Source organism: Brachyhypopomus gauderio, chromosome 8, assembly GCF_052324685.1.
Source record: "Brachyhypopomus gauderio isolate BG-103 chromosome 8, BGAUD_0.2, whole genome shotgun sequence".
Lineage (NCBI taxonomy): Eukaryota > Metazoa > Chordata > Actinopteri > Gymnotiformes > Hypopomidae > Brachyhypopomus > Brachyhypopomus gauderio.
Window position 1 is genome coordinate 25,135,909 of NC_135218.1, and position 71,416 is coordinate 25,207,324.

Below are 71,416 nucleotides of genomic sequence, written 5' to 3' on the forward strand. Positions count from 1 at the left end.
ATTTCTAGTGGCCCCGTCCAGTTTGCCCTGGATTTTTTGATCGCTGATTATTAACAGAAAGGTTTGTACCTCGGCGTTTGACCAGGGAACAGACTTCGCTCCTTGGGTTTTAAAAATGGCTGAGGAGTCCATAGCATAGCGGAGGAGTCGCTCTCCTGACGCAACCTGTGACGACACTCCCTGGCCAATCAGTGTCATGCTGTTCCTCCACGTCACAGAACTGTACCGCTTCGGAACGGTTAGAACCTCGAGCGAGTCGGTACGAAAAAAGTACCCGAAGGGGCCGGCTCACAGGGAAGTGGTACTAATGGAAACACTCACAAACCGTCGCGAATCGAACCGTACCGCGCCAAGTAGGCCCTAGTGGAAATGCGCCATAAGATCTACACCAACATACCGGCTACCTGCGTCATATTCACGACCTCCGCAGATATTGTAATGTCATCACGGAATACCTGAAACTGACTAAAGATCCAATGTTGCCAGCCTGTCCGGACCTCCATTACCTTCTATCAAATAATAGGCTTAAATCAAGACATCCTCCACTAAACACTGGAAAAAGTCTATATGAAAACAATTTTGAAATCGTGAAAGCCTGGGAAAGAATATGGAGAGAGGTTTCAGACCCAATCACCAGTTGTTTGCCCTGCATCACCAGAATAACACCAGGCTTTAATATTCCCAGAAGAAGTTGGTCTACTCTTAACAGAATCCGCACAGGGCATGGGAGCTGTGCCGACTTCCTCCACAAGTGTGGATTGCGGGATTCTCCAGAGTGCGACTGCAGGGCAGCGAGGCAGACAGTGTCTGAGTGCAGTGTCCGAGTGCAGTGTCCGGGCGTACCAGAGAAGCTCGAAGGATTTCATGACACTGACAGATAAAGCGGCTGATTATATTAACATCCTAGATTTAAGTATTTGACAATCAATTTTTATATTGTGGCTTGCTCAATTTGTTATTGTTAATTTGACCAGAATCAGCCTTATAACTTATTACCTACCTGACTAGAGGTTCACCATTACCATAATTTACCATAATCTGATACTATGCATCATTTGTTTTCCTTTACCTAGACTTTAATCTCAGTGCAGAGAAAGATGTTTACAAATACTCTTTATTTTACAGGGACCGTTTGCCATCAGCAGCACCACAGTGAATTCTCCACCTGCAGAAAATCCTCCACCTTATAATCAGATGAAAGACCAACCTGCTAGCTGAAAATATACTGTATACATTATGGGATTGGATGTATACAGAATGGATGTATAGCAAGAATGCTACATCTTGAGACATACATGGACATCCATACACATATGAATGTATCCTAATGCATAGTCACTCTTTCTAATGCATATTCATATATCCTAATACACATATTCAAATATCATAAAGCTCAGAATTTTGGCTTTGGTTATCTAACTCGTTTGACCAAATGTTCTTCGGCACTCTTCTCTTGATTTCTAATGCACTCTGCTTAATAATGTTTTGCTTTGTGGGACACAAGTTGGAGTTTGTATACTGAATACAATTAAGATGCCAGAACTTGGATGCTACATACAGAAGAAGGTTTAGACAGTTTGGTGACCTTGTCAACCACACTGCCTCACATGCCTTAAATGCTTAAATAACAATTTTAACACTGTTGTTAATTTTTTTAATAAACCCTACAGCAAAAATACTTGTGGCCAATGTAAAATGTTGTTGGAACCATAACCACGTCAAAGCAGTCTAACTAATCAATGATGGCACTTTTTATATATACACAGTGCTGTATTATGTCCCTCAGTTTAGGCAATGAGGGAAAACATGAAAATATGAAGTAACAGCAAAAATGGGATTATGGAATGAATAAAAAGCAAGATTTATTGTATTACAAATGGGATTGTGGCATTGGAGATCAGCAGCTCCAAAAGAACAAAAGAAAAAACTCCTTCCTTTCCTTACAGACACACACAAAAAGAAAATACATGAATCTTACCTAACTACAGACCAAAACAAAAAGGTCAACCAAAAGACCCAGAGAGAGCATCGATTCTCCTTTCTCCGAACAATACATACACACACAGGCTACTTTATTACATACAACTGCTCATTAATGCAAATGTCAAATCAGCCAATCACATGGCAGCAACTCAATGCATTTAGGCATGTAGACATGGCCAAGACGAGTCACTGCACTTCAAACTGAGCATCAGAATGGGAATGAAAGGTGATTTAAGTGACTTTGAACGTGGCATGGTTGTTGGTGCCAGACAGGCTGGTCTGAGTATTTCAGAAACTGCTGATCTACTGGAATGTTCACCCACAACCATCCCCATGGTTTACAGAGAATGGTCCAAAAAAGAGAAAATATCCAGTGAGCGGCAGTTCTGTGGGCGCAAATGTCTTGTTGATGCCAGAGGTGAGAGGAGAATGGCCAGACTGGTTTGAACTGACAGAACGGCAACAGTAACTCAAGAAACTTGTCGATACACCCGAGGCATGCAGAAGAGCATCTCTGGACGCACAATACTTCGAACCTTGAGGAGGATGGGCTACAGCAGCAGAAGACCACACCGGGTGCCACTCCTTCCTGTCAGCTAAGAACAGGAAACTGAGGCTACAATTCGCACAGGCTCACCAAAATTGGACAATAGAAATTTGGAAAAACGTTGCCTGGTCTCATGAGTCTCGATTTCTGCTGTGACATTTGGATGGTAGGGTCAGAATTTGGTCTCAACAACATGAAAGCATGGATCCATCCCGCCTTGTATAGTTCAGGCTGGTGGTGGTGGTGCAGTTAGACATCAGAGCCTACTCACTATAAAGAGGATACAAGTTGCAAATCTTGGTTTGCACAACATTGGAGTCCAAAACTGCATAGAAATGAAGATGATGAGAATGAGGAAGAGGACGGATGAGATAGCAGATGAGATCAGAGCCATTCTGGTTGACTATGTGGTGATGTGAGTTTTCTGGAGGAAAAAGATCCAGCCTAATCTGTGCTGCTACACTGTAGCATCATCCAGAGTCGTCCCTGTAATCCGACTCATCTCCCCCTAATATGAGCCCGACCACGATGGTGTCATCTGCAAACTTTATGACGGTGTTAGAAAGATGGTTTGGGGAGCAGTCGTAGGTGTAGACAGGAGAAACAGGAGAGGGCTTAGTACACAGCCTTGTTGTGGTGTTTTTGACTGGTGTTTAGAGACCAGTCTTTCAAAGTACTTCATGACTACTGGTGTAAGTGCAACAGGCCTGTAGTCAGGGCCGGCCCTTCCATTAAGCAATATAGGCAAATGCTAGGGGCGCCGTCTGTCCAGGGGTGTGCTCGCAGGCATTCGTTTTTTTTTTTACAAATGAACAATTAATAAATGTGAAAATAAGCAAAGTCCACATAATGATAATTGTTAAATTAGTCAAACAATTTAATTTAATTGTTTCATTAATTAGTCAAATTAATAATTATTATAATAACAACACCTATCACCTGCGCGCCAACCCGCCTGCCCCCGCACTCTGCGCACCTCGTTACTGTTTCTCTGTGGGGGAAAAAGACTACGCCACAGAGTGAGTGACATCTCCGCATAAAAATGTAAAAAATGTAGAAGTCCTCTGGTGCCCAGGGTAGAAGAAGGAGAAAAGTGGAGGAAGAAATGCAGCAAAAACCAGAGGTAATATAATGGTAATATATGGTGAATTAATTCAGAAAGGTAGTTATTAGCTAGCAAGTGATAGCATCAGTTACCCCCTTCCCTAAACTCATTAAAGAAATTTGAAAAGATCTCATAACCACCCCCCCCCCCCCCCTTTCACTAAATAACAGGTCTAAATCCTCGTTGATTAGAGACTCTCTACAATAAGCAGAAACTTCAGATGTCGCTAATTGTTACGACTCTAATTGCCTTGAAGTTGTTTTATTGCAGATTACCAAGGAGTAATCTATATCTTGGATTGGCTAACCCTAGAGGGGGATCATCTATAAAAGGATCCAAGATGGCCCAAGAAGAAGAGAGGGGCGGGGCTTTGTTTTAGACATGGTGATCGTTGGTGGTCCTGGCTTTCCAAAGTGAGCCTGATTGCTATTTCTTGTTGTGTGCCCTACAGTGGTTGAGATCCTGGATATTGGTTGTATTGGTTGATGATTTTTGTTAGTGGGAAAATTTGTGGTAGATTCTTTGTATTGGATGTCCTTGTATTGGATGTCCTATTTACTTTGTTTGGTTGTTTTTTGTCTCTTTTTTGTTTGTTTTTATATAAAATCATTATATATAATTCCTGCACTTCAGTTAATACATTACACATGGCTTTTCCCCCTCTGTATGATATTAGTGAAAACCGCCACTCCATAACCAATCAGTGAGCTCCAACTGCTGACCCCTCCCACATATCTTTTTAATGGATGCGCCAAATGTCTTAAATGCCCCATTTTTCAAAGTACAGATTTGGCACGTTGCATCACGTCACGTGGTTAATATACTGCCACAATTTTACAATACTGTCGTCATACTGCCCAATCCTAGTAGGTGCTATTATTAGCTTAGCAAGTTTTTAAAAATAAATATATATTAAAACACACATGCTCCTCTGTTCATTGCAAATGCACTTTTGAAAATAAAACAATGTTGCACTAGGCAAATTGCCCTGATTTGCAGTGGTGGTAGTTGGTTTTTTTTTAATTATTTATTAATAATATTCAAAAGTTGTTCTCTGTACTACTTTATGTAAAATAGTTTTAACATTTTTTGTGCAACACCTTTATTTCTTGTTATACCATAATATTTATAATTCATTAGCTTTTTATTTGTTTCTTTAATACAATCAACCTGATGATTGATGATGCAGGGGGCACCAACCAAAATCTCACCTAGGGCACCACATTGGTCAGGGCCGGCTCTGCCTCTAGTCATTTGTGCTCTCCACCAAGAGGTACCTCATACCTGTCCCTGTCGCAGGCCATCATTCCACCTTGCCTCAAGTCCTCCATCATCATTCCAGTTCCGAAAAAGTCTTTGGTGGAGAGCACAAATGACTACAGGCAGAGCCGGCCCTGACCAATGGTGAAGACCCCTGCCAGTTGGTCGGCACACGCTTTTAGCACCTTTCCAGGTACGCCATTGGGGCCAGCCACCTTTCTGGGATTCACCACCTTCAGCACTCGTTTCACTTCATGTTCCTGAAGAGTTAACATGCTAGTGCTACTTGAGAGAGGTGAAAGTGTAGTTGTTACTGGTCTGACTGTATTGAAGCGGGCAAAGAAGCGGTTCAGCTCCTCTGCCAGCGAGGCGTCAGTACTAGCGTTGTCTGGTTCCTGCATCTGTAGTTAGTGATGTGATTTATGCCCTGCCACATCATTCTGTGGTCATTCCCAGCGAAGTGGTCCTCTATATTCCTTTTATACGCCGTCTTGGCCTCCCTGATGCCTCTTCTCAAGTCAAATCGGGCCCTGTCCCCCGATTTAAAGGTTGTGTTATGGCTTTTTAATAGGGACTGGACTTCATTGTTCATCCAGGGTTTCTGGTTAGGAAACACCCTGACCTTTTCGTAGATGGTGACGGTGTCAATGCAGTTCTTCATATAAGAGAGTACAGTGTCTGTGTACTCCTGCAGATTGTGGCTGAAAAATATATCCCATTCCGTACGAGAGAAGCAGTCCTGCAGCTGTGTGAGGGCTCCCTCAGACAAGAACATGGTGTGTGGGTCAAACAACAGATCTCACCAACGGGTCAAGTGTCTTTGAATATGTAACTGGTAGCTTCTCTAACTCATCTACGAGAAGGTTGCTATATTCACCTTTGATTTGCTGAGTGAAATCTTGAACTTTGGAACTGCTCGCTTGGTGGACTTCTTTGCTGAAAGACATGAGTCCCGTCTGTAATGATGATGCACTGAGTCCAATAGCAATGTCAGTACATTCTCGCTGATGATGAAGGGTAGATTATAGCATTTTGCCCCTAGATAGCAGCATAAATCAACAAATGCTAGAGTCTGCATCTTACGACTGCCATACTGTTAGAAGGTTTACTGCATGGCTTCATTTGTTCATCTTTTTTCACTCTTTCAAAAAGTCTTCACCGAGATGACATTACACTTAGCACCAGTGTCCACTTTCATTTTGAATGCATTGTCATTTATCTGTAAAGTAGTGCAAGCCTCATCCTTCATTTTGTGAATCTGAGATAGTGAAATGGCCGTACCTAGACTCAGGTCGTTGTCACATAACAGAACTTTTTTGAGGTGGTCATTATTTATGCCACAGAAAAGTTTATTTCTGATAGGTTCTTCACAAAGCTCGCAAAGCTTTGGTCCCTGTCATTGTCTCTGTACCTAACTCTGTCTCTTTGGTCCATTATTGTCTCTGTACCTAACTGTCTCTGCTTGTTTCTGTCCTATGTCTGGTGTAGTTGTTTCTGTACCCCAGGGGTGCCCACACCTTTTCAGCTTGCGAGCTACTTATAAAATGACCAAGTCAAAATGATCTACCTACTATAAAAATGCAAAACAAATGTATTTATTCTATATTATCATTATTTAAGTTATTATTATTATTATTTATTATTAGTATTACTATTTAATAGTGTATTCTTTCTTTCATTTTCATTTTAGGATAAATAAAGTATTTTATTTATTTATATTTATAAAGTATTTTAAAGATTCGCTAATTGTAGCGAGAAACACTCGCAGTCCGCAATATCTTTCCAAAGTTACTGGGTCAAATCCTCGGTCATGGCTTCAGAGCGCCGTGTGACTGTATCCCTCGATAACTGGAGAGCTTTGATTGAAGATAATATTTCAGATTTGTTTTTAAAGTCTCGGAACAAGGAATTAGAGGCTTCAACAAATGCCTCTTTATCATCTCTCCGTCTTGGAAGGACTACTTGTGTTCAACAATTAAGTGACACCCGAAATGACGCTTCGGTGGCAGCCTTCGCTTTTGTGGTCAAATGTGAGTAAAATGACTGCTGTTCGGACAACCGGGAGTTTAGTTCTTTCACCTTTCTCCTTCTCAGATCACTTTTCGGAGGAAAAGTTTTTATGAACAGTCCGAAAATGCCGCTCCACGTTTCCCTTCTTTGGAATAGCAACGGCACACTGACAGATGAGGAAAACGCACTTAGAATACGACATAGTGAAATATAGTGAATATGACATAGTGAAACAAATCCTCCTCCCATTCTGTATAAAGTAGGTTTTAGGCTTCTTACTCGGACCAGCTACGGCACTCATTTATACCCTTTGTTGTATTTAGTTTAAATTGGAGGCTAGCTACGCAGCAGGTAACTGAAGTTAGCGCGGTTTAATGCGTAGGTTGTCAGAAGTTCAGACGTCAGATTGGCTACTTTGTATGTCAATCAAAAGACAACTCTCAGTGCAGATGGATGATAGCCTGTCATTCGTCCCCTACATTGTAATGTCATGCGATCTACCCACACATCCTTCGCGATCGACCAGTAGATCGCGATCGACGTATTGGGCACCCCTGCTGTACCCGATCAGATGTCTGTCCCCAAGTGTGTTACCCACCTTGTTCCAGTGCCCTTGTCTGTTGCCATGGAACTATTGTCTTCTGTCTTGTAAGTATTGCCAAAAATAATCTTTTAGCTCCAGTTTTATTCCCTAGTGTACTGTTCCCTTCAACTCACATTTTCCCCAGTCTCCTGTATCCAGGCCTGTTTCCATTACCTCTGGTTTTTTCTCTTAGCACTGTGCCTGGCCAGCATCTGGTGACCTGTCTGTTCCTGTGCTTCATTCTCTGTTGTGTCTCTTGTGTTTCCTGCTCCGCTTTCTGTTCCCACGTCTCGGGTTTCTGTTGACCCTCTTCCAGTCCAACTTCATGTTCTGTCTACTTTCACACCAACTTCTGTTACTGCTCCCGTGTCTGTTAGTTTTGCAGTTAGTCACTAAATTCATTTGTCATTTAAGAAGTTGTTTCTAACAGGTGAACTACGTTGTCTGGTGAAGAAGGCTTTTCACTCTCAGCTGAAAACAACAATAGCCGAAAAGTTCAATTTTATGTCTATAAACACATGAAACAATTATCTGCTAAAAATATTAATTAAATACATTTACTAATATACAAATTAAATATGTTTTAGATGTATTTAAATGTAAATGTGCTGTATTTTGTCAATTGTGATTTTTACACCGCAATCGAAATTTGTCCTCCGCTTTTAACCCATCTGTGCAGTTAGAACACACACACACACACACACACACACACTAGTGATTAGGGGCTGTGAATCACACGTGCCCAGAGCGGTGGGCAGCCCTAGCCCGGCGCCTGGGGAGCAGTTGGGGTTAGGTGCCTTGCTCAAGGGCACCTCAGTCATGGCCTCAGGTCTCGGAATCGAACCCACGACTCTCCGGTCACAATACCAGTTCCCTACCACCAGGCCATGTGCAAAGTAAATTTGAACCCTCATTATTTCTCATCAGGTCAGTGTTTACAGCTCCTGCACATTTCTCACTGTTTTCTTCTTACGTAAATAAGTTGGTCCTTACTTTTAAAAATGAAATGTAAATGTTAGACAATAATGCTATTGTTTTTTTTTTGCAGACTATATATCAACAGCATGGAAATCAATTATGGCAGTGGGGATAAATGTTTTTTTCCTTTGGGATCATGCATAAATTTTTACAAATATAAGAAAAACATGAAGAACCTGAGAACCAAATGACAAATGTAACAAGACACATCGGGGCAGCACCGACACACATTGTTAATGTTTTACTTATATGAATGCATAACTCTGTTCATTTATTCCATGAAATGCAGGTGCCCAGTGAAGGTGCTATGACAATTTACATGATCATATATGACTTTGTACTCCCATAACTGCACATACACCTGGTCTCCTGCTTCCAGGGGGCATCCCATTGGAGGAGCTGATGTCATACAGACCAACTTGGTGACAATATGCAGAGAGAATCTGCTGTCCGTTCTTCATTAAGGATGTGCACACAGGGTGTTTTTCATTAGCATGAGCAAAACTATACATCTCAATCTTGTAGACGCCTTTCACGGGTGCTGTGAAAATCCTTATACAATAAGGAAAATTACAACAATAATAAAACACAATCTACAATAAAAATAACAATATAAATGAACTAAGTATTATTTAAAACTAAAGAAATGTGTTTGGCATTTTTGTATTGGTATATAGGTGAGGATAAAGCATTTAGCTTTGTTTATTCTATAAGGAATTGTGTAGTGGTATGATAATGTCAAGTTGATTAGTACCTGTATTTGGGTTTTACGCATTGCTGATATTTGTGATAACATGTTTGCATATCAGAGTCATTCTAGCATTGAAAGGACCCAAGGTCTTTGCACCTGACCCTAGTAATGAGGCGGAGAAAGCCACCTTCATGCCTAAAACGCTAATAAATCAAAACACTTAATAACAATAACAACACTGGGCGGTAACATGGTACATGTAATAGGGGTTATGTTACAAATATTTTATTTAAAATAATTTGAAGACATCAAGTCAGTATATCACATATCAAACCCTACCCATCAATAATTCATCACATGGACTGTGGCAGTATGTTTTTCATTAATAATAAGTGACCATGTACTTCCTTGTTAAACCCATGTTACTTTATATTAAAAATAAGAAATAAAAGGTGATGTGTGTGTGTGAGAATAGCACAGCAGTAGCAAAAACTGAGCTCAAAGAACTGAAAAGTTATGAAGTAATCAGATTTCCTTTTGCCGGATGTGGCCCACGGGCCGCTATTTGAGTATGGGGGCTATATGCTATTGCTTCGGCATCGTATATTTGGTTGATGATGTCATATGACAGTGTATTAAAATAAATAAATTACTTTCAACTTTTAAATAAAACAAATTAAAAAAGTAAAACAGCTGTTTTATTCCGACTTCTTGGCAGAATCCGACTCCCCTTTTTTGCACGCACATAAAGACGATACAGATTATATATTCAGATCTGTATAAGATAGTATCAGATCTGTATTCAGATTATATATTCAGATTCAATCTGTTTAGATTCTGTTAAATAATTTTATAATGTTATCACATTATTTTACATTCTATGTCTGTTCTAATTATTTTAATTGTTTTCCATCTTATTTACTTTATTACATTATTTTGTCTATTATTTTAATAATTTGTCATTTTATTACAAATTTTATTTAGATCTGCTTTTAGTTAAGAAACTCTAACTCTGTTCTAATTATTTTAATAGTTTTCCAGATTATTATTATCTTATTTACATTCCTTAACATTTTCTTTTTGTCTTATCTTTGCTTCCTTTTAATGTTTCTTTTTATTTATTCTGTAAAGCACTTTGAGTTGCATGAAAGGTGCTATACAAATAAAGATTATTATTATTATTATATTATTATTTTAATTAGTTTGTGTCCTTTTTATCTTTAATTTCTTTAAATGTTTTTTTTCCTTATTTTCGCTTCCTTTTAATTAGTTATTTATTCTGTAAAGCACTTCGAGTTGCATGTATGTATGAAAGTTGCTATACAAATAAAGATTATTATTATTATTATTATTCGAGAGTATATTTTCGACAGACATTGTGTTGGCATCATGAAAATTATACCCCCTTTATTAAAATAACCCTTGTTGAATGTATAGACATGTGCTTTATGGAATAGCCTTCACCTCCAGATAAGTCACAAAAATAAAAAAGAGGTTATACATTTAGGGAATATTTGTCAAATATCTTATTAAGAAAATGTAAGGCTGTCAGTAATGACGAGGAACAAAGTAATACTGCGAAGTCCCGTGGTCAGAGGTGAGTATGTTTCTGCTCCAGGCCTGATCATTAAAATATATGTAAAGTGTTGTCGTAATTCTCGACGTGAAAGGCAGTCGATCCCCCTGGGTGCTAGAGTAACAACCAATCTGGTCCATTACATTTTATTTAAAATATTTAACACCCTTGAGTCAGTGTGTATTTGTTTGGATATCTAATGCTGCGCCGTTTGCAGTATTGGCTAATTAAAATTATCCCTTATTTATGCATAGAAACAACGTAAATCGCGAATAGCATATGTATATTCTTATATTATATCTTTATGCGTGCAAACAAGGGGAGTCGGATTCTGCCGAGGAGTCGGATTGCGGCACATCACCGGCATCATTTAATATGGTCCCGAGGTCCTTCCCAAGAGGAAAACAATATGGCGACTTGCTACTGGCACCTATAAACGACTTTCAATAGCTTTCAAATTACTTTTCAATAGCGTAAATATCTGTGTGCTAGTTAAACGTAGGCACCTTAACGTCAAAGTCAATGACATCGGTATAGACACATGCCAGTGTCTCAAAACAAAATGTCATTGTCATTGTCATGTGCCACTGTCACCTGTACGTAAGATGTCGATGCCTTTCCGTGTAATGATCGCTACTGTGATCTCATCACGGGTCAGATAAATGATGCAGTATTTCTGAAAACGCTCCCACAAAACAGATTAAACCAAACCTGGTAAGAGACAGAGGGAACACTGTGGGAGACTGTGGTCTTTGCTGTGGTCTTATGGCTTCTCCATAAATACACACCCCAGAAGGAAAAGCCATTTTTATCAACTTCAGGTGAGGATAAAACACATTTCACTAATTCTTTAAAACACTTGAACAACTTGAAATAGATCACTCTGTCATGAATCTATATAATATATGCATTAAATTTTTTGTATTGAATTACTGAAATAAATTAACTTTTTAATATTTTAATTTATTAAGATGTACCTGTATGTTCCAAGCTTTGGTGTTTCTAAATACCCTTTCAAGGTTTGTATAATTATTCCATTGTTTGTTTCTATCTTATCTATTTAGCTTAAGTTCGTGTTTAGTTCTGTTTTTGTGGTTCTTCTTGTTTGCACCTTGGTTTAACTGCCACTCTGTTTTGGTTATGTGTTTGTTTTGGACTGCTTGTCTGATATGAACCTGGACTGTTTATTCTATGACTTTTTTGTTTCGGCTGTTATTAATAATATTGCCTTCACATACTTAATGGACTGTGGGCAAAAGTGTATTGCCAGCTTGCTAAATATTTTTTGCTATATTTTGAGTACACTCTTTATAAATGGTTTAAAACGTTATTTGCTTGGTGCATGGAAAAGTCTTTAATTGATGAGGAGTTCAATTAAACTATTAAATGATGGATCAGCAGTGTTACTTCCCCCAGTGTAGTAGGTGAGGGTGTAATGTGTGAACGATAAGAAATGGTGAAACATGAAATATGACATGAGTGAAACAAACAATCTATTATTCAAATGGAAACGGGGTGACATTAGAGACATTGGCATTGACTGTAAACAAAAGAGACTTCTTAACCAAACATAAAAGACTACCTTACCTTGAAAAAAATATATATACACACCTGACTTACCTACCTGCCAGACAAGGGCTAAATCAAAAAGAGCACCAACTCTCCTGTGTCCTTATATATACAATGTAACAAAATAACATTCAACGCCTTGACAGCCACAGGAAAACACACCTTGAGGACACCAGTGCACATTTGAACAAATCAACAACAAATTGCCCAACAATGAGCCGAACCACAAGCCAGGTATCACAACACCGAGGCTATTCCAGTCCACTCAATGTGGTTCCTTTGTCTACTGTGCTCTTATCACAAGATGAACTCTAGCAAAGTCTGTATTTGTGTCAGGTCTCTTTCTGTCTGCGAGGTGTCTCTGTATTTCCTCTGTAGGTCCTGAACTTTTGTGCTTTAAGCAGCCAATCTAGAATGACGGAGGCGGAATGATCATAATAAGCCCCACTCATTATCCGGAAGTGATACCCTTACGATCCCTTAGAACTATGGTTGTGATCAAAGCACTGATAAAATTCTGATAAAATGCCTAAGATCACTCAGTCAGACCAAGGTATGAATTTTATGTCTGCCCAATTACGGAGGACCATGTGACAGTTGCATGTTTAACATAAAACGTTGAATGTGTACCACCCAGAATCCCAAGGAATGCTAGAACGGTTTCACAGAACGTTGAAAATGTATGGCCTCTAACAAGGCAAAGACCGGCGGATCAATGTGCCAGCTGCAGTGTTGTGGACACTGTACCAGACTGTTGTGGTGAAGAGAGAGCTGAGCCAAAAGGCAAAGCTCTTGATGAGGAGATAAAATGAGGAGTATGGTTATCAATGAAGTGAGACTGAGTAGAGCCATTGTTCCTCCATGTAGAAAGGAACCAGTTGAGGTGGTTCGGGCATCTGGTCCGGATGCCCACTGAGCGCCTCCCTGATGAAGTGTTCTGGGCATGTCCAACTGGGAGGAGACTGCGGGAAGATCCAGGACATGCTGGAAGGACTAAATCTTCTGGCTGTGCTGGAAACGCCTCGGATTCCCCCCAGAAGAGCTGGAAGAGGTGGCTGGGGAGACGGACACCTGGGCCTCTTTGCATAAGCTACTGCCCCCTGACCCGGATAAGCAAATATAAATGGATGGATGATGAGGATTTCATTACATGAATGGTTCAGTTTTGAAAGGTTGTTCAGATTGATGTGCATGATTAGTATAGAGTTAAAGAACTATTTCCTTCTTAAAATACATAAAATATCCCTGACTTGATATATTTCCAGTATATCAAAGTCTATGTTTAACTGTGGAAGAACCACCTGATCCTGAAGAACCATTTGATGTTAGTTACTAGAAGAATCAGTTAGTCATCCATAAATAATGATTTAGCAGAGGTTCTGCAAAAAACCTTTTTGAAGATGGCTCACGACGACTGGTCAAGCCAGCAGCTTCCTCCTAACCCTAGCCCATGAACATTGGAAGGAAATTGTGCACTGAAAAAAATTATCTTGCCCTTTAGCTATCTGAACTTAAAAATTGTTGTCAGTATGGCTACAAATCAATTAATTTATAATGATGACTCAATATTTCATGTCATGTTTTTCTTCTGTCATGAATGTGTGAGCTTGTTAATTTTCTTGATAGTTTTTTTGTCATGAATGTTTTTGAAAGTGTCAGGAGTAACACCTGATAGCCTAATCAGTCTCACCTGTTCCTCTTTGTCACGCCCATTCCCAGCTATTCTTATACACCTGCGCTGCACTTCCTAGTTGCGAAGTATTGCCAACTATGTTGCGTACTATGCATTATCTCTGCCTGTTGATTTTTCTGTGTACCGACCTCTGCTTGTTCCCTAGACCACGTCTCCTGCCTAGCCCTCTGGTACCTCACAGACTCTGCCATCACGTTACGACTTCGGACCAAATTGACTACTCCTATGTAGCTGCATGAGCTAACCCTCGTTCCTCCATCACCAACTCATGCATCACCGTTGTATCGATCTTTCAAAATAGAAGCATTGTGCTTCTGCACAAGGATCCCTCTCTGTTTCCTTATTCCGTTACAGTATACTTCACCATAAACATGGATCTTGCAGAAGCCCAAGCCCATCTGGAACATCAGAAGGCTACCATCGCTGCGATGAACAAAAGTATCAGACAACTCACAAAGACGGCTCGTAACCAAGAAGCTACCATCCTGGCTCTCTCTGAGGCAGTCCACCAAGCCACCACCACCACCACACAGAATCTGCATGCCATAGTTCCCACACCAATTGTTGCAGCCACATTGCCTTCAAGCATCCCGGTAGTTGTTCCAGAATAATACAACGGATGCCCCGATCGTTGCTGTTTTTCCTTATGCAATGTTCTATGTACTTTACATGTCATCCTGCTCAGTTTTAAACTGAACGCCAAAAGGTACATTTCGTATTATTCTTTCTCACCAGAGAGGTGGGTGCCAGGGGTACTGCTCTTTGACACAGTAAGGATCCTTCCTTGGGGTCAGAGACTCTGTTTTCAGCACTATTTAAATCTGTCTTTGATCATCCCGCAGCAGGACGTGACATAGGCCCCCAGCTGTGTGAGATCCAGCAAGGGGGTCGTAGCGCTGCTGATTATGCTCGGGAGTTCTGCACGTTTGCCACAGGGAGTGGCTGGGGGGATTCAGCAATAAAGACTATGTTCCGTCGTGGGTTGAGTGCTGATCTCCAAGTCGAGTTAGCCTGTAGGAGCGAGACTTTGTCACTTACGGACTTTATTCAAGCTGCAGTAAACGTGGATAAAGTGCTAATGACTCACCGTCCTAATCCAGTAAGATCTCACATGTCAGCTCACCATGTTCCGTCATCCTGTTCCCTGGGAGAGATGTCTCAGGACGTTTTGGAGCCGATACAGTTGGGGCGGTCTCCCCTTACGCCACGAGAGAGAGTTTGTTGTATTCGGGAGGGTCTATGCATCTACTGCGGTGAAGAGGGTAACTTTCGGGATAGATGTCCTGCTCGACCATCCAGCTCCAGAGGCAGATCTTCATCATGAGACAAAGGAAGCACACCTTTACTTTGTGTTAGTGGCAAGGCTCAACTAAACCTACCAGTACAACTCACCTGAGGTGGCGTCACTCACAACTACTCAGCGTTAGTGGACTCTGGTGCAGGAGGTGACTTCTTGGACACTGATTTAGCTAACTCACTCCACATTCCCACAGAATTTGTGTATCTCCCTCTCAGGATAACCTCAGTAAATGACCAACCCATTGGAGACGGGTAGTAAGCGTACGCACCAAACCCTTGATTCTCAGAGTGGGTCTATTCCACTCCGAAATTCTACCTGGTGTCCTCTCTCAGAGATCCCGTTATACTCTGTTTCCCTTGGCTGACGAGTCATGATCCTGTAATCTCCTGGAAAATGAGAGAATTGATGCAGTGGTGATCTCACTGTTTAAAACACTGTATGCACTTACCTTTCCGTTCTACTGTCGTTGAATGCCCCGACACGCCCCTTTCCAAGGTTGTTCCTACACAATATCAGGAATGTGCTGATGTGTTTAACCAAGAGCCGTGCCAGTCTACTCCCTCCCCACAGGTCCTGAGTGTGCTATTGACTTCCTCCCCAAAGCTACCTTACCTAAGGGAACAAAACTGTACCCCCTCTCGCGTCCTGAAGATGCTGCCATGGAATTGTATATTAGTGAAGCCCTTCAGAAAGGATTCATCCGCCCGTCAACATCTCCCGTGGCAGCTGGATTATTTTTCGTGGAGAAGAAAGGAGGTGGATTACGTCCATCTATTGACTACCGAGCGCTGAATGCCGTTACCTCCAAGTATGCATACCCCCTTCCGTTCATCTCAGCCTCACAGGAGCGCTTAATGCACACATGTCAAAGTCAAGGCCCGCGGGCCAGATCCGGCCCGTGAATTGATTATCTATGGCCCCCTGGATGATATTTAATTACTATTAGAACCGGCCCGCAGGCCACAGCCGCCCGCTGGTGTTTTGCACGCACAAACACTACATTCCCCACAATGCAACGGTAGCCCGCGAAGTCACTGCAGCGCGCACAAGCGGCGAGGGTCAGCGCGGCGAAAATAACGTAATCGCAGTGGCTCAGCTCGTGCGCGAGCGTCTCGCGCGCTGTCGATTCGCGAGGTCGTGCATCTCTCGAATTTTGTACTTTGCGCGCGCCGCGCCTCAGCGCAATGAACAAAGTTATGTTTGCCGGGTTCATACACCTTCACAAGGTGGAATTCAAGCACTTGTACGTCACTTTCAAGGTCCATTTCAATATTTCCCAGCACGTTAAACTTAATTAAGTTAAATATTTATACATATATTCGAAATGATTCGAAATAATTCGCTTTTTATTCACATTATTTAATGGTTGTTTATTTTCAAAACGCCCAATATTTATGGAGTCAAATTAGGGACTTTAATGGTGACGAAAAAAAAATAATATCGCAAATATGAGATTAGCATTTTGCATTTTACGTTCCTAATTTGTTTCTGCAATACTTTCTCCCTTTTGCGTTTCTTTCTTTTGTTTGCGCGTCACTGCTTTTCTTTGCGTCTCGCATTTTACGTTCATAATTTTTTTTGCGCTTCTCTCTTTTCTTTGCTCCTACCCTCTGTGTGGGGGCGGGGAAAGAGGCGTGGCCAAGAGCGAAAGGCGTGCTGTGAACGTTCAGCGTCATCAGTTGAACCACACAGCACTGCAATTTGGTTACTGGTATCAGGGCAGACGGTCGCCCAGCTGGACCACAGGTATATGCGTGCAGACATAGACATCAGGTGCTAAAGCACCACCAACTCTGCCCTTTATCAACGAAAGTGCCCTTTTAAAACTTCGTTTAAAATATATATATTATTATTATTATTATTATTATTAACATTTTACTGAGGTCGGTTTGAAATGATCTTTTGAAAACCTGAGCGAATAAAAACAATGCCCTGAAATGCGCCACCACCTCGCACACACCCGACCTCTCTCTTCCTTTAACACCAGATGCGCTGCAGCAGCAGTTCAGTTCAGTGAGTGGAAGGAAGCTGAACTGACGCTGAACGTTCACAGCACGCCTTTCGCTTTTGGCCACGCCTCTTTCCCCGCCCCCACACAGAGGGTAAAACCGGAGCAAAGAAAAGAGAGAAGCGCAAAAAAAAATTATGAACGTAAAATGCGAGACGCAAAGAAAAGCAGTGACGCGCAAACAAAAGAAAGAAACGCAAAAGGGAGAAAGTATTGCAAAACAAAAGCAGCAACATAAAATGTGAAACGCAAAGAAAAGAAAGAAATGCAAAAGAGGGAAAGTATTGCAGAAACAAATTAGGAACGTAAAATGCAAAATGCTAATCTTATATTTGCGATATTATTTTTTTTTCGTCACCATTAAAGACCCTAATTTGACTCCATAAATATTAACGTCTTCACGTTCTCTCATGTTTCGTTCTGGAATTACAAGAGGCTCGTATTTGTTAACGTAATAATGGAGAACTGTTCAGTCAGATAGCTATTTGTTATGAAATGAAGTAGTTACAATTTCAAGCATTTTCAAGTACTTTAGCTTAAATTCCAGCACTTTTCAAACCTTTATTACTTTATTCATGTTTGCTTGTTGAAAAATATTTTCACTTGAAATTACTGACAGATCCATAAGAAAATATTGCTTTATTCATTTAAGCATTAAATAATATACACTGTGTTAGGTCTTGGTTCAATAGGCTATGTGCAATCATTTTAATATGTTTTAATAAACATTGAACCAGTCCGGCCCTCGGCTTGTAGCAAATTTGTTTTTTTGGACCTCGGTGTATTTGACTTTGACATCCCTGGCTTAATGGGTGCTACTATTTTCACAAAACTATACCTGAGAAGTGCTTATAACTTAATTTGCATACGTGAGGGTGACGAGTGGAAAATGGCATTGTGACTATGAGTACCTGGTGATGCCGTATGGGTTATCGAACAGTCCGTCCGTGTTTCAGGCTTTTATGGATACTTTTCGTCTATATTGATGACATCCTGATTTATTCTCCTTCTTTCATAGAACACTTTTAGCATGTTGCAGCAGTATTACACCGCTTACAGGAGAATAATCTGTATGTGAAGGCTGAAAAATGCGAGTTCCACATCTCCACGATTTCTGTCCTTGGCTGCACCCTGTCCCCAGGTCATATTAGTATGGATGCTGGAAAAGTGGAAGCTGTGACAAACTGGCCTGTGCCCTGTTCTGTGAAGGACCTACAAGGACCTACAAGGACCTTTTTTTGTTTTGGGGTTTGCGAACTTTTGCCGTAGGTTCATTAGGGGTTTCGGTTTGGTAGCGGCTCCCTTTACCAACCTCCTGAAAGGGGGAAAGAAATGCCACTTCCGATGGACCTCCAAGGAAGACCAAGCTTTTTAACGCTTTAAAGACTGCGTTTATCAGTGCCACCATTTACACCTCCCGGATCCCAAGCTCCCTTTTATAGTAGAGTTTGATGCGTCTGAAGTTGGCGTGGGCGCTGTACTCTCACAAGGGCAGGGGAATCCTCCTAAATTGTTTCCCTGTGCTTATTTCTCAAGGAAGCTCAGGCTAGCAGAGATAAACTATGACGTGGGAGATCGTCATAGTCTTAGGTATGAATCTCGCACTGGAACAATGGCGTCACTGGCTGGAGTGCGCGGATCAGCCCTTCATAGTATACACAGACCACAAAAACCTGGAGTATATAAAATCTGCTAGACAATTAAATCCACAGCAGGCAAGGTGGCCTTGTTCTTATCTCACTTCCGGTTTTCAGTATGTTGCCGACCTGGTTCCAAAAATACCAAGGTGGACGCCCTATCTTGGATCTATGAAAAGGCACCTAGTGATGGTGTACCTGAACGCATCTTGAAAAACTTGTGCTTCCTTGATCTCATCCAATGGGATGTGCAAGATGACGTCGACACTGATCATGGTCTCACTTGGCTGTAGAATTTGTTATTGATCTACCTGTCTCTGGAGGTAATACCGTTATTTTTGTGATAGTGGATAGGTTTTCTAAGATGTGTCGTCTAGTTCCTTGCCTGAAGCTACCCACTGTCATGGAGACAGCCTATGACATCTTTCACTATGTTTTTCGTATTTATGGGCTACCGGAGGACATTATCTCACATAGCAGAGTGCAATTCACCACACGCGTCTGGACTCAAATCTGCAAACTGCTCGGGGTGATGGCCAACCTAACTTCGGGATATCATCCCTGGTGGAACTGTGAGGTGGAATGTTACAACCAAGAATTAGGTCGGTTTTTACGTCAATACTGCACATCTCAGAAGGACTGGCATAAATACCTGGGCAGAGTATGCACGTAACTCCATTATTCATTCTTCAACTAAATTCACTCCTGTTCAAATTGTATATGGATATGAACTCCTTCTGATGTCCCTGCCTTGCACAACTGGCTTAAACATAGTGCCCATACCTGCGAGTTAGCTCACTTACAGTTAAGACGTGCTCTACATACCCGTAAGATGAACGCTGATCGCCGTCGTCTCCCAGCTCTAATTTATCACCCGGACCAGTGTGTGTGGCTTTCCACCAGGAATCTCAATCTGCGTTTACCCTGCCACAAGCTCAGCCCTCGGTACATCGGACCATTCAAGGTTCTCAAAAGAGTCAACACTGTGACCTATAAACTCCTATTGCCCCCACAGTACCGTATCAACCATACTTTTCACGTCTCTCTCTTTAAGCTTGTCCATTTCAGCCCCATGTCAGTCCCCTCCATGCAGAACCATCCCCTGGAGCCATTGGACATTGACGGTCAACCGCCGTATATTGTGCCGGGGCTACTGGAATCCCGGCACCGACGTGGTGGTCTCCAATACCTCGTACATTGGCTCTGGGCTTGAGGAGAGAGCCTGGGTACTGGCACGAGACATCCTCTGTCCTTCTCTCATAGTGGATTTTCACGCTGCGCATCCTCATTTCCCAGCTCCCCGTGACCACCTTCCCGTCGTGGAGCGTCTAGAGATGCTCCGTTGAGGGGGAGTACTGTCAGGGGTAACACCTGATAGCCTAATCAGTCTCACCTGTTCCTCTTTGCCATGTCCATTTCCCAGCTATTTTTATACACCTGCACTTCACTTCCTAGTTGCGAAGTATTGCCAATTATGTTGTCTACCAAGCGTTATCTCTGCCTGTTGATTCTCCTGTGTACCGACCTCTGCTTGTTCCCTAGAACTGTTCCTGCCTAGTCCTCTGGTACCTCGCGGACTCTGCCATCACGTTACGACCTTGGACCCGATTGACTACTCCTATGTAGCTGCACGAGCTAACTCTGGTTCCTCCATCAACAACTCGTGCATCAATGTTGTATCGATCTTTCAAAATAAAAGCATTGTGCTTCTGCACAAGTTTTCCTCTCCGTTTCCTTATTCTGTTACAGAAAGCTGAAGATTATTGAAATACAAATGTCTACTACATTAATCTGTATTAATTGACATTTACAAATTATTATTTCAGCTGGTATTGATGGATTATTGATGGCATGTGTTAATGGTTGAAAACTTGATTTGTGACAGGTGAAACATCTCTAAGGATGTCCTCTGGTGCAGTATATGCCATTAACGTGGGAAGCAGATTTATGGGTGTTAACCATGGGAGCCCCACACATGTGTCTCCAGCTGTAGCACAGCTACACGGAGCATCTGCACCGCCCATCCTCGGAATCCCCACTGTTGTGCCAGATGGCAACATGGGAAACGTGGTCAACGTGGGCAATGTGGGAAACGTAGGCTTCCAGCCAGGCCGGTTTGAGAAATTTCTGAAAGTGCAGCCAAAAGCCCTGGGGGTAAGATATTTCAGCCTATACATATATATAATCCTTTTTGAATAGACCTGTCCCTGAATTTATGGCCAGCAGAATATTGCTATCAATTTAGTGTTCAGGGTGACAAAGCTTGGTTTTTGGTACTTATTTATAGAAACATTAATACATTTGATTTGTAGACTATATAACAATGAGGGCAACATCTTATATCTTTCTGAAGTTTTGATTTCTTTTAAGAACATGTGCACAATTCCTAACCGAATGTCACAAAATGCAAATGTAATAACAATAAAAATGTAATAAAATTATAATTCTTCTATGTTATGACAGATTGTCCAAATCATGATTGGGATCACAACAATACTGTTTGGCATTGTGACCACATTCTATGCAGAGGCATTCTCTGTGTTCATTGGTTGTGTTTACTGGTGTTCTGTAACTGTAAGCTCTGAACTTCTTTGTTGTATTTTAAGCAAGTAGCATTAAACAGATGAGGGATTTTATGCTCATCTCCTGGGGGCCCACAATCTGAATGGTTTCCAGTTTTCACTACACTCCCTCGTCCAGCTCGAGATCTTCACTTGTTCTTGAGCTGGATCGAGATGTAGGGGCACTGAAACTGAAACTGGCACCAGGATTGAAACAAAAAATCTCTAGTAATAAATTTCAGATTTATAATAGCTCCCAGTTTTGGTTGAATAGCTCATTTTTCCCCCTCTTTTTTCCCAGTACATCATTGCTGGATCTCTAACTGTCGCAGCAGAGAACAAACGTCACATCTGTTTGGTATGTAAACACTCTACATTTATGGTGACATAAAAACATTTAAACTGTTACTCTGTAAACCTGCTGTTCCTCTCACCAGTTGAAAGGATCCCTGGGCATGAATGTGGTCAGTGCTGTATTTTCTGGAACAGCCATCGTTCTATTCTCTATGGACTTTGTAGTAAGGCAAGTTTTCAACTGCTATGAAATGTATGGAAGCTACGAAAGCTATGGCTCTGAAAGCCATGAAGAATGCTGGATGTTTTTTGTGAGTGTCTGAATCCTTGACTCTTTCCTGTTGTTGAAAAATATGGACTATAAAAGTCACTGTCCTTAAAACACAAGATTTAACATATTTTTTTGGAGCAATGCTGAAACCTCAGAAAAAGTCCTATTACCCAAAAACACAAACCTTAAGCTTCACTCCACTGTGCTGGCTTTTTTTTTACCCACACAGAAAGATGCTCACAACCATAATCAAAGAACAGACATTGTTATGGGTCTGTGACACCAATATATAATTTTCTTCACATTGTTTCTATTTTACTGTTCCACCATGTACCAGAGTCGGTCCAATGGAATCAGTGGAGTTCTTCTACTGTTCTCACTGCTTCAGTTCATCATCTCCATCTGCATCTCAGCGTTTGGCTGCAGGGCCACCTGCTGTGATTAGTCCACAGTGAGTATCCCAGGACCCCCACAAAGGACTTTAACCTTCAATTTGGACATTACTGTGTACAGGGACCAATTCATGTCCAACTACGTTTTTTGTGTTACTGCTGAGGCTTTTATTTTTTTCAGCTCTTTTTACAGTACATTAAAGTACTTTTCATCCCACATTAACAAAAATAAAATATATATTGTGATGTGGGGACAGAGGCGGCAGGAGAAAGAGGCTGTAACCTAAGGGCTTTATTATCCATCACATAAAAAACAAAGAAACTCTGGCCACTTGGCAAATGAAACACAAGATGTATACTCAGTCCAGAAAGAGAGAGAGAGTCCACAGGTGACTGAGGCTTCAGTGCAGAGCAGGCAACTTCCAACGTAGCGAGGCGAAGGTGAAGGTTGAATGCGCAGCACTGGACAGCACGACCTGTGGGCTTTTATTGGGCCCAATACTGATGAGGAACAGGTGTCAGAACTGTGGTGACTGTAATAAGGGGAATGATCTGGAATGAGGGGGTGTGTGCTGTGTAGGACTGGGTGTGCGTGACTGTGAGGGTGTGCTCGTGTGCGCCCTCTGGTAGCGTCTAGGCTGACCCACCGTGACATTCATAGCACTGGCTCTGAATGTATTAATGTTAATGTACTGTATGTGTGGGTGATTCCCATTTCGAGTGCCAGAGGATGGCCTGCATTGCACCTTTTATGGCTTCCTGCTCGAACACATTTGAACTACAGCATTCCATCTAACATCAGCAAAAAAGAGTAATGTAATGTGTGGCAGCTGGGTTCCAGGCCAGGAGTTGAGAAAACACATTAGGATTAGGGTTTAGGTTAGGATTAGGATTAGGATTGGGGTTAGGATTAGGGTTGAGGTGAGATCTCCGGTACTTCTAAGAAATACTGCTGAATGACATGCTGATTTAATTCAATATCTGTATTTGAAAGGTGCCTGCTGTAATGGTGTCTTCCGCCTATGGAGCTGTGACTGATGGCAGAACCTGATCTGGACAAAATCAAGTAAACGAAGTCTCCATACTGTTATGCATCCTGATCCCAGGGACTCCGGGTCTGACTAAGCTCCAGCCATCACACATACAGGCTATTTTGTTTTTTAGTAAACGATGTCTCCATGATGCAGCCCGACCCGGGTCTGCACTCGTCTGACTTGTAGTGTTCTTTAGCTGTCACACATACAGTCTCCTTCAGACTATTTTATATTGTATTTTCTGAATTGTATCTTAATGACTATTCATATATGGGAGGTGTAAATCTCTTCATAGCACATATTAACATAATGTGATTTTGTGTTAATGGCATTGTTAATAAATGTGTTGGGTGGTATTCTGAGTGATTTTTGCGGCCTTTGTAATTAAAGTTGTTATAAAGGAGTGTAGCCACTGGTGTATATATATTGGTCCTAAGATGATCAGAGTCAGATCCTACTGGATATTCCATAAGCAGGCCCGTAGCCAGCATTGTGATGGGGGGGATCTTTTTCCCCCGAAAGTGGAGTGAGGGGGGGGGGGGGGGGGGGGGGGGGGGGGGGGGGGGGGTTATGTCTTATATGTTTCCTCTATGCTGCGCCTATAGCGATCGATCACCAGTGGTTGGCGCCAGAGCGAACTAGTAACTCAGTGGGTTTTCGCATTTTGAAAATGCGCATGAAAAAAGCTGGATGGAAAAAGACCAAATATCGCAAAAAGATGTTTACGCTAGGAGGAGGTGGAAAAGTTAGACTATCGCATCGCCAAAATTCGGAAAAACTGGATGGAAAAGGGTTTTTCGCATAAACGATGACGTATCATGCCTCAAGTCAAGTGGTTCTGTACATGATCGCGATGTAAAGATGGCAAATGCATACAAAAACAGTTCTGGAGAGAGCAAAAATTGAATTTAACTTCTCCATGTAAAGAAAAGGAAAAGAAAAAAATGTTTCACAACCTCAACGTGCAAAAATGCGTAACTGCCAGATGGACGTAAAACCACTATTGTTTGGCGTCCTCTCACGTGATCTAAAGTTTATTCGCATAACTGTAATGAATGGAAACAAGGCTTAATTCACATTTTTTTTCTGCCGAAACTTGGAAATTGCGCATTATTTTTTCGAAAGGTTTGGATGGAAACCCGAATCATAGATGTAGATCGAAGATAAATAAACTAGATTTTTTTTCAGCGTGAGAAATCGGATGTATGGCGTGTGAGCGTGTGAAAACGGTCAAATGCGCGTGTCTCACGCTCTTTGCGTGAGAGTTGGCAACACTGTTATAAGTTTGTTGTGAGTCTGTTGTTGCTGTCCTTATTTGTTTGTCTGTATATTGACATATGTATATGGAGATTAACAATTCATTCATTGAATAGCCTACCTATCTTGAGGGGCATGTGTGTACGGAGGGAGGGTGCGGGAGAGGGTGCTGGGGCGGGGGGGGGGATCGAACGAACCCTTCGATCCCCCCTGGCTACGGGCCTGATAAGGGTGTGGGAGTTTCTCTAGAGGATCTACAGGAATGTGAAGTTCCTTCGTCAGGACAAAATTTCCCTCAGTTTTAGAGAGGTTTAAACAACAATGAACATTTTAGGGAGGTACAAGGTGACAAGCAGAAGATGTCAACACCGACCACTTTGTGGGAGCACTCACCTGAGGTCTGATTGGGAAGGTGTGAGAGTCATGAATAATGTGACCAGCACCACTGCCATACATGTACACATCTCTGAACTAGAACCAGAAGGTGGTGTAATTCCCTTTCATAGAATTTCCTACCAGGAGAATCTTTCTGTAATATGGACATTTTTCTCAGCACACACTGTAGTGTAGCTGTCTCATAGATTCATTATTTTCTGATCATATCGCACCCTTATTTTTAATCTTTAGCAGAGAATGAGTGTCACGTTGAGGGTGAGGATATACTGCATTTATTAGATGCTGGGGGCAGAGGGGGGCGGACATACGTGCAAGGAAGAGTAGGAATGTGAACTCATGGATTCTCTCTCTCTCTCTCTGCACAAGTGGCCCTTTGCCATAACACAGTAAAAAAAAAGTGGCTCTTGGTCTCTGACGAGTTGGCCACCCCTGCTTTAGTCGATTGTGATCGTGTAATGAGCGATGTCTGGGTTTGGGGAGTGTTCACAAGTGTGATTGTTTACCAATTGTGTGTTACTTGATTTGCTAATTTTGGTAAAGCCCACAGTGCCCCTCCTTATTTTTAAGTTTGTTTAGCGATAGTACTCCGGAGGTGTATATTAATTGTTTTGAATAAAAGCGGAAAAATGCATCTAGATTAAACTAAAGGAGTGTCCTATTTTTTCTGGTGGTATTGGGGGTTTGCATTAGCCAAACCATACTGGCTTAAAAGAAAAGGTGGTGGCAGCGGGTACGCTACTAAGGTAAAAACATTACAGGAACATAGGTCAAATAGTAAGAGTAATTAACGACAATCAGAGGAACTAGGCCAACTGGACACACATAGACAAACTAGAGAAAAACGCCAAACACAGAGAATCAAGGAGCAAAAACACAGACAACATGGCACACAAAAAGGAATAGGCAAACCAGAGGGTAGACACGTGATTAAGGAGACAGAGAGAGAGCAAAAAACGAGCAAGGCAACATGAATCACTTACAAACAATCACTGACAACGAAGGACAGGACTGGGGAAACTAAATACACTAAAACTGGGAGCATGAACTAGTCATGGTCCTGTGGTAGGGAACTGGTCTTGTGACCAGAGGGTTGTGGGCTCGATTCCCAGGCCTGAGGCCATGACTGAGGTGCCCTTAAGCAAGGCACGTAAAGCAAGGCACGAAAACAAGGCGGAGCAAGGGCGGACGACATGGGAAAAGGGGAGGAGGGTGGAGTTAGGCGTAACACAAAGAGACAGCATATTTCAATGGTAAGCATTTCAACCAAACATGTATTAACATACCTACATTAAAACAGTCAAACATTGACCCACTCTCAAACCCAGAACCAAGGAGACTAAATACAAAAGTTAATTTAAGACAAACACGGAACAGCTGAAACAAAAGGGGCGTGACTACACAGATAGGAAAAACCAAGACGAAGACACAACCAGATATAAAAAGAAAGGGCTTACAGGAACTCATGATAGACAGGCAGGGGCGGGGCTAGTCATGACAAACACACAGACGTACGCAATAGTAGAACTGATGGCAAAACAACTGACAACCACACTAGACAAAACGCAAAGTTAAATACATGAATACAAACAAGACACGTTAACCCCTTAGCCTCTGCAAAAAACTGTAAATTAAACAAGGCTGATGATTATTATTGCGCATGTGTATGCTATTACAGTTTTTTGCAGCTCCTTAAACCCAACAGTGGTCCTTACAGTACAATATTTGAAGATATTAACCCATGTAGCCTATCTACTGATCTGGTGCACTAAACTTTAAGCACCTTCTCTGCCTTACACTCATTAAGGAATTCTTAAACATGGCATGAGGAAGCAAAGTCAGCAGGAAGTTGGTGGTTACCACTTAGCTGTCAGCAGAACATATATTATGAACAGGTACATGTTTTGGCATGTGGGCAACCAGATATAACGAACCAGCAATTACAGGAAATGATGCAGCCACCAATCCACTCACCAGATTTTGTAATATGAGACAGAGAACGCCCCTTTACCTGAAGATCTGCGTCAATTGTGGGAAACAAGTTCTAAGAGTTTCTTCGGAAGTCTGGATTGTGAGCTATAGATTAACAAAGCGAGAAACTAAACTATTTGGGGAAAGAGCTACCGATACCAAACTGCAGTCCGAGAAGAAGAACAAAATAATTTCACAGGTATGTTTCAATTTCTTGAGGTAAATTAAACGAAAATGACTATATTTCGACTTTGTTGGTGTAGTTGTTACTGTAATGTTAATCGTATAATACCCTCCACCCCCATAAAAGGGTGACACCGTCTCATTAAAGGTCTACGGCTGTTATCAGGGGAGCTGGGGACAAAACAGAAAATATTTCCGTGGTGACAACAGGAACGGAGAGAAGCTTTAGTGTACGTTTTAGTTTGTATAACAAGGAATGGAGCTGTGAGGAATGGAGTGTCAGTAATTTAACTTTTACTTTCTGTTTCTCCCCAAAGCGCACCAAACAGTGCCTCCCCCAGAGACCCTAAAAGGGCTAGATCAATGATTCTCAACTGGTGGGTCGTGGACAGCTTGTAAAAAATAGAGGCTACTCTTCTAATTTTGTACTCGCCTTTTATCTTGAAACAAGACAGAGGCACATGCCAGGGCTCCAGACTACGATTATGGTCGCAACCGGGAACATAAATATTATTTTGCGAGTAATATGATTAATTCACTCGCCAGTGGCGACAGGTGATACAATATAATTATTTTTTATGGGTGAGGATTTTTTGTCATTGGAAAAATATCCACCTTTTCCTTTGAGTTTTTATGTTAAAAGGTAATCGATATGCTGTAGCTCCCACTCACTCTGCCCTTCAACAAATGCGGGAATCCGATCACGTGACTCGCGAAGCAGCGGAGCAGAAACTTTAGCACTAAGCGTTAGCTTGTTAAAAATAACGAAGCCAAAAATATCAGATTTTTTTACACAGTCTACATCTCTGTCGGACCATAAGAGGACACACTCCTTTATAACCGTACATAGTTTAAAGTTAATTTTAATGGGATCAAAAGTCACTCATATACTAGGAAACTTGGTAAAGTGCGTTTCATGTTCGCATATTCGGAAATCTTTCTTCAATAGCTTTAAGTTAAAAGTGCCAAAATATGAAAAATTCTTATTTCTGGCAACCTAAACAAACATCTAAAACTTTGTTTACGTCAGGAATAGATGTATTTTAAAAACGTTATTTTAAATATACTCCTGTCACCACTGCAACGTCTAAGGTACCGTCTACAAAGGACCGTAACACGGATGCACTTTGCTTTTCCAATAATTTCGATAGCTTTTAAACGGTCCATCTAAGACCACCAAAGAAGTTGTATTACATTAAGAGCATCCTAAATAACAACCTACAACTAAAAGATGGGTATTTATACCATGCACCAATTTGTGGTGGTCAGTTTTTGTCAAATATTTCAATAGTTTTTAAACGGTCCATCATAAGTCCACAAAACAATATTGTTGATTAGGATGCACTTAATGTACTATACTTTGTTTTATGCTCTTATGGAGATTTTAAAAGCTATTGAAATATTTGTCAAAAACTGACCATGTTGTTATTTAGGATGCACTTTGTGTAATAGACCTTGTTTTATGGTCTTATGATGGACTGTTAAAAAGCTATTGGGGAAAAAAAACTGTTCTCACCACAAAGAGGTAAGAGTTAGAAATACCCATTCAAGAGTTTGTTGTTGTTGTTTAGGGTGCACTTAATATGTATACAACTTGTTTTTATCTTATGAAGGATTGTTTAAAAACTATTGCAATTTTTGCAGAAAAACAGAGTACACAGTGCTCTGGGGCCTTTACGACCACTGCTTTTGTCTATGTGAAGGTAATTTGTAGACGGTGACAGTAGTACATTTAAAATAACACATCTAATTCCAAATATGCGAACATGAAACGAACTTAACCACAATTACAAGGAAGAGAAAGACATCAGGCGTGTTGGACGACAGAGATCCTAAATAACAGCTGACTTGATGCAAGTGTTGCAATGCCTATTAGTTTGTATATTATTATGGAGCCTGAAAAAAGTTATTGGTGTCTGATTGTTTTTCCTTCTTGAGTATTTTTTTTGTCTGTAGCCCAGCATGTGAACCAATCTTTTACTAATAATAGTTTAACCTTTTAATTTGTTATAACATTTGTATTGTATAAAACTGGGTCGCAACTTAATGACAATGAGAAAAAGTGGGTCCTGGGCTGAGACCAGTTGAGAACCCCTGCTCTAAAGTATGATGGGTGCAGATTTGAAGTAGTGTTGATGTTAAAAATGACACATTCATCTATTTAGCTGAAAGAACAAGAAGGTGAAATGTAAGATTTAAATATTTGCAAAACTGATTTATATTTGTATATATTTCATCACAGTGCAGCTTTCTACATGGGATCTACATATATGACACTGCAACATTTTCTTTCTCCTGCTTGACACTTGTGGCCCTCTGACAATGTGGTGGTGTGTGGTCTTTCATAGGTGAACAGTGTAACCTGCATTAAAAATGGCCAGCACTTCTATACCAATGCATAACACGGGGAATGGCTTCACCATTGTGACTCATGTGATGTCCCAACCAACGGCAACAGCTGAAACAGGACGTGTTGCTGGTTTTGGTCCACTTCAGAAATTTCTGAAAGCAGAGCCAAAGGCATTAGGAGTAAGTACAGTGTTAATGATTGTTGATTATTGGGAGGGGTGCGGGTGGGGGGGGCAACCCCATTGTGATGTCACTTTTTAAATGATTGATGTGATTTCTGTAATGCACGAGGCCTGAAGCACGATGCCGAGTCGAGAGCATCTTTGTAGTTTCGCTGTTATTCATCAACACAGTACGGAAACACACAAAGACTGACAAAGAAAGCCAACACACACACACACACACATAAACACACTGACAACAAGACACAAGGGCCCTAGCGGTCTGTAAACATTAGTGAGAATCCACTCTTATTTGTAGCCGGATTAGTTATATTAATATTCAAAAGAACTGGGACCAAGATTGCCTGCCTGACAATCTTAGTATATGTACATAACTGTATCCCACAGGGTGGCTTTGTTAAGAGTTAAATATTCACTAGATCAAATCCAAGTTTCTGTGAGAAACAACATGTTTTCGGGTCGCAATTTTCTGGTCGGAGGGAGGGTTCAGGGGCTCTACCGTGACAATTTGTTTTAGAAATAGTATTTTAAATTTAAATGGTATTTTAAATCATAGATTTTTTAAAGTGATTGGGGTCAGGTGCTTGCAAAGATAATGTCTATGGTAAACCCTGATAGTTCAGGCCTAATCAAGTCAGTGGGATAAAAAATGTTAGTCTTTGGTCATCTACCTCATGTGCAATTGTGACGGGCAGGTGTGAGCAACAAAAAGGAAGCGATCACGCCAAGTCTCAGGGAAAAAGGATGGTTTAATATAAAGTGTGCAAACCTAAACCCGTGCAATAGATCCAAATTAAGGATTATAATGACCAGCGGTCAACTGGTACAAAGACAAGGCATATATAGACAGACAAACGACCATCAGGTGGGAACGGATCACGGGCTCCGCCCACCTGAGGGGCGTACACGACGTCACAAAACAACAACAACACAGCCGCTGTGGACAGAGGCGGCCGGTAGGGGGCCGCCTCACCGTGACAGACCCCCCCACCAAGCCGCACTCCCCTCCACTGGGTGTGTGGCACACAGCGGCTGCACAACAACACGAAGGGGCAGGAAGGCAAGGACAGGCAGGGACACACCTCCTGCAGTCCACGAGCTGAAACACAAAACACATAAAACATTACTCAGCTCACCTCCCCGGGCGGGACCCTGGACCGACTGGGCCGTCAACAAGACAAAACCACGCCCCGGTCGGTCACAGGGCCCTCACGCCCTAACCGGCCTTAAGCCGCATAGCCCCACAGGTGCGAGGACGACGGGCCATGGCTCCTTGTCCGTCTGGGGTGTATGTGTGTGCAGGTTACCTCCCTGGGGCGTGGCTACGTCACCTCCAGGACCCCGTGGAAGGGTCTCCGTCTTGTGCAGGAGCTCTTCAGACCGGAGCCCCATGGTCCCCAAACATCCGGGGGCCCCAACCCTCTAGGGAGGGGCTCTTTAAGACCGGGCTCCGGTCACCCCACAACATAAGGGGGCTCCTGCCAGGTGGAGACCTCCACAAGGCCCAGGAACGCCACGATCCACCGCCAGGGAGAAGCACCTGCACATAAAACACACAATGCACACACACACCCACACACACCAACACAAAACATAGACGCGCACTGCCCTGATCCCCCTTACAATGGGGGAGGGGTCTCCGTCTTAGCAGGGGACCTCCACCTGCTCAGGAGAACCCCCCACGTTCCTGGTCAGGGCCTCCCTCAGGAGCGACGCCCTCCGTGCCACTCCCCGTGGCACGGGACCCTCACTGGTCCACCCCCAACACACACTCAAGGGGGAGGAGCATGTGTGGAATTACATTCAACATAATCACGGGCACGCAAGAACAACACACACGCAAAGACTAGACAAAAACGGTGTACAGACGAACGGACGAGACCCACACATGCGCGCTCGGTTTAAACACATAGCGACGCGCCGCTCGTGTTCGCAGTCACTCCCCACATGAAACACAAGACACAACGGGGAGCGAGGCGACAGTGAGGAGCGGCTTTCGCGCTTTACACAAAACATGGAACATTCAACACCACGAGCACGCACACTGATCCAGACGCCCGTTCACACGTACACACTTTACACTCACACAACATGAAGAGTTTCCCGGGGAAGACGCCCCGGTCCTCGCCGTGCCCCTCACAACACTAATGCACGGCGAAACTCTTCAGACAGACAAACAATGTACAGGAAGAGCTTTCCCAGGGCAGACTGCCCTGGTCCTCGCCGTGCTACACACATACACAAAACACATAAGCACGGCGAAGCTCTTCACACAAAACACCACGCAGACAAACACTTACCACGAGACATGACCACGAACGAAGGAGAAAGTAAAAGAGACTCGGCGGCTTCCGAAGGGTGGCTGGTCATTCTGTGACGGGCAGGTGTGAGCAACAAAAAGGAAGCGATCACGCCAAGTCTCAGGGAAAAAGGATGGTTTAATATAAAGTGTGCAAACCTAAACCCGTGCAATAGATCCAAATTAAGGATTATAATGACCAGCGGTCAACTGGTACAAAGACAAGGCATATATAGACAGACAAACGACCATCAGGTGGGAACGGATCACGGGCTCCGCCCACCTGAGGGGCGTACACGACGTCACAAAACAACAACAACACAGCCGCTGTGGACAGAGGCGGCCGGTAGGGGGCCGCCTCACCGTGACAGCAATAATGTAAATAATGTTTTTCTTAAAACCAGTTAATCAGAAAATATACAGTGAGGCTCAAAATGTTTACAGTCATCTCATCACAAAAATATCTACTAATGTTTGTAATTATTAAAGTGGGGGATAAACTGCTAAAATGTAGTGAAATGGCATGCTCTAAATCAGGGGTACTCAACTGGCGGACCGCGGTCCGGATCCGGACCCGAACGCAGTCCTGTCCGGACCCAATCTCATTCCTGATTAACTGGATACGGACCAAAACAAAACCGTAGCATTTATTTCAGGGCTATTGAAAAAAACACTCAGTCACGAGTGTTACGTTTGCCACCTCCGCTCAACAACTTACGTTCGCCACCCCGCTCAACAACAAGCCTGCCTGGTTGACGCTTCGCGAGCGGCGCGAGGGTCCGCGCGGCGAAAATGACGTAATCGCTGTGGCTCCGCGTGTGCGCGAGTGTCTCGCGCGCTGTCGGTTCGAGAGGTCGTGCACCTCTCGAATTTTGTAACTTCTCGCCGCGCTTCAGCGCAATGAACAAAGTCACGTTTTCAGGGTTCATACACCTTTATAAGGTGGAATTAAAGCACTTGTACGTCACTTTCAAGGTCCATTTCAATATTTCCCAGCATGTTAAACATAATTAAGTTAAATATTTATACATATACTTGAAATAATTCGCTTTTTATCACATTATTTATTGGTTGTTTATTTAAAAAACGCCCCATCTTCACGTCTTCACGTTCTCTCATGTTTCGTCCTGGAATTACAAGAGGCTCGTATTTGTTAACCTAATACAAGAGAACTATTCAGTCAGACAGCTATTTGTTGTGAAACCAAGTAGTTACAATTTCAAGCATTTTAAAGTACCTAAATTCCAGCACTTTTCAAACCTGAAACATATAGCAACATTAAAATTGGTCAGGTAAATGTTCATTCCCCTGTTTTGAGGGGTGTTACTACCACTACCCCCCCCCCCCTCCCCCCGCCCGCTCAACAACTTACGTTCGCCACCCCCGCCGCACCGGACCTCAGGGCACAGGTATCTGCCAAAATTGGACCGCGGACAAATTTAGTTGAGTACGCCTGCTCTAAATGGACCTCTGCTCGAAGGGAGAATGAGAACGAATCCCCCTAGAGACAATCAGGTGACACGGACCAGGAAGTTTTGTTATTGGAAATCTGACACCACCCGGTTTGCATGATACCCAGTTTTAGTGCTTGTACTCAAACTTTTACACATAGCATGCTAGGTAGAACTTGTTTGAACATTTTGTTAAAGAAAAATAAATGTAATAGGTTTTCGTATAGATGGAGTTAGAGCTGCAAAGGGGTTTTGGTCCATTATGAAAATAAAGACTTTAGAATAGCAGCTCTTAGGAAAACTGAGGAAGGCGAAGAACGCCTACTGGTAATTCCCAATCCTCATGAAATTCCGCTCCGGGAATCAACACCACATGAGAGGATTGCGCAGCACTGGACAGTCATATATGCAGATCTTACAAAGTGTAGCGACTGATTAAGTGCAGAGACTACGCACTTAACTAAACTACTAAACAGGCGACTGTGATCGGGGGAGTGACGTGTGAGAGGAGTGTCGGGGTGTGGGCGTCTCCCCAGAGGATCTGGGGCGGCCTACTATGACATTTTGTAAATGTTATGTATACTAAGATATCCACTGTTAATTCTTGTAGGTTTACCCAGTGTAAATGAGTGAATGTTAGGAAATATGAAAACAAATGCAAAGATAAAAAGTAGAAACAAAAATAAAAATCTGTGTAAATTATATATAGAATTCTCGTGTGAATATTTCTTACCAACATAGTAAACATAAGTAACATAAACATTGTAATTACTACTAATTCAAGCTGTTTTATGTGAATGTTTTATGTATGATTTGACATAAAAAAAATTTAAATGATGAGACACGGACAGATTCAAAATACATTGTATGATAATACAATAAAAAAATGTTTATATAACATCAAAATGATTTTCTCCACAGACAGTCCAAATTATAATTGGTATAATGACCATATTCTTTGGTATTGTGCTATTAGTCAACACTGGAACCATCAGTTCCCACATTGGTGTCATTTTCTGGGGCTCTTTATGTGTAAGTATTGTCCACATTTTCAATACAGCACAAATAAATATTATAAACACTTTCCGACAATCTCATTCTCATTCTCTTTTTTTGTTCCCTCCCAGTACATCATTGCTGGCTCACTCACTGTTGTGGCAAGCAACAAACTTAATCGCTGTGAGGTATGAACAATTAACACTGGTTGCTTTTGAATATTTCACTCTTCGCAGGAATTAAAATATTAAAATCTATTTTTTTTACTTGAAAGATTTGAAAGCCAGTAATTAGTAATTATCTGTTTCACCAGTAATATGCCATGCCAATAACACTACTGAGTTAGCACAAGACCTAAAAATAGTAATAAGTTTGATAAGCTCTATGAACAAAATATGTAAAATATCATCCAAAATATAATTTTAATGCACTTTTTAAGTCATATTTTGTATTACATTTCCCCCCCTGTAAAAGTATCTAAAGTTGTTGATAACTGTCTGTTGGCCCCTGTGAAACAGCTTGCTTTACACTGTAATGATTTTGTTTTTATGGTTTTAGGTGAAAGCCTCTATGGTGCTTAATGTGTTTAGCACCATATGTGCAGGAATAGCCATCATCACATTTTCCTTGGATTTGTCCTACAGTAGATATTATTCTTACTCCAGATACCACCCAACTGTAGGTTACAGTTGCACACCTGACAAAACAGTTTTTGTTTGACAAATCTGCATGTTTTATATATATCACAATTTATATTGTAAGATATTCCATAAGGTAATAGTGAGCAGTTCCTTTCTGCTCCGACTTGCTGTAATAGAAAGTATTACCAGATAAATTAAGGTGTAATGCACTGGTGAACATTCTGCAGATAACCATGGGGATATGTGGTGTGCTGCTGCTGTTCCAAGTGCTTCAGTTCATCATCTCCATTTTGGTCTCAGCCTTCGCCTGCAAAGCCACCAGCAAACCTCAACCTGCTGTGGGTATTACATAGATAATAGTTTATAATAGCTATTGCATTATAATGGCACATTGTCTGCATTTTGTATCTATAAGCATTCACATTGGGCTGTATAGTGACTCTGCTATATAAACTATACAACAGTGAAGCTCTCTGTATTTTTCTGTGCCTCAGGTGAATATTGTCACAGTGGTTCCAAACCCAGAGGAATGTCATCCATTGGTCAATCCCTTCCCTATTGCTCAAAGCCAACAGGTAAGAAAATCCTGCAGCGTGTGCTAAATACTACAGGCTACAACTACTACTACATCACTGTGACACATTTGCTTTTGAGCACTTTTAGATGTAGTGGGCACATGACAAACAAGTATTGCAGTAGGCGCAGCAAATATATATGATATAAATATGTATTAATTATATCAAATTTAGATTTAATATATATTATGCATATACAGTACATATGTGTATAAGATTTTTCAGGGTGATACTGGTTAAAGTGTTTGAAATATAAAGTTCCCAGGTGGACAATTCATCTTAAAACCAGTAGTCCTTAATCCTTATTTTAGAGTATAAAATAAATTTCTATAAACTTCTCTGTACAATATCAGAATCTCAACTGTTAGCCTTATAACTGATTACCTACCTGACTAGAGGTTCAGCATTACCATAATTTACCATAATCTGATACTATGCCTCATATGTTTTCCTTTATCTAGACTTTAATTTCAGTGCAGAGAAAGATGTTTACAAATACTCTTTATTTTACAGGGACCATTTGCCATCAGCAGCACCATAGTGAATTCTCCACCTGCAGAAAATCCTCCACCATATAATGAGATGAAAGACCAACAAGTTAGCTGAAAATATACTGTATACATTATGGGATGGAACCCCCACCAACAGTGCTACATCTTGACACATACATGGACATCCATACACACATTAATATATACTAATGCATATTCATATATCCTAATGCGCATATTCAAATATCTTGGTAATACAATTTAGATTCCAGAACTTGGATTCTGCATACAGAAGAAGGTTTAGACAGTTTGGTGACCTTGTCAACCACACTGCCTCACATGCCTTAGATGCTTAAATAACAATTTTAATATTGTTTTCTTTTTATAAACCCAACAGCCATAATTATCACTCATCAAAGCAGTCTATAACTAATCAATTGACTACCTATATATTTATATATACACAGTGCTGTGTTACGTCCCTCAGTTTAAGCGGGAGAAACATGAAAATAAGGAGTAACAGCAGAAAAGGGATTATAGAATGAATACAAAGCAAGATTTATTGTATTATAAACAGCAACTGGGGTTGTGGCATTGGAGATCAGCAGCTCCAAAAGAACAAAAGAAAAAACTCCTTCCTTTCCTTACAGACACATACAAAAAGAAAATACATGAATCTTACCTAACTACAGACCAAAACAAAAAGTTCAACCAAAACACCCAAAGAGAGCACAGATTATCCTTTCTCCAAACAATACATACACACACACAGGCCACTTTATTAGGTACACCCGTCCAACTGCTCATTAATGCAAATGTCGAATCAGCCAATTACATGGCAGCAACTCAATGCATTTAGTCATGTAGACATGGCCAAGACGATCTGCTTGAAACTGAGAATCAGAATTGGGATGAAAGGTGATTTAAGTGACTTTGAACGTTGCATCGTTGTTGGTGCCAGACGGGCTGGTCCGAATATTTCAGAAACTGCTGATCTACTGGAATTTTCATGCACAATCATCTCTATGGTTTACAGAGATTTGGTTTACAATTTGCTCACCAAAATTGGACAATAGAAAATTGGAAAAACGTTGTCTGGTCTCATGAGTCTCGATTTCTGCTGTGACTTTTGGATGGACTTTTTGGTTGATGAGGGAGCATGAGAAGGTGTGGAGACGTCACTCAACAAGGTCCTTCCCCCACTGTCTTGCCAAAGAGGACTGTGAGGTTGAGGAGATCTTGTATCAAGACCCAAAAGTGAGACAAGATGCACCCTAATGTTGTATGGTGGAGTTACAAGCCTGTTTTCTTTTTTGTGTGGTGGAAAATCTAAAATTTTCCTTGATGCTATGCTTTAGTAGTATTACTACTACTTACTACTTAGTAGTATGTTAAACACAATAGTCACATGATAGATGTATACGCTAGTGCTTTTTACCTATATATATGTGTTAATCATGTAAGTAGGGCACTGAAGCCATTCAGTGTCTGGTATGGCTCAGTAGGCCTTAGAATTGTATTGTCTTTCCCCTGGACGTCCTCGGCCCATTCCCGGAATTCGATGTTCCTAAACTGACCTCGCTGGAGACGCCAGCTGGTCTCCTAGTCTCAACTTGGAAGTGGCCACGTCGGCTATCAGACCATTGTGAGATCACCAAGCGTGGATGGGGCATGAGGGGAAAGGCCAATATAAATTTGTCAAATCATGTGTGAGTCATGCCAAGATTATCCAATCATATGCTTTAATCATCTCATGTTCACCCCGTGAACAGCGTGTGTGCTTATGAATTAAAGTATAAAAGATGAGCGTTCCCAGGGGGGAATTAGCTCTCTGTGGCAGATGCTTTGTGTGTTTGTAACAGGGATCTCTGGAATTAATCCATACTTGCTTAATAAATTCATTTTACTTTATTACCTTACCCAACTGCTTCTGACTTTTATTATGCTTACCATTTTGGGTTTACAGAATTTCAACCACAATTTCATTTTTTTTTGTGCAGTTTGTTATCCATGTGTTTACAGTACATACATGTCGTTGTAGTGTTTATGCAAATCCAAAATAAACCTTCCCGTTGTAATTGTACTTCACTTCATGATGTAAATGTGCTTAATATGCATAAATAACTTTATAATATAATGTATATGTGAGTACTATGATACATCTTCACGGGAGACTACACAGTGTACACTCAAAAACACACAGTAGCATTGTTTTCGATTTGTCACATCAGTGTGTAACTCTCACATCTGGCAGAACTTTGACTGCATCCCGAAGGAGGCCAGAGACATTGAGTGCGAGTGGTCCACGTACGGTGCCTCCAAGGTTGTTTGTGCGTGACGTGGCTGTAATCCCTGAAGGTAAGGGAGGTAGTGTGTAATTGATGGTTAGTTATGTGGAGAATGCGCAGTGTGGATGAAGAAACGTGACGCCAAAGACAAACTGCAACTATTTACAAGTTTATGTACACCACGCAAACTATTTACTACTACTCAGGACGTAAACACGTACCGAATAAACATAACTACATGATTAAATAAAAAAAAATCACAATATAATAATATTCTAGCTCACAAAACGAAGAAAACCCAAACTGGGGAACAAAGGATGGAGCCCAAGGAAAAAACAAAACAAAACTGGCTTCCTTTTAAACAAAGACCATGGGACCATCCCCACAACAAAACTGCTTATATGCTTTAACTGAAATTCAGGCAAACGGAAAAATACATGGGTTTGGCTCCCACCCTCTAACCTAGTGTGTCTAAACTAATTCTCCCCTGCTGGATTTTCTGTTCTTGGATGGTTTGGCATGGGAAACGATGACACCGCGAGATACTAATCAGAGAAACTCCTTGTTTACCCTCTGCATAGAGCGCATGAAGTAACATGTCCTTACAGAAGAGCAAACCTGTTTTTGCGAAATAAGACAACACAGAAAAACACAGGACTAAACCTGCTTTCAGCAGTTTGGTGAGGTCATGGAACGTGACTTTCGGTTGGCTCCGAGAAGATTCTGAGACACCATCAGGCAACTTAGGAGGGAAAAGCCTTTCCTAACCAACACTGTGAGACTGGGGAACTGCGGACCGTCACTGCGGATGTCATTAGGCGGAAGGAATACTTCAAGGATCTTCTCAATCCCACCATCACACATCGAGGAAGCCGAACTGGGTGTGAGAGTTCGCCGGACCGAGGTGACCAGGGTAGTCCTTGGCAGCAAGGCCCTGTGGTGGATGAGGTCCGCCCTGAGGTCCTAGAGGATTTGGATGTTGCAGGACTGTGCTAGTTGACACGTCTTTGCATTGTGAGGACATCGGAAGCAGTGCCTCTGGATTGGCAAATGGGGGTGGTGGTTCCCCGTTTTAAGAAAGGGGCCTGGAGGGTGTGCTCCAACTATCTAGGGATCCTACTCCTCATCGTCCTTGCTAAGGTCTGTACAGGGATTCAGAAGAAGAGAGTCCAGTCAATAGTATCTCAGTTACAAGGAGAACAATGCAGGTTCCACCCTGGTTGTGGAACATTGGACAACGTTTTTATTTTTGCAGTCTAGAGAGTGCATAGGAGTTTGCTCAACCAGTCCACATGTGTTTTGTGGATTTGGAGAAGTCTCTCTGGGATTCCTCTGGAGGGATCTCTAGGATTATAGGGTAATTAGAACTTGGTGTTTACTAAAGAGTGGACAGCAGGAGACATTCAGCACATACATACTAGGCGTCCAAGCATTAGACATAACATCTGTGCATGCAGATTGTGACACGGTGTGTTCAGTAAAGAAACCACTGTGTGATTTAAAGAGAGCGGCATGGACCCAAGTGCCGGCCCGAACTAAAAAGCAGACAACTAAAGCCGTAGAACAGCAACAGACTCAGCAGTGACTTTCTACAGCTCTCTCCCTAAAGTAGGGAGGAAAACAACTGCAGCAGATCACTGCTGATTGGGAGGGCCCCGCCTGGAACAGACCTGTGGGGAGGAACCGCACTGGAGTCAGCCCTGACACAGATGATATCTGTGTGAGGTCAATACTCAATAAATGAGGTCAATATATTGCTATAGGATTAAGTTTACTGATACAACCTAAACAGGATCTTTAAAGATTCACCTTTGAAGATTTGTCAGGAACTGTAACCTGGGCTATGCGGTGCTCAGAATCCATGTTCTGTTCTGTGTATGTACATCCAGTGAGTGTAACACACCTTGCTGGGTCATGTCTATTGTCCTGACAAGTGTCTTGTGGACCAAACTGAGTTGGAGCAACAGGTTAGATATGTTTTCTGTCCCTCCTGTATGATTATCCTACTGATTAGATCATATCTGGATTCCTTGCTTGTTTCAGTCATGATTCCTATGCGGTCATATCCTTTGGGTGTTTGAAGCCTGACTATCTGTCCTTCTGGTAGAGGTGAGAGAAGACAGATAGTTTTGTCAGACCTATGTTTAGTAAATCTTTTGTGAGCCTTTTATTGATATGTTTTATTGATATATTGATATGTTGTTCCTCAGACTTGCACATCTTGGGCTCAAGCAGTCTTTTGGACACAGAATGTCTGTCTTGAAATTAGTGGTAGTTGAGCAGGTTGAGAAAGACATTGTTTTTGTCAATGTGAGATTTCTCCATGATGTTTTTAGTACTACGGACAGCTCTTTTTGCTAATCCGCTAGATTGGGGATACTCAGGGCTGCATGGGTGAAGTCCCATCCCATCCTATCTGACTCGTCATCCATTATCTGTTATGAGAGTGTGAGGTGCTCTGTGGACTGAGAAGTGACATTCAGTTTACTAATGCATCTAGGACTGAGAAAACTGCAACATTAGACATTTTTGATGCAACCTCACCCTCTGTGCACATTGGGTGATGTGTTTTTTTTTTCAGAGCTGTATTTAAGTCTTTAGGATTGATGCAAGTTCTGATTTCCTTTTTGTACTTTTTTGTTAGCAACCATAAAGGTTTCTCAGTCAGTGGGTTCTGAGATTGGCATGATGACACCTAATTCTTGCATTCTGTCCAGTTCAGATTTGACTTTGTCTTTCATTGCGATAAGAACACAGTGTGTGGGTCGAACAACAGATCTCACCATCGGGTCAAGTGTCTTTGAATATGTGACTGGTAGCTTCTAAAGCTCATCTATAAGAAGGTTGCTATATTCACCTTTGATTTGCTGAGTGAAATCTTGAACTGTGGAACTGCTCATTTGGTGGACTTCTTTGCTGAAAGACATGAGTCCCGTCTGTAGTGACGCAGTGAGTCTAATGGCAATGGCAGTACATTCTCGCTGATGATGAAGGGTAGATTATAGCATTTTGCCCATAGATGGCAGCATAAACAACAAATCCTAGAGTCTGAGTCTTACTACCACCATACGGTTAGACGGTTTACTGCATGGCTTTATTTGTTCATCTCTTTTCACTATTTCAAAAAGTCTTCACAGATATGACATTACACTTAGCACCAGTGTCCACTTTCATTTCGACTGCATTGTGATTTATCTGTAAGGTAGTGCAAGCCTCTTCCTTCATTTCGTGAATCTGAGATAGTGAAATGGCCGTACATAGACTCAGGTCGTTGTCCCGTAACAGAACTTTTCTGAGGTGATCTGTATGCTACAGAAAAGCTTATTTCTGATAGGTTCTTCACAAAGCTCACAAAGCTTTGCTTTGGTCCCTGTTATTGTCTCTGTACCTAACTCTGTCTCTTTGGTCCCTGTTATTGTCTCTGTACCTAACTCTGTCTCTTTGGTCCCTGTTATTGTCTCTGCACCTAACTCTGTCTCTTTGGTCCCTGTTATTGTCTCTGTACCTAACTCTGTCTCTTTGGTCCCTGTTATTGTCTCTGTACCTAACTCTGTCTCTTTGGTCCCTGTTATTGTCTCTGTACCTAACTCTGTCTCTTTGGTCCCTGTTATTGTCTCTGTACCTAACTCTGTCTCTTTGGTCCCTGTTATTGTCTCTGTACCTAACTCTGTCTCTTTGGTCCCTGTTATTGTCTCTGTACCTGACTCTGTCTCTTTGCCTGTTCCTGTCCCATGTCTGGTGTAGTTGTTTCCATACCCGTTCAGACTTGTTCCAGTGCCCTTGTCTGTTGCCATGGAACTATTGTCTTTTGTCTTGTAAGTATTGCCAAAAATAATCTTTTGGCTCCAGTTTTATTCCCTAGTGTACTGTTCCCTTCAGCTCACATTTTCCCCAGTCTCCCGTATCCAGGCCTGTTTCGATGACCTCCGGTTTTGTCTCTTAGCACTGTGCCTGTCCCTCCAGCATCTGCTGACCTGTCTGTTCCTGTGCTCCATTCTCTGCTGTGTCTCTTGTGTTTCCTGCTCCATGTTCTGTTCCCATGTCTCGGGTTTCTCTTGACCCTCTTCCAGTCCAACCTCTTGTTCCGTCTATTTTCACACCAACGTCTGTTACTGCTCCTGTGTCTGTTAGTTTTACCATTAGTCACTGAATTCATTTGTCATTGTTTCTAACGGGTGAATATGCTGTCTGGTGAAGAACTCCTTTGACTCTCAGCTGAAAACAAAAGTAGCCGAAAAGGTCGATTTCATGTCTATAAACACATGAAACATTTATCTGGTAAAAATATTTACATTTACTAATATAATGATGTAGATGTATATATAAACTGGAAAATAAATTTGAACTGTCATTATTTCTCATCAGGTCAGTGTTTACAGTTCCTGCACATTTCTCACAGTTTTTTCCTTACGTAAATAAGTTGGTCCTTACTTAAAAAAATTAAATGTAAATATTAGACAATAATGCTATTGTTTTTTTTTTTTGCAGACTGTCACGTATGGCCTCGCCCCCTCCCTTAGCTGTCACTCCGGGTTCCCTCGTTTCTGTGTTCCTTGCCTGTTTATCCCGCCCTGCTCGTTTGTCTCTGTGATTCCTTGTTTGTTACCACGCCCCGTGTCATTGCCATCACCTGTTCCTTGTTTTAAGTTCTGTGTATATATAGTCCCTGAATGTCCCTTGTGGGTTGTTTTGGATGTTTGGATGTTTCCATTGCCCGTAGTGTGTTTCCTGGTTTTTTTATTCTTTGCTCGTTGCTCGTTGTTTCTGTTTTGTTATGCCCGTGTACGCCTGTTTTTCGGACTGCCCTCCCGTGTTGAACCCGGACTGGTTATCTGACGATGAGTATGGTATTCCCTTGAATAAATCTCACTCTTCTCAGCAATTGTGTCCGTTCTCTCGCTCCGCAAGCAGCATTACACAGACTATATATATTAACAGCATGGAAATCAATTATGGCAGTGGAGATAAATGTTTTTTTCCTTTGGGATCCTGCATAAATTTTACAAATATAAGAAAAACGTGAAGAACCCGAGAACCACATGACAAATGTAACAACACACATTAGGGTGGCACCGACACACATTGTTAATGTTTTACACATATGAATGCAAAAATTTACTCTGTTATTTATTCCATGAAATGCAGGTGCCCAGTGAAGGTGCTATGACAATTTAAATGATCATATATGACTTTGTACTCCCATAACTGCACATACACCTGGTCTCCTGCTTCCAGGTGTGTCCCATTGGAGGAGCTGATGTCATACAGACCAACTTGGTGACAATATGCAGAGAGAATCTGCTGTCCGTTCTCCATTAAAGATGTGCACACAGGGTGTTTTTCATTAGCATGAGCAAAACTATACATCTCAATCTTGTAGACGCCTTTCACGGGTGCTGTGAAATACACAATGTATATTATATATATATATATATATATATATATATATATATACATATATATATATATATATATATATATATATATATACACAATAAGGAAAATTACAACAATAATAAAACTCAATCTACAATAAAAATAACAATATAAATGAACTAAGTATTATTTAAAACCAAAGAAATGTGTTTGGCATTTTTGTATTGGTATATAGGTGAGGATAAAGCATTTAGCTTTGTTTATTCTATAATGAATTGTGTAGTGGTATGATAATGTAAAGTTGATTAGTACCTGTATTTGGGTTTTACGCATTGCTGATATTTGTGATAACATGTTTGCATATCAGAGTCATTCTAGCATTGAAAGGACCCAAGGTCTTTGCACCTGACCCTAGTAATGAGGCGGAGAAAGCCACCTTCATGCCTAAAACGCTAATAAATCAAAACACTTAATAACAATAACAACACTGGGCGGTAACATGGTACATGTAATAGGGGTTATGTTACAAATATTTTATTTAAAATAATTTGAAGACATCAAGTCAGTATATGACATATCAAACCCTACCCATCAATAACTCATCACATGTACTGTAGCAAAAATTTCTAAATATGTTTTTCATTAATAATAAGTTGACCATGTACTTCCTTGTTAAACTCATGTTACTTTATATTAAAAATAAAATATATTTTATTTAGTTGATGTGTATGAGAATAGCACAGCAGTAGCAAAAACTGAGCTCAAAGATCTGAAAAGTCTAATCAAGTAATCAGATTTCCTTTATTAGTAATCCTTAAGATTACATTTTCAGCATGTTCCTGACAGGCAAGCTGGGGAACTTTTTGCAAATAAAAGCCTCCAATAGAACACTACAAAAAGTAACAGCACTGCATGGTAGCATGTTGTATGTAATTGGGATCATGCACCCATAATTACAAATGAAACATTAAACATGAAATATTTAAAACCAACCAACATTCTCAGGTCTACTACTCCTAAAATAAAATAAAAGGATGTCAGTGAGGATGTCAGCCTGACAGATTTGTTGGAAGATGTTCCTGCAGCAGCAGAGTCAGGTGTCTGTTCCTCAGTGTGATGTCAGGGCTGGGTACAGGACCATCCCTCCTGTCGCCACTGGAGGGAACCCGCGAGATGATTCTCGTGGGTGAGGACCTGCAGCTGTGCCTTCTCCTATATAATGTGCACGGTTGCAGTGCCTCACTGCTGAGTTGTTTGTAGCCTCTCGCTCTTGCAGCCAGCCAGTATCCCAGTTACTGAGTGTTCGTTTTCTTACTTTCTCTATTCTGTTTTTCGAAGTCTCTTCTCCTGTGCCCTTACTGGCCTTTCTCAAGTTTTCCCCCACGCTGTTCTTTCTCTATTTTTTTTTTTTTTTTTGTGCTTTTGTTTGCGGCCAGCTCCCTTCCCTGGCTTTTATTTTGTTTTGTTCGTTTGTGCTCCCTTTTAATCACCGACACGTTGAGTGATTTTCCTCTGTGTTTGTAAAAGTTTTGTTTCTCAGTAGAAAGCCCTTTTCTTGTGTTCAGCAATGAGCAGAGGGTCATGGAGGAACACCAGTACTAATTCTTAATGGATGGTAACACTCTGCAGAGAAGTGTGTGGCTGAGAGATCTCCCAGAACAAATGAAGGAACAAACTACTCTTGCAAGCAGAGAAGTTTATTCACACAGGCAAGCTGTACCCCAAATGTTCAAAGATAAGAGGGCGCTCCTCTTATTTATACATACACAGACCAGCCCTGTGCGTGCAAGCAACAGGGTGGGCTCAATGAGGCTAGTCTAACATATATGTAATCTATTCTACCATACATGGGAACAAGTGCATTCTTCCTAACCATTGGAGGGAATTTACTTCCCAAGCAGGTTGCACAACAGTACACTGTACACTCTCTTGAACTTCACATGCCATAACCAGTTTTAAATAATGAACTCAGGTTTATAAGTTTTCCAAAATTAAACTTACGGTAATCCATTGTCTTGACTATTTGAGAGTTTTGTCTGGGTTGTTAAAGTTCATTTAACTGACGTTTATAAGTTAATCATTAAAAAAGGAGGGTGGAGGTGGAGCAATGCTGATAATACGGTGTGTGGAGAGGGGGGATTGGCGCCATTTTGGAGCTGGACAAAACAATAAGTATGATACAGCTTTTCACTGCAGTTAAGCCAAAGGCCTAATATTCTAGCGAAATATTTAACTGATTACGGACTACAATTAGAGGCAGAGTGATTGTTGGTCTTTTCTGCCCTATAGTCAACACATTACCAAAGACAGACATCTGTACGGTTCGTTCTGAGGTGAGGGAGTTTTACCACAGACAAGTCTGTATTAGTTGTGACATGATAAAATAAATCTATTAAAAATTAGAAATGAAAACTGGTTAATTCGTGCTGTTTATCAGCCTGATAGCCTTTAATACATCAGATACAGTATCTGCTTTTAAAAATTTTGTTTATTAGTCGCCAGTGCCTTGTTTTAATTTTCCTTTCCACGTTAAATGGTGCGGTGCTGCGTTTAATGAGGCACCAAACTCATAAATGTAATCTGTTTGATTAACCAATTTCAACTTCCCTTTACAGTTATGTATGTTTTTTATTTATTTGCGACAGAGGTAATCACAACGTTTACACTGTTGAAAACAATAGTGGACTTCTTCCAGTGGCGGAGGGACACCCCTCACTACGGACTACAATTAGAGGCGGATAAAGTACTGTGGAAAGTTCCAGAAGGCGAACAAATTGGATTCCCGCTTGTTTTTCCTTAAAGGAGCTCGGGTTATAGACGGTTCTCTCTAAGGTGAGGTAGTTTTTCAACGGAAACGTTTTAATCTATTTCAGACCCGACATGAAAATGAACCGATGATTTTTAATATTCAAAGAGGAGAGAATTTTTGAACCCTTTGTATTATCAGCCTGAGAATGTGTCTTAAGCCCCCCCGCACACAGCGAGCAACTAGCTGAGCAAACGGTCCGTTTGCTAAGCTAGTTGCTCGCTGTGTGCGGGCGGGGTTACTTTAACTACTGCTCAATGACACTATAGGCAGCTGTCTTTAACTGTTTTAATTGTCATGTCTTGTCTGGAACAGTATAACATTTCCGTTTTTTACCATCTATTTTAACCGTCGTAGTTTAGCTAACCGGTGAACTAGCCAAATTATCCTGTGATTTGTGTAAATTCTCAGAGCCTAGCAACATTAACAAATACTTCACTCATCTGAAGACTCATTTGAGAAACAGAGAAGTTGTTAGTTGTCCGTTTGCAGGGTGTTCTTTTAAGTCTAGTGTGCTGTCGACTTTTACTGCACATAGAAGTCGTAATCATAAGTTCTCCACCTTAGAAAATGTCATACTGGAGCTATTGGCATAGAATATTCATTCTGTGCTTTTAATAGAAGAGGATTTTGTTTCCGACACTGACACTGCATTTGATTCTGCAGCAGAGATTGAGAATGGACTTGAAAATGGAAAGGTAATTAAGCATCAGTTGGGAAGTTTATTTCTTCGCATGCAAGCACTTTTGCATGTATCAAATTCAGCAATACAAGAAATTATTGATGAATTATTTGATATTGGAGAATTTTCCCAACAAAATATTAAAACTGTTGTACATAACGTTTTGAGAGACAGTAATTGCATAGCTGACACCTCTGTTGTAGCATCATTGACTGAACAATTACAAACTTTGAACCCCTTAAAATTGCTTTCAAGGCAGGGTCCTCTTGGCACAGAGTGCAAAAGACAAACATTTTATAGGAAGAATTTTACTGTTATTGAACCAGTCGAGTATGTGTTAAATGTACAGGAAAAAAAGCACACTTTTGTTTATGTTCCTATTTTAGATTTGCTCAGTAAACTGTTGGAAAGAAATTAGATAAATAAGGCACTTGGGAGATCCAGTGAACAAGAAGGCAATTACTGTTCAGTTAAAGATGGAGAATACTTTAAAGAAAACAGAATTCTCTCTGAGGAATTAGGTGTATCTCTTGGACTATATATTGATGATTTTGAGCTTTGTAATCCATTAGGTACTTCAAAAAAGCACAAATTTGTGCTATATATTGGGTGATTGCAAATTTACCTATTAGACTACGCTCAACATTATCATCAATTTATCTAGCTGTATTGTGCAAAAACATACACATGAAACAATATGGTTACAGCAAGGTTTTAGAGCCCTTAATTAGGGATCTTAAGCTCCTTGAGAGAGAAGGTGTGTTTGTTCAAAGTGTTGGCTCTCATGTCAAAGGGACTGTTTTGTACATATCTGCCGATAATCTGGGGGCACACTCGCTTGCTGGATTTCAAGAGTCTTTCAATGTTGATAAGTTGTGCCGATTTTGTTTGGCAAATCGTGCTGATATTCAGCATTATGATGTTAGAAGTGGGGCTTTTACCTTGAGAACACCAGAATCATTTGATGAAGCTGTTAAGGTGCTTAAACAAAGTGATCTGACTTCTTTTGATTGAGTGAAGAAGGACTGTCCTTTAAACAGACTGGCACACTTTCATGCTACAAAAGGATTTCCACCTGATTTTCTTCATGATGCATTAGAAGGAATTGTACCTGTGGAACTCTGTATATGCCTCTCGCATCTGATTTCAAAGAGGTATTTTACATTGAATGATCTTAATTGCAGAATAACAACATTCCCCTTTCAGTTCTGTGACAAAACTAACAGACCTCAGACAAAACAAACAAACTTTCAAAAAAATGGAACAATAAGTGGCAATGGACATGAGAATTGGACACTTTTGAGATTTCTTCCACTGTTAGTTGGTCATCTCATTCCAGAAAGTGAAAAGGCTTGGCATTTAATTCTTGAATTGAAAGACATTGTTGAGTTGTTAAGCAGCCCCTCGTTCACAACAGAAACCCTGTGCTACCTTCAAAATTTCTGACCACCAACAGTTGCTTTTAGAAGTTTTTCCTTGTACTAAATTGCACCCTAAACATCATTATTTGGAACATTACCTTATGCTAATAAAACAATTTGGTCCCTTAATTGAATTTTGGACAATGAGATTTGAGGCTAAACACTGTTTCTTTAAAAAGGTGGTTCGTGATTCTGGTAACTTCAAAAATATTCTTCACACTTTGGCTACAAGACATCAACTAATGTTAGCATATTATTTGGAGATGCCAACTCTTTTTAAACCAAGCATCGAAACGGGACGAGTATCTGTTGTACCTGTGAACATCTTGGATGCTACAATCAGCGTGGCTATTTCAAACAAGTTTAAAGCCCTGCACTCTGTTTCACTCACCTCAACAGCTTATTTAAGTGGGACAAAATAGTCCAAAGGAATGGTGCTCTCTGTTGGCTACACAAGCGGAATACCAGATTTTGGGAGAGTGCTTGAGATCTGTTTAGTGGATGGCCACATATTTTTCATTGTTGAAATGTTTGAAGCTGGCTTTGTTGAGCATCTAACGTGTCACCAGCTCAACATCAAAGTTCCTGCAGTAACTGTGGTTGTTGATCCTGACCAGCTGAACGACTACACCCCCCTTGCTGCATACCTTGTTGATGGAAAGGTGCTCGTCACTCCAAGGACATTTATAATACAGTAAGGTACAGAAAAAAGATCCTTGCTTTTTATTATTATTAATTTTGTGTGTTTTAACTCACAGGTGGCCTAATACAATCATACACCATATTTACTAAAGACCATGCACTTCACTCATGATAGTTTAATTTTATGCTGTTTTCAGATGTTTTCAACTTTTTCTTCTTTTGTGTCACACTGTTATAGCTGTTGGTGCCTCCATGATGCTTCTTCGAGTCATTGTTTCACCTCAAGAGATCAGGCGTGTCACCCTAGAGAGTGTACCAGACTCGGTAAAGGACCTATGTGAACCACTGTGTACAAATATGGGCTTGCGAGGAAACTTCATTTTACAGTTTGAAGATCCAGACTTTGGAAATGAGCTCTGCAATTTGACGGATATCAAAGATCTACCAAATGATCGAGCAACACTGAAAATTTTGTTCACTTTTTCTGGTTCTGTATCTGACTCAACACTAGATACTGCAAGCTTGAGTTCCCCAAGTAGTGCTTCCTCAGTGGAATGGCCTGACCCTTTTTCCTGATTCCTCCCATGATGTTGAACTTCAGCTCAGTGCAGCAAATGATGCCTGTGCCAAAGATGGCACAGTGATGGCCATCTCCAAGAGTGTTAAGAGTGAAATACTTGACAAACTAGCTGACATGATCTCCAAAATCACTCCTTATCCAAGAAAAGACCACTATGAAAGTGTAGCCACAGCTCTTGTAGAAAAGCACCCTAGTCTCAGAGAGCCGGGTTCTGTCAAAGGTATTGCTGGGTATTCAGCTTGAAATTCAAAATGAGCAATTACTGTCAGAGACTGATGGCAGCTGGATGCCCTGAGGTTCTTGTAAATAAGAGAAAGAAGGGGCAGACCAACCACAAGGCAATCAAGAAGTCAAAGAAGGGAGAGATTCACTTCTTGCCAGATCCACCTGAAGGTCAAAGTGCAGATATATCAGAGGAAAAACGGAAGACCATGCTTCTAGAGGTGCAGAAGCGTGATCTGGACTTGCAGCTCCTGGATGAACTGATGATGGCAACATTTTCTCAGAGAAGAAAGGAAATATGAGCCACTCATCTCTGAACTTATGGACAGATGGCCTGCATTGTTTAATGAGAGACAGGTAAGTATACATCCACAGGATGATGAACAAAGAAATTATCTGTTGGTTAATATTAAAAGATCACATATAATTTTAATATGTAAATTCATATGTAAGATTTTCATTTGCTATTGCTTTACACTCTACTAGACTTTTACACTCTTATCACCCCATGTTTACTGTCTTATACGTCTGTTTGAGATAAAGGCAGAGTTCTGTAGAATAGTCACTGCTGACCTGCTCCAGTCATTCCTGGATGGACTGGATGCCTTGATGTCAAGTCTTTTGGAATTCTATAAAGCAGCTGTCTCATCAAACAGGAGGTTGACTCTTAGCAGTGTTATGCAGTGCCTTAATAAGGAGGTACGTATGAAAATGTACTTAACAATATGTACTACATTAAAGAATCTTGTTTAATTACTGTATTTACTCAGTCTCTCTTTGTATGTAGGACACAAATCAGAACAGAAGAACGGCTGCCCTGCTTGGTCTTCCACTGTTCTTGTCAGAAGACACCTCTGACATAAACAGGATGTGTGATGTAAGAAAATATATTTATGCATTAAGATAATGGGTGCATTCATTCAGAATTCAGCTGACTAGTTAATCACTATCTTCAAAAGTACTTCCATTCTAAGCATTTTAACCAACAAGTAACCCTAGTTGGCAATGTTTAGGATAGTTGTTGGCAGTGTTTAAACTTTGAAGTTTTTGTGTCAAATTTCCCTGGCTTATACTTAGTTTGTTTGTTCGTGCTCATTTTTGATCATCGACACATTTTGGGTGGTTTTCCCGTGTGTGTTTTGTTTTTCTGCCAGTCGATTTCTCTGGCTTGTATTTTCTTTGTTCGTTTGCGCTCCCTTTTTGACACGTAGAGTTCTGTCTCCTCCGTGTTTTTTGTTGTTTTCACTTACCTGGTCTTGTGTCGAGGTCGTTCCGTATTCTCTTCTGTTTTCATTTTCGGAGTTGTTTCTCAGTTTTCCTTTTTTTGCGTTTCCTGCTTAGTGGCGGAGGTCTCAGTTTGCCATTTTCTCTTTTGGGTTTTGCCCCTGGGTTCATCTTGTACAAAAACCCCGCGAGTCCCCTGTTCCCTGGGGGTTCGCATGACCTGTGATCTTGGTTCTTGATGTTCTCTCCATCTTCCTGTTGAAGGTGTAGAGTGGTCAGCTTCTCATTGGATGCATAATCATCACTCGGAACGTCCATCCTGCATGGAGAGCAGCTCTAGCAACACTAACAGAACTAGAGAAGACTTCATTCTGAACCTGAATCCTCTCTTCTCTTCTGTCTGCCTTTGTACAATATTTTATGATGGTCATATGTCAGTGCAGATAATCCTTTGTGATAAATTGATGTATTTATCATTTCACGTCATTAATGTAAATAGAGCGGTTTCTTACCCTTGACCTGTTCCACTTGCATGTATACTGCTTGGTGTAATAAACTTAACTGTGTTTGAATCCACACTCTCCTCTGATTCATTCATACTAGGGCTGCACGATGAATCGTATTTTTATCGTTATCGCGATGTGAAGTTTCACGATAAACACATCGAAAGAGCCACGATAACTCCTTGAATAACAGCAAACTCAAATTGCATTATCCTCGTCCAGCAATAGAGGGAGCTATTCGCGCTGCAGACTATGATCACGTGACGCAAGTAGGCAAGAGGAAGAGTGAGGTGAACACCCTCATCAGACACGCGATTTGGTTTAAGCCTGGTTTACACTTGACGCAGCGCGAGGGTCCGCAAGGCGAAAATAACGTAATCGCGGTGACTTCGGCCGTGCGCGATGGTCTCGCGCGCTGTCGATTCACCTCTCGAATTTTGTAAGTTCGCGCGCGCCGCGTCTCAGCGCAATGAGAACAGTCATGTTTGCCGGGTTCATACACCTATACAAGGTGGAATTAAAGCACTTGTACGTCACTTTCAAGGTCCATTTCAATAATTTCCAGCTCGTTAAACTTAATTGAGTTAAAATATTTATACATATACTCTAAATGATTCGAAATAATTCGCTTTTTTAATGATCACATTATTTAATGGTTGTTTATTTTCAAAACGCCAAATCTTAACGTCTTCACGTTCTTTCATGTTTCGTCCTGGAATTACAAGAGGCTCGTATTTGTTAATGTAATTACAAGAGAACTGTTCAGTCAGACAGATATTTGTTGTGAAACGAAGTAGTTACAATTTCAAGTACTTTAGCCTAAATTCCAGCACTTTTCAAACCTGATACACAAAGCAACATTAAACTTGGTCAGGTAAATGTTCATTCCCCTGTATTTGAGGGGTGTTTTTTTATACTACTAGGCCTACATATCGTTTCGGACAACACTGCAAAGAATGTGACACGGCAAGATTAAACGCTTCCGTCGTTCGCGGAGGTTTACGCGAGGTGTGCGGAGTCGCGCTACGGTCACTCGTGAAAGTATAAACCTAGATTGAATCTATTGTTGAATAAACCTGCAAAATATTTGGAATTATTCTGGATTCATTACACAGTAAAAAAAACTAATTAACGTGCTGCTGTTCAGAGAGACACTACATCTCTGTATTTTAATCTTAATTTATCGTGGTTCACATCGATATCGGGATATCCAACAATGTTATCGCACGTCGTAATTCTAGTCCATATCGTGCAGCCCTAATTCATACTGTTACTCCTTGGGGATTTTATTATGTAAAATTAACCTCTCAAAATTAAGAGATACCAAAATTTCAGACAAAAAACGTAAATTAAACGTAAAACGTAACGTAAAACATAAACGTAAAATTCACAAATCAATAAAATTGACCTAATTCATAAATGTGGGCTATACTAGCTGAGCAGTATAAATAATGATTTATATGTTCCCTTGCTGCTGTTTTTCTTTTCCTATTAAGTTAACTTTATATAGCCTTGTCTTATCTAAACTGTATAACTCTTTTAATCTTCATCTGCAACAGAGTCTGTGATTTCTCTTACACGACAACACATGGATACAGTCAAGATGTCTATGTGATGTATTTGTGACGTTTATATGTTGATTTGTTTAGAATTACAAAAATCTAAATGAAAATGACTGAAGTGAAACAAAAATGTGTTGTTCTCTCAAAGTCTCTTACAAACAACAGGACAACACTGGTTCCATATTGTTTGCCATTTGCACCATTAAGATGATGAACTCAGGCCAGAGACAAACTGTTGTCTGGCCCTGCTACTCTTGTCTCCACTGAACTTTCAATATTGGTGAAAATTTAGGACTCTGCCCTGACTATGTAACCTCAGAATGACTGTTGGATTAATAGTGGATTTGTACACAGATTACGGGGAAGGTCTAGTACTGGCATTGAAGCTCTGGGTATCATGCAGAATACAAGAGCAGCCAGTAGTGGAGGATTACAACAGTTAACAGCAAAAACACAAACATGGTTCCTGCGAATCTTACAGCCCCGTCCAAGAACTCATCTACAGCTCCGCACCACAGGGTCAAACATCTAATGTCCCTCAGATAAATATTTATTTCCCTCATCACTCAAAAATGAACTAGGTTAGGATGCTTTTGAGATGTCTGCTGCCACACTAATCCCCACAAGTCTGTCACAGAGGATACTACATCACCTAGACCGACTGCTAACACTTGATGTGTCAGGCTTCAGGCAAACAGTGTGTTACAAACTCAAGAGGTCATTGTCTTTTAGCAAATACACTAACTGCAAAACAGCGTTTTTTCTGACTAGCTCATAGGATATGTTTCACGGTGAGGCGGCCCCCAATCCGGCCGCCTCCGTCCACAGCGGCTGTTGTTGTTGTTGTCTGGTGACGTCATGTGCGTCCCTCAGGTGGGCGGAGCCCGTGATCCATCTCACCTGAGGGTCGTTTGTTTGCCTATATATGTCTTGTCTTTGTACCAGTTGACCGCTGGTCATTATATCCTTAATTTGGAGATATAGCACGGGTTTTAGGTTTGCACACTTTCTATTAAACCATCCTTTTTCCCTGAGACTTGGCGTGATCGCTTCCTTTTTGTTGCTCACCCCCGCCCGTCACAGAATGACCAGCCACCCTTCGGAAGCCGCCGAGTCTCTTTTTCTTTCTCCTTCGTTCGTGGTCATGTCTCATGGTAAGTGTTTGTCTGCGTGGTGTTTTGTGAAGAGTTCCGCCATGCTTTTGTGTTGTGTTTGTGGTACGGCGTGGACCAGGGCTGTCTGCCCTGGGAAAACTCTTCGTGTCTGTTGTTTGTTTGCTTGTTTGAAGAGCTCCGCCGTGTCTGTGTTTGTGGCACGGCGAGGACCAGGGCGTCTTCCCTGGAAAGGCTCTTCATGTTTTGTGTTTGTTAAAACGTGTGTTCATGTCGACGGATGTGTGGATCAGTGTGCATGCTCGTTATGTTTAATGTTGTGTGTTTTGTGTGTGACGCGGTCGCCGCTCGTCACCGTCGCCTCGCTCCCCGTGTGTCTTGTGTTAAATGTGGGGAGCGACTGCGACTCTGAGCGGCGCGCGTCACTGTGTGTTTATGTCGAGCGCGCATGTGTAGGTCCCGTCTGTCTGTCTGTGCACCGTTTTGGTTTGTTTGTCTAGTAATAGCGTGTGCGTTTTGTCCTAGCGTGTTGTCAACTGTTTGTGTGTAATTCCACGCATGCTCCTCCCCTTAAATGTGTGTTTGGGGGGGGACCGGCTGTGGTCCCGTGCCATGGGGTGTGGCATGGAGGGCGTCGCTCCCGAGGGAGGCCCTGAATAGGGTAGGGCGCGTTTGTGTTTTATGTTGGTGTGTGTTTGGGTGTGTGTGTGTGTGTGTGTTTTCTGTGCAGGTGCTTCCCCCTGACGGTGTCGTGGTGTTCCTGGACCTTGTGGGGGTCTCCACCTGGCAGGAGCCCCCTTGTGTTGTGGGGGTGACCGGAGCCCGGTCATGAAGAGCCCCTCCCTAGAGGGCTGGGGCCCCCGGATGTTTGGGGACCATGGGGCTCCGGTCTGAGAAGCTCCTGCTGGAGATGGAGATCCTCCCTCCTGCCCGGGGTGACCAGGAGGCCCTTGGGGCTGCTCCCTAGCCCGCGTCGGGGGTGCTCTGGGCCTCGGTCTCTGGCGCTCCTGGGTTGGGTGGAGGAGTCCACCGTGCGATGAGGGGCCCCGGGAGGGGTTGGCTCCCCAGGAGGCTGGGGTGACCCCTAGCCAAGGGCCGGGGTCAGCTCTGGGAGGAGGTAGGTCCAGGAGGAGAAGTAGCCACGCCTCGGGGAGGTAACCTGCACCCACACATACACTAAGGACGACAAAGGAGTCGTAGCTCCTCGTCCGCACACCCTTGGGGCTCTCTGGCTAAACGCCGGTTAGGGCGTGAGGGCCCTGTGACCGACCGGGGCGTGGTTTTGTGTTGTTAACGGCCCGGTCGGTCCAGGGTCCCGCCCGGGGAGGTGAGCTGTTTAATGTTGTGTGTTTTATGTTCCAGCTCCCGGACGGCAGGAGGTGTGTTCCTGCTTGTCTCTGCCTTCCTGCCCCTTCGTGTTTTGTGTGCAGCCGCTGTGTGCCACACACCCAGTGGAGGGGAGTGCGGCTTGGTGGGGGGGTCTGTCACGGTGTCCACAGCGGCTGTTGTTGTTGTTGTCTGGTGACGTCATGTGCGTCCCTCAGGTGGGCGGAGCCCGTGATCTGTCTCACCTGAGGGTCGTTTGTTTGCCTATATATGTCTTGTCTTTGTACCAGTTGACCGCTGGTCATTATATCCTTAATTTGGAGATATAGCACGGGTTTTAGGTTTGCACACTTTCTATTAAACCATCCTTTTTCCCTGAGACTTGGCGTGATCGCTTCCTTTTTGTTGCTCACCCCCGCCCGTCACAATATGAAGTACCATAGGGTATGAAGTGCCACAATCAGATTCACTCCACTCGTCTTTTTCAGTTTTCATTGTGAAACTCACAATTACAGTAATTATAGAGATCAGTGACAAAGAATCACGCCTCAAGCTGCACCTCCTGGCCAATCAAGAGCTGTAAGAATTACACTGGCGCCCTCTGTTGTAGTGCTATCAGCCGATAAGGTTATTATAGTTGGTGATTTTAACATCCAAATGACGTAATTTGAAAATCAATGAATAAACGAATTATAACACCCAGTACCATAGCCGCGCTCACTGATATTTTACCGCGTCTGATAAACATTGATCCACCTGTAGCTCCGGAAGGACTAGAGCGTTTTACCGAGCACGTCGAGACTTCTCTTCGTACAGCTTTAAGGTTGCGCCATTACGATATAAGAGAGTTACTGAGAGAAAAATGGCGCCATGGTACAACGAGCACATGCGTAGTCTCAAACGAGCCACACGGATCCTGGAGCGTAAATGGCGAAATTCAAAGTTAGAAGTGTATAGACTATCATGGAAAAACAGCCTTATTGAATATAAACATGCCCTCCATATGGCAAAATCCTCATACTTGTGGGCCTTAATAAAAAAACATAAAAACAATTAAGGACTCCTATTTAAATCCAGCCTTACGAGGAGCCATGAACAAATCAATTCACTAAGCCCACTAGAGTGTAGCAGTAACAATTTTATGAAATTCTTTAATGATAACACTGATAAAATTAGGGAAAAAATTAGTAGTGCTATCTCAGAGCCTGTCAACATGCAAATGCAATATCCTCTGATAAAGGACACATTTCTTTTCTCATACTGCTAGACCTCAGTGCTGCTTTTGACACCATTGATCGTAATATTCTACTTCAGGTGTCGGCAACCTATGGCACGCGTGCCACCGTTGGCACGCCGAGGCATAATCAGTGGCACGTGCCACGGCTGGACCAGCATCAGCAAAAAAAAAATTAATAATAAAAAATTTCAGACAGAGAGCACGATCCTCCAATCGAAATCGCTCCTCAACGCTCTGCTCCATGTCTCAAAGGTTGCCGACCCCTGTTCTACTTAATAGGCTAGAGACACTCATTGGCATAAGAGGTCAAGCACTCTCCTGGTTCAGGTCCTATCTGACAGATCGCTACCAATTTGTACTAGTAAATAACGAATGCTCAGAGCATTCTAAGGTAAAATATTGTGTCCCACAAGGATCTGTACTGGGCCCATATTATTCTCATTATATATGCTACCACTGGACACCATCATTTGTAGGCATGGTATTAGCTTCCATTGCTACGCAGATGAAACTCAGTTGTATATATCTTCCAATGTGGATGATATCACTACTACTCTCAAGATTGAGAACTGCATCCAGGACATTAAAAACTGGATGCTGATTCTTGGGCCTAAAGCTGCTAGAAGCAATTGGGCTGATATTCCCTTTACCCTGGATGGTTTTTCAGCAACACCTAAATCTACCACAAAAAGCTTGGGTGTTACTATTGATTCGGATCTTTCATTTGACACACATATATGCAATGTCACTAAGGCTGCCTTTTTCCATTTACGTAATATCACCAAGCTGAGACACTTACTTTCATTAGCTGATGCAGAGAAGCTGGTCCATGCTTTTGTCTCATCAAGAGTCTTCTAATTGGATGCTCTAAACAGTCCATAAAGAAGCTACAACTTGTTCAAAATGCTGCAGCTAGAGACCTAACTAAGGCTAGAAAATTCAATCATATTAGTCCCACTCTCGCGGCATTACACTGGCTTCCGATTAAATTAAATGTCAAATTGAATTAAAGATTTTTGTGTTAACCTATAAGGTTAAAATGGTCTTGCCCCACAATATCTGAGTGAACTCATTGCTTACTACAACCTATCTCGCCCTTTGGGCTCCCAAAATGCTGGATTTCTCCTTGTTCCAAAAAATTGTAAGACTACAGCCGGAGGCAGAGCTTTCTCCTTTAAAGCCCCTCAATAATGAAATAGCCTTCCAGCTCCAATCCGAGATTCTGACACAGTTCCAATCTTTAAATCTAGACTTAAGACTCACCTATTTAATCAAGCCTTCAGCTAATATTCCCCTTGTAAGGTGTGGTGTTCGGGGGACCCCAGGCATTGAGATTGCATGCTTCTACCCAAGACGATTGCATGCAAGCACCCACAAGCACCTGGGAGATGGTCTGGCTTGCCGGTGGATGTACTGATGCCGGGGTTGGATGTGTCATTACTACAAGAGGACGTGCTGATGCTAGCTCCTACCTGAGGCTCACCATCTACACTGAAGAGACTGTGACTACTTGGCCGGGGAACAAGGACCTTAAACTTATCTCTAGAACCATCCTGCACACCACGGACTTGTGCTAACGGGCCGCCCAATGGAGCACGGACGTAATTTGGGGGGGGGGGGGGGGGGGGGGGGGGGGGGCACTGTCCCCCTCACTTTTTGTCTCCCCCCCCACTTTTTCAAAAGCCGGTTTTGGTCCCCCCCAGTTTTTACGGTTAAAACCAAATATTTAAATAGCGACGAATCCATGTCCCCCCCACTTTTTAACAGTTAAAAAACAAATATTTAAATAGCAACGAATCTAACGTTAGGACCCGTCAGCGATCTGGAGCACCCCCCCCCCCCCCCAAATACGTCATTTGAATTTTCTCTGTAGCAGACAATCCTTGTGTTAGGTCATATAGTATATAATAGCCACACATCAAAGCTGTTTCTGACAGCTGACTGGTTTATACTTGACACGTCGCGAGCGGTGCAAGGGTTTGCGCGAAAATGACGTAATCGCAGTGGCACCGCCCGTGCGCGAGAGCCTCACGCGCTGTCGATTCACGAGGTCGTGCACCAATCGAATTTTGTAACTTCGCGCGCGCCGCGCTTCAGCGCAATGAACAAAGTCATGTTTGCAGGGTTCATACACCTTTATAAGGTGGAATTAAAACACTTGTACGTCACTTTCAAGGTCCATTTAAATATTTTCCAGCACGTTAAACTTAATTAAGTTAAATATTTATACATATACTCGAAATGATTCGAAATAATTCGCTTTTTATCAAATTATTTAATGGTTGTTTATTTTCAAAACGCCCAATCTTAACGTCTTCACGAGAACTGTTCAGTCAGACAGCTATTTGTTGTGAAACGAAGTAGTTACAATTTCAAGCATTTTCAAGTACTTTAGCCTAAATTCCAGCACTTTTCAAACCTGGAACACAATGCAACTTTAAAATTTGTCAGGTAAATGTTTTTCCTTTCTTTTCTGCGCTCCAGATTTCTGTATTTACTTAAACTATCCACCACTGTATTTATTTCCCGCTGTTGGGCGGGTACCAGCCGGCTACAGTCGGTGCTGGATCAAACCATTTTTCAGTGGGAGGCAGGGGTGTATGCACTTAATGGAAAATATGCAGATAGGTAAAAAACATATATTTTAGCCATTGAGCTTATTTTGAGTACAGAATTTTATATTAATGAAAGATTTCAAGATTATTTACAAATTATAGACTTTAAATAAAAAATAAATTGCTGGGCTCTTTGATGGGCCCCCCTGGCCCTGGGGCCCGGGACAACAGACCCGGTTGTCCCCCCCTGTCGACGGGGCTGACTGTGATAATGGGTTTTCTATATGGCATAATATGGCTGTAGCTAGTATCACAATTTGGCAACGTCACATATGCTACCTGATGCATCATTTGCTTATTCCCTGCTGAGCAGTGGCGTGCACACATAGACATCAGGCACCACCAACTCTGCCCTTTATCATTGAAAGTGCCCTTTTGAAACTTCGGGTTTTTTATTTTTTTAATTTTTTTATTATAATTTTAATGAGGTCGGTTTGAAATGATCTTTTGAAAACCTGAGCGATTAAAAACAATGCCTTGAAATGAGCCACTACCTCGCGCACACCCGACCTCTCTCTTCCTTTAACACCAGATGCGCTGCAGCAGCAGTTCAGTTCAGCGAGTGGACGGAAGCGTCTTCAGCACAACACACACGGTCAGATAGACTTCTTCTCCCGTGCCCCACCAGCCAGGTCACATACACATCAAATCAAATCGTACCGTTTGCCCTCTAAGCCCAACGTGGAATCATTTTTTTGTGCTGTAAAATGTCTCATACAGCACCAAACTACTTAGCATTTTTAGCCGACTGGTCACCTGATAAACTAGTCGCTCCAGCCCAAATCAATGAAAGATAACGTGAGGACGACCACATACAAATAATTAAGGTAGAGTTTGGAAATCTATGTGTTAAGCTGAACGTCTTCTGTTGTATAGGTTTTGTTAGGCAACATAAAATAACATTCATTTGTGAAAGAAGAAATGGGAAGTTCCCCATTAGGCCTACCAGTGAAAAATGCCCATCTGCATTCAGTAGCCTATAACTTCTTCTCATACTTTTTGGTCTTTTTACTGTCTTAATTGTAGGCCTATATTGATGTACTAATTGCAAAATATATGCAACAATGCCTGCAGTCAGTGGAGGGTAAACAGAAGTTAACTGAATGACATGACGGTGTATAGTTAATATTGGATATAAATTTTAAATTTTAACAGTTTGCTGCGTGACTTTTCTCCATTGAAAACTCACGTTTAGAGATTGTTACAAATAAAATGTCAAATTTCATTCAACATGTGCTTGTAATTTTTAAAAAGTGCCCTTCACCCCCCCCCCCCCCCCCCCCCCCCCCCCGAGCACTTGCCCCCCCCAAAATGTCTGTGCACGCCACTGCTGCTGAGGTCACCTGTTTGGTCATCTATATATACTATGCTCTTTCATGAATAAAGTATGCATACTTTTTAGTGTCTTTCATACTGAGAACTGGCACACATCAGGGAACCGAAAGAGGAACAACCAGGTGAAGCAAGACAGTGGGACTAGGATTTCTCCTTACACAACAGCACACAGCCTTTATGGAGGCTCTTTATTCTGCAGACAAATAGATTCTCTGACGTGTGTGTGTGTGTGTGTGTGAGTCCTGCATTGGTCCTAGGATACATGGCATGAGGAAGTGAAGTCAGCAGGAAGGTGGTGGTTAACACTTAGTTGTCAGCAGAATGGGTCCTTCCACATATATTATGAACAGGTTTGAACATGTTTAGTTTTGTCATGTGGGCAACCAGATATAAGAACCAGGGCTGGAGCTTGTCATTTGGGTGTCCTAAGCACAAATGGTTTGTGGTGCCCACTGGACATTATGTTCTGAATGAAAGAAATACAAATCTTAATAAAACACATTTTTTTCATTAACAATGGCACTAAACACAAAAAAATAAATTAAATAATTTAAATATAATAAATAAATACCACCACCATTACTTTAATAAGATCCATGCAATAACTCACAAATAACAGAAGAACTGCCACACAGGAGATTCATCTTTTTCTCGAGCAACCTGGCATTACTTATATCTATTAACATGCTTTACATATTTTATTTTAAATATGTTATTATAATTACAATTATTATGATTATGATGATTTTTCACGAGCCTTGGTGCCCTAAGCGCAGTGTTCAGCGTGGGCGGACGACGGTAGTACATGTGAAGTACATGTGAAGACCTGAAGTACCTTTCAGATGCCAAATGAAGACTCAAGTCTTTGAAATCCACCTAAATTTAACCAAATCATGCAGCACTTGTATGAGGAGGTTATTTTTCCATTTAACTCTTTTGTAATAGAATTCAAATTGTTTTGTATATTATTGTATTGTATTCTTCAGTATTGGCTTCATGGTACTTTTTTACTTATTTGTATTAACTAAGGATACTTTTCTGAGTTGACACTGTGATAGAAATTTTATATTTTATTATGTCTCATGGATCGCATTTGGTAATTTACATGTAAATGTAATTTTATATGTAAATTACGCTTTTTATCTACATTACAGATTTCAATCAATACCACATTGATTATTGTATGATATAGCCTACTCTCTCTCTCTCGCTCTCTCTCGCTCTCTTTCACCCTTGAACCAGGTACTGTATGTGAACACCCTTTGTAAGTTGGAGGCAGACATTCTTGAATGTAGCCTGCCTGTACATAAGAACGTCTTGTTTCTCAATGATGGTACCTCTTGTGAGCCGGAGGAGCAAAGGAGAAACGCTGAAGAGTTCACTGATGTTTTTCTAACACCATGAAAGTAAAGGGACGCTTTGGTCACACTAAAGCAGATCGTGTTGCCCTAATAGCGCATAAAGCACATGCGGGACTTTGTAACACGAGACCGCGAACGCCCCTTTACCAGAATATCTGCGTCAATTGTGGGAAACAACATATAACGGTTTCTTCGGAACTCTGGATTGTGAGCAGAAGAGAAACTACTTGGGAAAGAACCGATACCAAACTGCAGTCCGAGAAGAAGAACAATTTCACTGGTATGTTTGATTGGTCTTCAATTTCTTGTGGTAAATTCAACGAAAATAACTTTTATCGCATGTCCCATGTACGTTGTTACCGTCGTTAAACGCCCTAAAATTGTTTTGCTGTTTCACATTAAGCGGTAGACTAACAGAACTAGAACATATGTCGTCTTATCCGTGTAATATGTGTGGTTGGAAGATTCACGGCAGTGGACAGCTGCACGGGAATCGGAAAAACAGGACATGGGGAGGTGGGGACAAAACAGAAAATATTACAGGAATGGAGAAAATTATTAAAGGAGTGGTGCACGGGAGAAGAAGTCTATCTGTGACCGTGCGTGCTGTGCTGAAGACGCTTCCTTCACCTCGCTGAACTGAACCGCTGCTGCAGCGCATCTGGTGTGACAAAGGAATAGAGAGGTCGGGTGTGTGCGAGGTGGTGGCTCATTTCAGGGCATTGTTTTTAATCGCTCAGGTTCTCTAAAGATCATTTTAAACCGACCTCAGAAAAATGTTAATAATAATATATTTAAAAAAAACCGAAGTTTCAAAAGGGCACTTTCGTTGATAAAGGGCAGAGTTGGTGGTGCCACCTGATGTCAATGTGTGCACGCCACTGTGTGTATATATATATATATATATATATAGCGCTCTAGCGCTCTATATATATATATATATATATATATATATATATATATATATATATATATATATATATATATATATATATATATATATAGACAGAGAATGTAAAATATAAAATTTTAATATTTGCAAAACTGATTTATATTTCTCTATATTTCATCATTACAGTGCAGCTTTCTACATGGGATCTACATATATGACACTGCAACATTTTCTTTCTCCTGCTTGACACTTGTGGCCCTCTGACAATGTGGTGGTGTGTCGTCTTTCATAGGTGAACAGTGTAACCTGCATTAAAAATGGCCAGCACTTCTATACCAATGCATAACACGGGGAATGGCTTCACCATTGTGACTCATGTTATGTCCCAACCAACGGCAACAGCTGAAACAGGACGTGTTGCTGGTTTTGGTCCACTTCAGAAATTTCTGAAAGTAGAGCCAAAGGCATTGGGAGTAAGTACAGTGTTAATGATTGTTGATTATTGGGAGGGGTGTGGGTGGGGGGGGACCCCATTGTGATGTCGTGATGTCACTTTTTAACTTATTGATGTGATTTCTGTAATGCACGAGGTCTGAAGCACGATGCCGAGTCGAGAGCGTCTTTGTAGTTTCGCTGTTATTCATCAACACAGTACGGAAACAAAGACTGACAAAGAAAGCTGACAACACACACACTTAAATACACAGACAACACCAGACACAAGTGCAGCATATAATGATAATGAGACAAGAGACAGGTGACACGGACCAGGAAGTTTTGTTAACGGAAGCTGGACACTACCCGATTTGCGTGATACCCAATTTTACTGCTTGCGCTCAAATTTTCACACATAGCAAACACATGCTAGGTAGAACTTTTAATAGGTTTTAATAGGTGTATTTATTTCTTTAATAGGTGTATGTAGCTATATATTTGTGTCATTTTGAATGTTTTACTTTGTTTCAACTGTGTCGCAGAGATATAACATTTTGTTTAAAATTCATGTGTATCCACAGGATAAAAAGGCTGTTACTCTTATGCTACAGAACATTTACAAAAGTAGATTAAGATATCCACTGTTAATTCTTGAAATTCTTCAAGTTCTGTAGTTTGTAGATTTGTATGCTAATTTATTTGAACTCAGGGACTTAAAATATCAAATGGCAAGTTCACAGCGTTAGCTGCTGTATCCTAAATTTTTTTTTATAACATATCAAAATGCTTTTCTCCACAGACAGTCCAAATAATGATTGGTATAATGGCCATGTTGTTTGGTAATGTGCTATCAATCCAGTCTGAAACCATCACTTGCTTCTCTCGTTTCACTTTTTGGGGCTCTTTGTTTGTAAGTATTCACATTTTCAACGCAGCACAAATAAATATTATTAAATAAACACTCTCTGACTGCAATCTCATTCTCATTCTCAATCTCATTTTCAATCTCTCTCTCAGTACATCATTGCTGGCTCACTCACTGTTGCGGCAAGCAACAAACTTCATCGCTGTTTGGTATGAACAATTAACATTTTGAATATTTCACTTTTTGCAGGAATTAAAATATTAAAATCAAAGTTTTTTTTACTTGAAAGATTTGAAGGCTAGTAATTACAAATGATCTGTTTAACCAGTAATATGCCAAGCCAATAACACTACCTAGTTAGAACATGACCTAAAAATAGTAATAAGTTTGACAAGATATATGAGCAAAATGTGTAAAATATCATCCTAAATAGGACCTTTTAAGTCATATTTTGTATTTACTTTTTCCCCCTGTAAAAGTATCTAAAGTTGTTGATAACTGTCTGTTGGCCCCTGTAAAACAGCTTGCTTTACACTGTAATGATTTTGCTTTTATGGTTTTAGGTGAACGGCTCATTGGTGCTTAATGTGTTTAGCACCATATGTGCAGGAATAGGCATCATCCTACTTTCCGTGGATTTGGCCTTCAATTTTGGTTATTATTCTCCGTACTACCACCAAAATGTAGGTTACAGTTGCACACCTGACAAAACAGTTTGCACATCTGTAGTAGATCTAGAGTTTTGTAGTAGAGTTTTGTTTGACAAACTGCATGTTTTGTATATCACAATATTCAATATTCAAACATTTTGCAGGTGAGCAAAGGGATATGTGGTGTGTTGCTGGTGTTCCATGTGCTTCAGTTCACCATCTCCATTTCAATCTCAGCTTTCGCCTGCAAAGCCACCAGCAGATCTGAACCTGCTGTGGGTATTACATAGATAATAGTTTATAATAGCTATTGCATTATAATGTCACATTGTCTGCATTTTGTATTTATAAGCATTCACCTTGGGCTGTATAGTGACTCTGCTATATAAACTATACAACAGTGAAGCTCTCTGTATTTTTCTGTGCCTCAGGTGAATATTGTCACAGTGGTTCCAAACCCAGAGGAACATCATCCATTGGTCAATCCCTTCCCTACTGCTCAAAGCCAACAGGTAAGAAAATACTGCAGCGTGTGCTACATCGCACAGGCTACAACTACTACTACATCACTGTGACACATTTGCTTTTGAGCACTTTTAGATGCAGTGGGCATGTGACCAACAAGTCAAAAGAATAGAATACAAAGAATGGGTGGCTCGCAGGAGCTCAGTGAATTCCAGCATGGAACTGTGATAGGATGCCACCTGTGCAACAAATCCAGTCGTGAAATTTCCTTGCTCCTAAATATTTCACAGTCAACTGTCAGCTGTAGAGTCAATCACTACAGACGTCCAAACTTCATGTGGCCTTCAGAATAGCTCAAGAACAGTGCGCAGAGAGCTTCATGGAATTGATTTCCATGGTTGAGCAGCTGCATCCAAGCCATACATCACCAAGTGCAATGCAAAGCGTCAGATGCAGTGGTGTTAAGCACGCCGGCCCTAGACTCTAGAGCAGTGGAGGCGTGTTCTCTGGAGTGATGAATCACGCTCCTCCATCTGGCAATCTGATGGACGAGTCTGGGTTCAGCAGGTGCAAGGTGAACGGTACTTGTCTGACTGCATTGTGCCAAGTGTAAAGTTTGGTGGAGGGAGATTATGGTGTGGGGTTGTTTTTCAGGAGCTGGGCTTGGCCCCTTAGTTCCAGTAGACAATTCCATTCTCCCAACTTTGTGGGAACAGTTTGGAGCTGGCCCCTTCCTCTTTCAACATGACTGTGCACCAGTGCACAAAGCAAGGTCCATAAAGACATGGATGACAGAGTCTGGTGTGGATGAACTTGACTGGCTTGCACAGAGTCCTGACCTCAACCCAATAGAACACCTATGGGATGAATTAGAGTGGAGACTGAGAGCCAGACCTTCTCGTCCAACATCAGTATGTGACCTCACAAAAAACCACCGTCATATTGAACCCTATGGATTAGGAATGGGATGTCACTTAAACCCATATGTGATTCAAGGAAGGTGAGTGAATACTCTTAGCAATATAGTGTGTGTGAGTGTGTGTGTGTGTGTGTGTGTTTATACACACACACACACTCACTGACCACTCTGTTAGGTGCACCTTGCTAGTACCGGGTTGGACCCCCTTTTGTCTTCAGAATGGCCTTAATCCTTCATGGCAGATTCAACAAAGTACTGGAAACCATTCAAGTACAGTGAACTTATTGTTGTGTTAAAAAACCCAGTCTGAGATGATTCGCACTTTATGACATGGCGCGTTACCCTGCTGGAAGTAGCCATCAGAAGATGGTACACTGTGGTCATAAAGGGATGGATATGATCAGCAACAATACTCAGGTAGGCTGTGGCGTTGACACGATTCTCAATCGGTACTAATGGGCCAAACTAAGGTATGCCAGAAAAATATCCCCCACACCATTGCACCACCACCACCAGCCAGAACTGTTGATACAAGGCAGGAAGGATCCATGCTTTTATGTTGTTGACGCCAAATTCTGACCCTACCATCTGAATGTCGCAGCAGAAATCGAGACACATCAGACCAGGCAACGTTTTTCCAATCTTTTCTTGTCCAATTTTGGTGAGCCTGCGCGAATTGTAGCCTCAATTTCCTGTTCTTAGTAGAGAGTAGTGGCACCCGGTGTGTTCTTCTGCTGCTGTAGCCCATCCATCTCAAGGATCGATGTGTTGTGCGTTCGGAGATGCTCTTCAGCATGCCTTGGTTGTAAAGACTGGTTATTTGAGTTACTGTTGCCATTCTATCAGTTTGAACCAGTCTGGCCATTCTCTGACATCTGGCATCAACAAAGCTTTTGCGTTCACAGAACTGCCACTCACTGGATATTTTCTCTTGTTCGGACCATATCTCTGTAAACCTTTGAGATGGTTGTGCATGGAAATCGCAGTAGATCAGCAGTTTCTGAAATACTCAGACCAGCCCCTCTGGCACTAACAACCACGCCACATTCAAAGTCACTTAAATCACCTTTCTCCCCCGTTCTGATGCTCGGTTTGAACTGCAGCAGATCGTCTTGCCTGCAGATGCCTACATGCCTAAATGCATTGAGTTGCTACCATGTGATTGGCTGATTCCACATTTGAGTTAATGAGCAGCATATATATATGCATTCGATTTGTTATACTGTTTATAAACGTATATTGTTTCAGGTTGTTCTCAGGTTGACAATTCATCTTAAAACCAGTAGTTCTTAATCCGTATAAAATTAATTTAGATTATTTCTCTGTGCAATTAAATATCAGAATATCTCAGTTGATTACCTACGTGACTAGAGTAGTGAGGTTCACTATTACCATAATTTACCATAATCTGATACTATGCCTCCTATGTTTTCCTTTACATAGACTATGTTCACTTAATCTCGGTGCAGAGAAAGTTGTTAACAAATACTCTTTATTTTACAGGGACTGTTTGCCATCAGCAGCACCACAGCGAATTCTCCACCTGCAGAATATCCTCCACCTTATGAGATGAAAGACCAACCAGTTAGCTAAAAATATACTGAATACATAATGGGTTTTTTTTATATATATAAGATAAGATAGATAAGATAAGATTTTTATTTGCCATTTGTGTAAAGACCACAGTCCAGACACATTGGAATTCTTGTGCAGAGCTCTCTTATCAACAGTTTAAAAAAACAATAAAACAACATAACCCCCATATAGATAGCGAAAAAACAATCATACCAAAGGTTACAATATGAAAACACAATACAATACAATTGCTCCCTGACCAGCAGCGGTTTTTACACAATTACACAGTTGCCTGTTATCAGCATATACAAATAAATTAGAATTAATTATTGCACAAGAATAAACCCTACAGCACAAATATTTGTGGCCAATGTAAAATGTTGTTGAAACCATAACCATGCCAGAACAGTCTATATGTGACGGGTATCAATCAATCAATCAATCAAAGTTTATTTGTATAGCGCTTTTAACAACTCAAGTTGTCGCAAAGCAGCTTTACAGGATTTACAAGGTTAACAATACTATGGGTCCAGAACCCTAATGAGCAAGCCAAGGGCGACAGTGGCGAGGAAAAACTCCCTATGATGGTGGGGAATAGGAAGAAACCTCGGGAGAACCAAGACTCAAAAGGGAACCCATACTCCATTGGGCGGCCCGTTAACACACAAATACACAAGTCACACACAATTCACACAATCAGACTAGGTAAAAGGTAGAATTGAAAGTTCTGGGTTTTGATATTGTCACTGTAAATGTCTGTTGATGAACGCCAGGCTTTCATTCCGTGTCGGAGCAGTGATGCTGGTATTGTAGGCTCCGACTGCAGTGTTACTCCCCAGGTGAACCCCGGCATCAGCACATCCACCGGCAGCCAGACCATCCCCCAGGTGCCTGCAGGTGCCTGTATCCAATCGTCTTGGGTAGAGCCATGCAAGAAGATAGACAATACAGACTGAGTGGACATGAATTTAAACCACCATTGATTTAAATGTACATAGCTCACGTGCCAGTGATGAGCATGTGGCTCCGGCAGACTAATCTATAGCAGCATAACTAAAGGGAGGGGTTCAGAGGTGACCACAGGCATGAGGGCTCACTGAGACATTGCTTTCCAGTCAAGTCATAGTCACAAATAGAGTGATGCCAAGACACAGCTGGATGACAGCATCAACATCTCAGATCACCAGAAATCTCAACGTCTGGGGGCCCCAAAGCCCCTACACCTTACAAGGGGAATGTTAGCTGAAGGCTTGATTAAACAGGTGAGTCTTAAGTCTAGATTTAAAGATTGGAACTGTGTCAGAATCTCGGATTGGAGCTGGAAGGCTATTCCATAATTGAGGGGCTTTAAAAGAGAAAGCTCTGCCTCCGGCTGTAGTTTTACTAATTTTTGGAACTAGGAGAAATCCAGCATTTTGGGAGCGCAAAGGGCGAGATGGGTTGTCGTAATCAATGAGTTCACTCAGATATTGTGGGGCAAGACCATTTAACGCCTTATAGGTTAACAGGAGAACTTTAAATTCAATGCGATATTTAATCGGCCGCCAGTGTAGTGCAGCGAGAGTGGGACTAATATGTGGGATGAATTTCCTGGCCTTAGTTAGGACTCGAGCTGCGGCATTTTGTACAAGTTGTAGCTTCTTTATGAACTGTTTAGAGCATCCAATTAGAAGACTATTACAGTAGTCCAATCTCGATGAGACAAAAGCATGAACTAGCTTCTCTGCATCAGCTAATGAAAGTAAGTGTCTCAGCTTGGCGTTATTACGTAAATGGAAAAAGTCAGCCTTAGTGACATTGCATACATGTCCGTCAAATGAAAGATCAGAATCAATAGTGACACCTAAACTTTTTGCAGTAGATTTTGGTGTTACTGAAAAACCATCTAGGGTAAGGGGAATATCAGCCCAATTGCTTCTAACAGCTTTAGGCCCAAGAATCAGTACCTCAGTCTTGTCAGAATTTAGTTTAAGAAAATTAGACGCCATCCAGTTTTTAATATCCTGGACGCAGTTCTCAATCTTGAGAGTTGTGGTGGTATCATCTGGATTAGAAGATATATACAACTGAGTATCATCTGTGTAGCAATGGAAGCTAATACCATGCCTACGAATGATAGTGCCCAGTGGTAGCATATATAATGAGAATAATATGGGGCCCAGTACAGATCCTTGTGGGACACCATACTTTACTTTAGAATGCTCAGAGCATTTGTTATTTACTAGCACAAATTGGTAACGATCTGTCAGGTAGGACCTGAACCAGGAGAGTAGAATATTATGATCAATGGTGTCAAAGGCAGCACTGAGGTCTAGCAGTATGAGAAACGAAATGTGTCCTTTATCAGAGGATATTAAGAGATCATTCAATCCTTTAGTTAGTGCTGTTTCAGTGCTGTGATGAGCTCTAAATCCAGACTGAAATAACTCTAAGACATGTTCTGTCTGTAAGAAGGAAGAGAGTTGTGAAGAAACTACTTTCTCTGGTGAGTGAAAATAAATGGAAGCGATCACGCCAAGTCTCAGGGAAAAAGGATGGTTTAATATGTAAAGTGCGCAAACCAAAACCCGTGAACTGATCCCAATTAAGGATATAATAACCAGCGGTCAACTGGTACAAAGACGAGACATATATAGACGAACAAACGACCCTCAGGTGAGACGGATTGCGGGCTCCGCCCATTTGAGGGACGAACACAACACCACACCCACATGACAAGCTGCTGCTGTAGACGGGGGCAACCAGCAGGGGGCCCTCCGTACCGTGACAGATCCCCCCTCCAAGCCGCACTCCCCTCCACCGGCTGTGCGGCCTACAGCGGCAGCACACAAAACAAAGGGGCAGGAAGGCAGGGACAAGGGACACACCCCCTGTAGTCCCGGAGCTGAAACACAAACAAACACACGTTAGCCCGCCTACCTGTGCGGGAGCCTGGACCGACCGGGCCGTCAACAAGACAAAACCATGCCCTGGTCGGTCACAGGGCCCTCACGCCCTAACCGGTAGGGGTGGGAATCGTTTACTATCTCACGATTCAATTCGA

The 71,416-nt window shown here is 41.6% G+C and overlaps 4 protein-coding genes and 1 long non-coding RNA gene across 10 annotated transcripts in view; all 5 read left to right on the forward strand.

Moving 5' to 3' along the window:
* The window catches only part of LOC143522112 (membrane-spanning 4-domains subfamily A member 4A-like), a 26,171-nt gene extending 24,493 nt beyond the window's left edge, over window positions 1–1,678 (forward strand). For both annotated transcript variants that reach the window (XM_077015834.1, XM_077015835.1), the window contains exon 8: window positions 1,126–1,678. In XM_077015834.1, the coding sequence (XP_076871949.1) occupies window positions 1,126–1,218 (93 nt within the window). In that variant the 3' untranslated portion in view covers window positions 1,219–1,678. The remainder of the gene's footprint in view (window positions 1–1,125) is intronic.
* Window positions 1,679–11,385: 9,707 nt separating this feature from the next.
* Window positions 11,386–23,899, forward strand: LOC143522113 (membrane-spanning 4-domains subfamily A member 4A-like). 3 transcript variants are annotated; one of them, XM_077015838.1, is made up of 7 exons: window positions 11,386–11,554; window positions 20,483–21,094; window positions 21,404–21,514; window positions 21,803–21,859; window positions 21,939–22,106; window positions 22,404–22,517; window positions 23,453–23,899. In XM_077015838.1, the coding sequence occupies exons 2-6, from the start codon at window positions 20,843–20,845 to the stop codon at window positions 22,509–22,511; spliced, it is 696 nt and encodes a 231-aa protein (XP_076871953.1). In that variant the 5' UTR covers window positions 11,386–11,554; window positions 20,483–20,842; the 3' UTR covers window positions 22,512–22,517; window positions 23,453–23,899. The 3 variants fall into 3 exon arrangements, with proteins under 3 accessions (XP_076871953.1, XP_076871952.1, XP_076871954.1); XM_077015837.1 differs by having other exon boundaries at window positions 20,826–21,094; XM_077015839.1 differs by lacking the exons at window positions 11,386–11,554; window positions 21,404–21,514 and having other exon boundaries at window positions 18,575–21,094.
* Window positions 23,900–27,148: 3,249 nt separating this feature from the next.
* On the forward strand, window positions 27,149–38,199 carry LOC143522114 (membrane-spanning 4-domains subfamily A member 8-like). Of its 2 annotated transcripts, XM_077015841.1 has the most exons (9): window positions 27,149–27,312; window positions 27,424–27,526; window positions 29,645–29,825; window positions 34,499–34,609; window positions 34,705–34,761; window positions 35,132–35,251; window positions 35,442–35,552; window positions 35,709–35,789; window positions 36,303–38,199. In XM_077015841.1, exons 3-9 carry the CDS (start codon window positions 29,670–29,672, stop codon window positions 36,393–36,395), a joined length of 729 nt encoding a protein of 242 aa, XP_076871956.1. In that variant the 5' UTR covers window positions 27,149–27,312; window positions 27,424–27,526; window positions 29,645–29,669; the 3' UTR covers window positions 36,396–38,199. The 2 variants fall into 2 exon arrangements, with proteins under 2 accessions (XP_076871956.1, XP_076871955.1); XM_077015840.1 differs by lacking the exon at window positions 27,424–27,526 and having other exon boundaries at window positions 27,156–27,312.
* Window positions 38,200–49,749: 11,550 nt separating this feature from the next.
* On the forward strand, window positions 49,750–51,968 carry LOC143521094 (uncharacterized). The gene is made up of 3 exons (XR_013132643.1): window positions 49,750–50,996; window positions 51,085–51,174; window positions 51,786–51,968. It is a non-coding gene; the product is annotated as an uncharacterized LOC143521094 (long non-coding RNA).
* A 10,530-nt stretch (window positions 51,969–62,498) lies between these two features.
* LOC143522115 (membrane-spanning 4-domains subfamily A member 8-like) lies at window positions 62,499–68,731 on the forward strand. 2 transcript variants are annotated; one of them, XM_077015842.1, is made up of 8 exons: window positions 62,499–62,852; window positions 63,757–63,937; window positions 64,699–64,809; window positions 64,917–64,973; window positions 65,328–65,447; window positions 65,579–65,689; window positions 65,846–65,926; window positions 68,302–68,731. In XM_077015842.1, the coding sequence occupies exons 2-8, from the start codon at window positions 63,782–63,784 to the stop codon at window positions 68,389–68,391; spliced, it is 726 nt and encodes a 241-aa protein (XP_076871957.1). In that variant the 5' UTR covers window positions 62,499–62,852; window positions 63,757–63,781; the 3' UTR covers window positions 68,392–68,731. The 2 variants fall into 2 exon arrangements, with proteins under 2 accessions (XP_076871957.1, XP_076871959.1); XM_077015844.1 differs by lacking the exon at window positions 62,499–62,852 and adding an exon at window positions 62,898–63,257.
* Window positions 68,732–71,416: the final 2,685 nt, after the last annotated feature.

What these genes read in the sequence shown, in the direction of transcription:
- LOC143522113 (XM_077015838.1), top strand. Translation starts at nt 20,843, where the DNA reads ATGTCCTCTGGTGCAGTATATGCCATTAACGTGGGAAGCAGATTTATG. An exon ending in ACAAACGTCACATCTGTTTG is followed by an intron (nt 21,860 to 21,938) that starts GTATGTAAACAC and finishes TCCTCTCACCAG; the next exon opens with TTGAAAGGATCCCTGGGCAT. An exon ending in AAGAATGCTGGATGTTTTTT is followed by an intron (nt 22,107 to 22,403) that starts GTGAGTGTCTGA and finishes ACCATGTACCAG; the next exon opens with AGTCGGTCCAATGGAATCAG.
- LOC143522115 (XM_077015842.1), top strand. Translation starts at nt 63,782, where the DNA reads ATGGCCAGCACTTCTATACCAATGCATAACACGGGGAATGGCTTCACC. An exon ending in CTTTTTGGGGCTCTTTGTTT is followed by an intron (nt 64,810 to 64,916) that starts GTAAGTATTCAC and finishes TCTCTCTCTCAG; the next exon opens with TACATCATTGCTGGCTCACT. An exon ending in CTCCGTACTACCACCAAAAT is followed by an intron (nt 65,448 to 65,578) that starts GTAGGTTACAGT and finishes AACATTTTGCAG; the next exon opens with GTGAGCAAAGGGATATGTGG.
- LOC143522114 (XM_077015841.1), top strand. Translation starts at nt 29,670, where the DNA reads ATGGCCAGCACTTCTATACCAATGCATAACACGGGGAATGGCTTCACC. An exon ending in ACAAACTTAATCGCTGTGAG is followed by an intron (nt 34,762 to 35,131) that starts GTATGAACAATT and finishes TTATGGTTTTAG; the next exon opens with GTGAAAGCCTCTATGGTGCT. An exon ending in ACTCCAGATACCACCCAACT is followed by an intron (nt 35,252 to 35,441) that starts GTAGGTTACAGT and finishes AACATTCTGCAG; the next exon opens with ATAACCATGGGGATATGTGG.